Below are 72089 nucleotides of genomic sequence, written 5' to 3' on the forward strand. Positions count from 1 at the left end.
TTCATAACTCCTTCATACGGACTCCGTTTTCGTCTGTCTTTTTACCATTGAGTTCCTATGAATGAGATCTTCAACTCTCATTTAGGTCGCGTAAGCCAAAAGCCGCTCGAACTAAAATTCGAGTTTCGGATCGTGCACTGCTAAGCCGAATCTTAGAAAAATCATAACTTCTTCATACGAAGTCAGATTTGGGCGTTCTTTTTATCGATGTTCTTAGTTTAACATATTCTACGACTTTTGTTTAGATTGCTAAGGCTAAAAAGTCTTCTATCGTATATTCACTATTTACGTCTCCCGGTGCCGTGCCGGTTTTGCCGTAAAACTTCGGCGGGTCATAACTTCTTCGTTATAGCTCGGATTTCGGCATTCTTTATACCTACGGAAACCTTGAGACATATTCTACAACTTTGTGTAGAGATATCGGGATTATATCACACTTTAATTTTGACGCTCATTTTTATTCTTTATTAATTATACATTTATAATTAAATAATAAACACATAAACACGCATAATTCACATAATACTCAAATATTTCATATTTATTACTTCAAAAAGAGTTACAATAGTTGACCTAGACTATTACATTGACAAAAATGCTTAGCCCTGAAACCCGGGCGTTACAATTCTCTCCCCCTTAGGATGATTCCGTCTCGGAATCATGCATCAGCAAACAGATGTGGATAGCGATTCATCATGTCATCCTCTGTTTCCCAAGTGAGATTTGGCCCATTCGAATGTTTCCATCGGACTAGCACCAAGTCTACCATCTTGCGTCGTAACTTCTTAGTCTTACGGTCAACAATTGCCTCAGGCTCTTCAATCAGCCGTTTATTCTCATCCATCCTTAACTCTGAAATTGGAATTATGTCGGGAACATCTCCCATGAATTTCCTCAAATAACACACATGGAAGGTGATATGAATACCATTGAGTTCAACGGGCAATTCCAGCTTGTAAGCTTGGTTCCCAATCTTCTGAAGAACTTTGAACGGTCCAATAAACCTTGGACTCAACTTTCCTCGTTTCCCAAATCGTATAAGTCCCTTCCACGGTGAGACTTTAAGCAAAATGGAATCCCCAACTTCAAAGGTTATCGGTCTTCTTTACTTGTCAGCATAGCTCTTCTGACGATCCTGAGCTGCTAACATTCTTTCCCTAATCACCTTCAATTTCTCAGCAGTCTCATGGACCATATCGGGGCCCATAAACTGCTTCTCTCCGGCTTCAAGCCAACAAGACAGCGTACGACACTTCTGTCCATACAAGGCTTGATAAGGTGCCATCTTGATGCTCGAGTGAAAACTATTGTTGTAGGAAAATTCTACTAGAGGTAAGTGTTCGTCCCAATTCCCTTGGAATTCGAGGGTACATGCTCTCAGCATATCTTCCAACGTCTGAATCGTTCTTTCGCTCTGACCATCAGTTTGCGGATGGTAAGCAGTACTCAAACACAACTTTGTACCCAACTCCTCTTGTAGACTCCTCCAAAACCTCAACGTGAAACGACTATCACGATCTGACACAATCGTAAGAGGGACACCGTGAAGTCTTACAATTTCCTTCACGTAAGCATTTGCGAGCTTATCCATAGACCACTTCTCGTTGGCTGCTATGAAGTGTGCACTCTTGGTGAAACGATCCACGACTACCCAAATCATGTCGTGTCCGTTCTTCGTTCTGGGCAGTTTAGTCACAAAATCCATGGTGATGTCTTCCCATTTACCCATGGGTACAGGTAAAGGTTCTAAACTCCCATACGGTTTCTGATGTTGTGCCTTAACCCTCGCACATGTTACGCACTCAGCCACATACTTCGCAACATCGAGCTTCATCGTCGGCCACCAGTAGTAGGGTTTTAGGTCCCTATACATTTTAGTGCTACCGGGATGAATCGAGTACATGGTCTTGTGTGCTTCTTCCATTAGAAGATCTCTTATTCCGCCCGTCTTAGGGACCCAAATTCGTTCTTGGAATACCTTCAGTCCTCGACTGTTCGTACCGAACATTAACGTTTTTCCCAAACGTTCTTTCTTTCGGTCATTCTTTTCTAAAGCTTCTTCTTGAGCTTTCCTGATACATTCCACAATCGTCGAGACGACTTCAATTCTTAATGCTCCTGGCCTTTTCCTTTCAAGATTGACTTTCCGACTGAGAGCATCAGCAACAATATTTGCTTTACCCGGGTGGTAAAGTATCTCACAGTCGTAGTCCTTGAGAAGTTCTAGCCAACGTCGTTGCCTCATGTTCAACTCCTTTTGATTAAAGAGATACTGGAGACTCTTATGATCAGTGAAGAGCTTGCACTTAGTGCCGTAGAGGTAATGCCTCCATATCTTTAAGGCAAATACTACCGCTGCCAACTCCAGATCATGAGTGGGGTAGTTATTTTCGTGCTCTTTCAATTGTCGAGATGCGTATGCTATCACCTTTTCTCTTTGGGTCAGATTACAACCCAACCCGACTCCAGATGCATCACTATAAACTGCGAAATCTTCGACTCCATCGGGTAGAGAAAGTATCGGTGCTTCATATAACTTCTTCTTTAGCTTCTCGAACACCTCATCGTGTTTCTCACTCCATGTATATGTAGCTCCTTTATGGGTCAAAGCTGTTAATGGAGCAGCTATTGAAGAAAAGCCTTGGATAAATCGTTGGTAATATCCGGCTAATCCTAGAAAGCTTCGAATCTCCGTGGGACTCTTCGGACGTTCCCACTTCATTACAGCCTCGATCTTGGCGGGGTCAACCATTATTCCTTCTTGGTTAACAACATGACCCAAGAATTGGACTTCCCGTATCCAAAAGTCGCATTTGGAGAACTTTGCAAAAAGCTTCACCTTCTTTAACACCTCCAACACTTCTCGTAGATGCTTGCCGTGCTCCTCCTGGCTTTTCGAGTAGATGAGAATGTCGTCGATGAACACTATCACGGATTTATCGAGGAATGGTTTACAAACCCTGTTCATCAAATCCATGAATGCTGCGGGAGCATTGGTTAGTCCGAATGACATAACCAAGAACTCGTAGTGTCCATATGTTGTTCTGAATGCAGTCTTCTCAATATCCTGCTCTCTCACCTTCAGCTGATGATATCCTGACCTAAGATCGATCTTTGAGAAGTAGCTTGAACCTTGCAGCTGATCGAATAGGTCATCAATCATCGGCAATGGATACTTGTTCTTCACCGTTGCCTTATTCAACTCTCGGTAGTCTATGCACATCCTCATGCTTCCGTCCTTCTTCTTCACGAATAACACTGGAGCTCCCCAGGGTGATGAACTAGGTCGAATGAAACCGCTGTCCAACAGCTCCTGAAGTTGCGTCATGAGCTCCTTCATCTCCGTCGGTGCTAATTGGTAACGTGCCTTTGCTATCGGTGTTGTTCCTGGTAATAAGTCTATACGAAACTCTACTTGCCTATCAGGTGGTAATCCGGGAAGATCTTCGGGAAAGACTTCCGGATAATCGCACACAACCGGTATATTCTGCACCTTTTTCTTTTCTTTCTTAGCATCGATTACGAATGCCATGTACGATGCACATCCCGTGGACAAACATTTCCTGGCTTTTATCAAGGAGATGATTCCAGAACTCACTCTGCGTTTGTCCCCATACACCATAAATGATTCCTTTCCGGGTGGGTTTATCCTAACTATCTTCTTTCGGCATAATATCTCGGCATCGTTGGCGCTAAGCCAATCCATACCCAAAATGATGTCGAAACCGTTTAACTCTATGGGTAATAGTTCCTCATGGAATTCGTTTCCGTTTAGGTCAATGACGATGTTCCTAATACGATTACTAACAGGTACGAATTTGCCACTGGCAACTTCTACAATCAGGGCATTATCTAGTTTTTCTACAGGTAATGCTAATTTCGCACTAAATTTATGCGACACAAAGGAGTAGTTGGCTCCGGAATCAAACAGTATATTTGCAGGCAAAATATTTACAAGAAAGGTACCTGAAGCGACGTCTGCTGCCTCCTTTGCAGCCTCGAGCGTCATCTGGAAGGCTCTTGCCTTCGGCTTCGGTGGTATGTTGGGTCTTCCTGCCTCCTTCTTCTTCAGGCAGTCCTTCAAAATGTGCCCTTCTTCATTACACCCATAACAGGCCTTCTGGTTAAGGGTGCATTCATTAGCATAGTGCCCAGGCTTTCCGCATTTGTAACAAGTGACCCCTCCATCACACTTCCCAAAGTGCTTCTTCTTGCACTTGTCACACCACTTTGCTTCTGATCCTCCTCCTCTTGAACCAGGTTTCGAGAATCTACTCTTCTTGTTGGACTTCGAGGATCCATCGAACTTCCGTTTCTCACCGACCTCAGCCCTTTCCATACCTCTTTCCTTTTGTTGGGTCTCCACATTCTTAGCTGCTCGAACAGCTGATTTCAGAGTGGTTGCCATCTTGACTGTTGGGCCAAAGTCAGCCGGCAGTCCGTTTGCGAATTTCTCAATTTTAGAAAGTTCGGTTGGCACTAGGTATGGAAACAACTTCATCTTTTCCGTAAATGCAGCAGCATAGTCATCGATGCTCATTCTCCCCTTCTTCAAATTTTGGAACTCATTGTACAGATCAATCAGGTCTATCTCTGAACAGTACTGTGCCTTCAGTTGTTCCAAGAACTCATCCCATGACATTTTCTGGGCTTCTCCTCGTGGCATCGTATCTGCCAATAGCTTCCACCAACTCAAGACTCCAGTTTTCAATTGTCTCACAGCGAAGACAGTCTTCTGCTTCTCGTTGCAGTCACAGCTCTCAAACACCATCTCCATCTCGAAGATCCAGTCCATAATCTCAACAGGCTTTGGGCTTCCTGAGAGACTTGGTGGTTTTGCACCCAATAAATTTTTGTACATCCGCCCATCCTTGTTGTTTCTCCCTTCTGGGCCATCCCTTTGCTCACCTTGAGTCCCTATTTGACTCACTTGACGGCTATAGTTCCCATCCTCAGATGGCTCGGGAACTGGCTCCGTCGGTTCAACATGTATGGTAGGTTCGTCCCTATTCTCGCGGAGCATCCGTCTCATTTCTTCCCTTTGTTCAGCTAGCATCGCCTGGATCATGGCTTGAACTCCAGCCATGGTAACTGGCTCAGGTGCAACTTCTTCAACAATAGGTATTTGCTGAACTACTGGGGGTTGGTTCCTACCTCCATTTGCGTTCACGTTTCCGCTACGGGTCCTTGCCATCTTGATCTATACACCGAATAAGGTGAATTCAGATCTTTATTTAGGAGAGAAGTTTTAAATCGTCCTTATCACTCCGAAACGTTTACATGCTAGTTCTAATATCGTAGTCGTACGTTTAGAATCCTAAACACATAAGGTTTCCAGATCCGGTCGGCAACAGACCATAGATCCGAACAAAATAACAGCATATCATGCATAAAGCATTTAGCACATATAAGCATTTTAGGCACAATTCCTAAAATAAGCTAGTGCTCACACCTCACAATCATCGCTTAGCATTCTAAGTTGAAGTCTAGAAATCCTACAAATTCCTAGTTCGCTTAAACTAATGCTCTAATATCAACTGTGACATCCCCAAAATCACGGCCAGAAAAGACCGGTTTTGTTTATACTTTATTTCAAAATCAGAGTTATCTTTTAATAAAAGGGTTGCAGAATTTGTCCCAAAACAATAATATGATAAAGATTTATCAAAAGCATTTCCATAGAAATGTATTTCATTAAAACACTCGGGACGTCATGTTCGTACAGATCAAAAGTATAAACAGTACAATATAAGCCTTACTACATTATTTCATATCTACAGGCCTATATCCGTAATCCCTCGTCCAAAACATCACACCTATGCTCATGCGCCACTACCTGTAATACATAAAATTGACTGGGTCAGGCTTGGGAGCCTGGTGAGCACATAGGGTTTTCAACCCATAATAAATAATTTATTAATTTCATCAATCAACAATAACCCGATTACCCGTTCCAGTTATCCTCACTTTTCGTCCCTAAACACCTATCATAAGGGACCTAGCCTAAGGATCATCATCGGGACAGACACTACTGCTAAGGGGATTCCTCAGCAATAAATGTCCTAATAGGCAACCATGTGGGGGATGGAGTACACAGGTGAACACATCGTTCACAACACCTACATGTTGCGAGCCTGCTAGTGTTCCACTGGACTGTCTAGAAGAGTCCGTGGTCGTCATCTATACTCCGCTAGATGACTGGATCAACAACAACAACAACATCGAGGCCTCTCATCATTTTATCACACATCACCTATTACATCTACCCATGTTTTACCCCAACATTTTCGTAGATATAAAATACATATAAAGTTTAAATCATTGAAAACATGTATAACAACGTTCATCTAGCATAGATAGCAAGTATTCAGATAATATGCACACATAGCACGTAATTTATATAAAATACTTCATATCTATGTGTAATTTGAAAGTAACTATGCACTCACCTGATTAGGTGGTGACTCAACACTCGGACAGCGCTTCGCTACTCTCAAAATGATATTCCTTCGATAAAACCTAGTATCGATACCACTAGGGTTTAGTCTAATGATAACCGTGACAAATTAATTGTCTGACTATTATTATTATTATATAAGTGTTAATAACACTTAATATAACTCATAATAATAGCCCAAATAATTATTTTAAGGACCTAATAACATTCCTATATTAAAACATAAGCTAAACTAAAGATAGGATAGGTACAGCTCACTTACAGTGGGTTTTTCTCGAAAACCGAGCTTCACTGGAGCAGCGTTCCCAAGCCGAAAGGCTCTTTTCTCGGGACTCCGGGAGCCTCGGGGCTTCCTTCGGGTGCTAGGGGGTTTACCTAGGCTTTTAGGGGGGTTAGGGAGCTTAGAGAGAGAGTTTAGAGAGAGAAAGAAGAGGGGTGAGGGGTGAGGAAATGAGGGAACCCGGCACCTTATTTATAGGGGAGGATTCTGCTGGACTCGCCGAGTAGGGGGGACCTACTCGCCGAGTTGGTCCATGTGGTGGCCTTCTGGTGGTGCCACGTGTCCAATTCTGGTGGTGCCACGTCACCCCTATCACGTGTCAGCCCTCAAACTTAGAAAAATCATAACTTTCGCATACGAGCTCCGTTTTCGACGTTCTTTATATCCACGCGTAGGTAAAATCAAGATCTACAACTTTCGTTTAGACTCCGTCGGCTAATTCTTGACCGATATCAAATTTAACAGTAGGAGGCGTTTAGACTGTTAAATGACCGCGAAGAGTTCATAACTCCTTCATACGGACTCCGTTTTCGTCTGTCTTTTTACTGTTGAGTTCCTATGAATGAGATCTTCAACTCTCATTTAGGTCGCGTAAGCCAAAAACCGCTCGAACTAAAATTCGAGTTTCGGGTCGTGCACTGCTAAGCCGAATCTTAGAAAAATCATAACTTCTTCATACGAAGTCAGATTTGGGCGTTCTTTTTATCGATGTTCTTAGTTTAACATATTCTACGACTTTTGTTTAGATTGCTAAGGCTAAAAAGTCTTCTATCGTATATTCACTATTTACGTCTCCTGGTGCCGTGTCGGTTTTGCCGTAAAACTTCGGCGGGTCATAACTTCTTCGTTATAGCTCGGATTTCGGCATTCTTTATATCTATGGAAACCTTGAGACATATTCTACAACTTTGTGTAGAGATATTGGGATTATCTCACACTTTAATTTTGACACTCATTTTTATTCTTTATTAATTATAGATTTATAATTAAATAATAAACACATAAACACGCATAATTCACATAATACTCAAATATTTCATATTTATTACTTCAAAAAGAGTTACAATAGTTGACCTAGAATATTAAATTGACAAAAATTCTTAGCCCTGAAATCCGGGCGTTACAGCGCGACACTTGTATATACATTTATATTGGACTGACAATCTCACACCTGAACTGCTAGCTACAGTTTGGCAGGCATGCCTGTGGTGACAAATGTCTAACCAATTACGAAGCCTGAAGAACGTCGTATTCAAGCGATCATAGGTCATCTAGTATTGTTATAATAACTCACAATTTGGTATTGAATAAAATGATTAGTGTATGAATAATTAAACTTCACATAGTTTTATTTAATTATAAAACTATAACACAGTATTTTACAAATTATAGTTATACTAGCCAATTACAAATACATCAGTTGCATATTAGTACAAGAACATAACACTATGTCAGCACAGAGAAAACATAGTTTTCATGGTTTTATGAGAACTAAACTACATTTTACTACTTGAGAGTACAATAACTTTCACATGTTTTTCTTACAAAATACTACAGCAATAAATATAGGATTTTATGGGAAATACATGTTTACAATATCAAGGAGCAAGAAAACAGATTTCAATTAGAAATATACTTATGAACTCACCAACTTAATTGTTGACAAACTACTTGTATTATCAGGGAAACACTAAGACAAGTACAGGCACAACTTTTGAGAAGACGGAGATCTATAAACTCATGTCTTTTAAACTTGTATTTTGGTATCATATACACTATGTTTTGAACGCATATCTAAAACTTATAACTTTGGAAAAACAATGGTTGTTGTTGTACTTTGATTACTATTATGCATTGTTGTGATACTGTACATGACGTCGTTCGCCCCCAAACTTTTCTCGCCATTCCAGTTTGGGGGTGTAACAAATTGGTATTAGAGCATTGTTTATGGTGAACTCATTATATCAATTCATAAAAGATATACAAACTATAAATGCTATGGGGCTAAAGCGCTCTGACTATAAGTATACTTTTAAAATCTAAGTATTTTATAAGAAGTATACTAACATGCATATATACAAGAAACAATGTCATAGTAAGAACTCTACAAAAGTATTTGGATGTTGGACACTACAGTTAAACCAGGATAGTTATGTAATCATATTTAGGATAAATATAGTCTGATCAACTATATGATGGGTTTCGAGCAATACATTAATCCTATGGTGTACATGCAAACCATAATAGCTTTGGATCTAGTCTGTCTAATGAACATGCAATTGATTATCCAAAGCCATAAACCCTAGATCTAATAAACTATAACTGAAATTAGTGTTTAGATCTTACCTTTGATTGTTATATAGCAATAACAATCAATCCTTGGCTTCAGAAAGCTTAGTGCCTCAAGTGTTGCACCTCTAAAGGAGTCACAAACACTACTAAGCAACTTGGATGAAGAGGAAGGAGAGAGGAGGCACCAAAAATGGCTAGGAACCCTTAAGGAATACTTAGCCACGTTTTTGGAGCATAAGGACCGTTTATATACATGTAGGCTATTAGGGTTTACAGCTAGGAAACCCTTATCTGACTGCTTAAGCCCTAAGTAGCCCATGGACTCCTTTAATATATCCCTTGGACGAATTCCCTATGGGCTTCCCATAAAATTCATCCAACCTATATATTATTAGGTGATCCATAGCCCAATTGTAATTATCTTATAATTACAACTTCAGTCCCTGATATGTGTATTGATATATATATATATTTATACAGTATATCTTAATATTTTAGCCTTTATTATTCTCTTTTAGAACTAAAAAGTACTTATAATACTTTGAATTATGATTTGCAGCTATTAGTTGTCAATAGAGCGCAAAAGAAAAGACTGGAGCGCAATTAGGGCTTAAAAGCTAAAAGAAAGAAAAGATGTTGGAGGAGTCAATTACGCCCCGCGTAATTGCTAAGTACGCTTAGCGTAAATGCCACAGACGGATTACACCCATCGTAGATAAGGTTACACCCAGCGTAACGGCCTGCATCCAGATTTCCTCATCGCGACATAATTCCCAGTACGCCCAACGTAATACAACTTACGCCCAGGGTATGTAAGTCGGTTTCAAGCGTTACAAAAAGCGATTATCAGCTAACCAGAGAGGGGGATTCGACTTCTAACCTAGTTTAGTCGATAATTAACTTATTTTAAGCCGTTTTGAGGGTCTAGAAGGCGGCCGGAAGGCCTTTAAGCTAACGGGAGCGGAGATCGGAAGGATTGAAGAGTGGATACATGTCGGTAATCATATGGGTTGTTAACGTGACCATGTTTAGCATTCCATAGTGATACTATTATGTGTTTAGTTTCTGATTTAGGTGTAAAAACCTTTTACTTTGTGTTTATGATTGAATGAAACCTTGATTATTGGATTAATTGCTATATTGAATTGTTTGTTTATGTTTAATTTATCTTGCCAAGCTTGTTAAAAGATCCTTATGTGTTAATGATAATTATTTGCTGTTAATTGTCAAGTAAATTAAGTTGTATGAACATCTGCTTGATTGCTTGTATCTTATGACTTTGATGACCATCAAGATTATAAGTCTAGGAATAGCGAATGTGAAACTAGGATTAACTTGGAAATAAGTAAGTTAATGTGTGAGCCTTGTGTGATGACCATCAACAAGAGGTTAATTGAATGACCAAATTTGATTAACTATTATTACAAGTCTTGCTTGATACGAACTGAATACTAGGAAACATGTTAGTTTAATCAACTGATCACTGTTTGAATTAACTTATTTGCTAAAGGATTAGTAAAAGTGAACGCGAATCTAATCATTTTAGGAATCGGTGAACATGAATAAATGAATTTGTGTACGCAATTGTCTATGATTTTGAGGTGTAATTAATCTAAACCAAAGTACCTGAAGAGATTTGTTTCCCTGTTAGTTTATAAAGATTTGTTAATTAATTGTTCGTTTGAGATTTAATAAACCATTTATTTATTCCTTTCGTGTGTTTTGTAACCTATAACCAAATATTCTGAATTAATTTACCACCGTTCCCTTTGTGTTCGACACCCTTGCTTATCAAAGCTATACTATACTCGATTGGGTTCACTGCCTGTAAGGTGTGGTTTAGATGCGATAAATTAGGAATTATAAATAAAAAACCCAGTGCATGAAAAATACACATCAGTCCCCTAAGTTTAATTAATCTCTTTTAGTCACAAAATTAATTCTTAATTAATTCTTGACTAATATTAGTTAAACAGTATGGTTTCTCCTTTAATATATTATCCTTATAATATATGAATAAATCATAATTAAACCTCTCTTTCCTTAATTAATCCTACATATTGCTATGGTGAAGGAAACCCAAAAGGACCATGCTCATAATCGGGTCAAGTACATACCAAAATAGTTATGGACTTAGACACTAATCCAACAGTCTCCCACTTAGATAAGTCTAATAACTATTTTTCATAACTTCAGAACCTGATTAGCAATCGTAGCTTTCAAAAGCCGCTGTCAACTCTGATCTTATCAGATACGCGTGTCCTTTAGATAAGGGATCATATATTCCTCCAATCTCAAGATATCGTATAGACACAAGACATGAATTTGAATCATTCTCTCTATACTGTTTCCCAACTTCCGATTTATGACGACTGACAACAGACTACAATTGAACACATCAACTTAGTCCCGGCTTGGCCAAGCGCTTAGGTGTCATCACTAAATCATCGAGGGGCCCACAGATATCACATTTATCCAACTTTGGGAAAAGGAATGGATAAACCTCAACTCAAATGCTCGCTTGCATTTACTGATCGAATCACACACAACAGTAAGGTTTATAACACCAAGTAACTGGTGCATTTTCTTATTATCAATGTGCAACCGACCAACAAATAACAACTCACACATCTCGGTTTCAAGAATATACAATATTATCGACTCACAATCACTCGTGATACAATCCATGAAGTGATTCACGTGAACGTAGGTTTAATCCAATACTCTAATCTTATTAAAGCACTCATGAACTCTGCAACAAACTTGTGCTATGTCTAAACACTTTAGACAATCTACAGAAGGATTCATGACAATCTTGCTTCATACCTACTTCAAATGTATGACTGCCTGTGGAGGTTTGAATAACCTTGTTATTCTGGAAGTCAAAACATGAAAATATTGAAACAAAATAATAATCCCATATGGCCCCAAAACTTTTAAGTGTAAATAAAACACTTTTATTTAAACACCATATTGATTACTCACTATTAATTGTTTAATGTTTCAGCTAATCAACTTATTACTTGAATTTCAACAATAGCTTTCCCATGCTTCGAGCATGGTCCATACTTTATGAAATAGATCAATTGAAAACTTTTCCAATGATGCTCATTTAATAATTCCTAATCCTCATCGTTAGTGTAAGAACACAAGGTTCTTGCCACTACTAGAATATGTTAGATTCTAACATTTTATGCAACGATCCCTTCGTAAAGTCATAGCACAAAAGTCACCAAGACTTGGCCAATGAAACTACTAAGTACTCTATCAGAAATTGTTACAAAAAAATTCTATAGATGTGATGTCTCTCACTCAAAGCATATTCCTTTGAACATCCTTTTTGCATAAAATCTTCTAATCTAGACATAAAATCTTAATTTCCAACTCCTAATATGGAAACATTTCCATATTTTCCATACAACAACTCATTCTTAATATAATCTTATCTATTCACAATAATGTCGATATGGTCCATCCAACACTATACTTCCAACTACTCACAAGCAACAAATCCTTGGCGAACTTTGGATCATCCTTTGACAGTTGTTTAATTATTTTAGTCAAAACCGATTCTAATCCCTTTTCCCTCTTAAAGCACTGAGCATTTGGAAAATTTTAGAATGGTCAAATATTATTTCATATGCAATCGATCCTATACCCGAAGCATATGGGACACGATTCATAATGTCTTATATAAAGACGTGATACTTTACCAGTCTTTTGCTACAATATTTGTAATTGCCATGTTCTCACAATTTTTATTATGAAAAGGGATGCCGTAATCATAACCAAAATTTGAGAATGCAATTATCCTTTCCTTATATAGAATTTCCTCATGTTGAACCATTCCAACACAACATTCATATATATTTGACTAAATTTGATTAAAATTCCATAATCTAAGCCTTTAGATTTGAAATGAAGTATAATATTCTCTCCCTTAATCATAGCAAAACAACTTTTCAACCCTTGCAACTTTGCAAAGTATAACTCTTGTTTTCTAAAATTAATATTGCTAACTTGCAATACTTAGCATAATAATCATGCTCCCACTAACATGATGATTATTTCCTTATTGGCATAACACTTATGCTCCCACTAGCTTTCATATGTATTCAGAAAACAATGGAACTTCCAGAAGACAATGCTTACTGAATTCCTTAAGTTCATATTTCTAATACCTGATGCTTTGATAAGCCTTTATATAAGCTTCTTAACTTCATACGCCTTTTCCTTAGAAAGCTTACATGTGTGTCTAATTGCCAAATCTCACAATTCGAACTATGAAGAGGGATGCCGTAATCATAATCGAATTTAAGAATACAATTTACAAAACTGCTGTCTCCTTAAAATCTCTCTTAATGAAAGCATTTCCTCACAATCATTTTCATGAAGGAGGGAAACCTTATGTCACTTAGATTTTATAGTGTATGTGTTCTTATCCATATGAATTTTTCCAAAACCACAATCATAAGACAATGTTTATGACAAATCCAACTCGGATGGACTAAACTTGTTCAATCTTAATTTCTTGCCTCGTGGTAGCACGAGTGACCACCATTGCTTCTAGGTTATTAAGTAGGTCACCCTTACCTATCAATGTACTTTCCATTGATCAAGGTGCTTGCCTTTATACATTCAAATGAGAACTCATAGAACTCACATACATACTTAGCTCAACTGGAATGGCATAGAAACAAGAGTATGCCAGCCACGATAGGTTATAAACCTCAAGTTGTGCGCCAGTGATGATCAACTAGGTTTGTTCTTGATTTATTCTTGAAGCCTTTCAAGACTATTAAGGCTCCCACTTACTCCTTGACATGTAAGATTCTCTTGTCAAGAAACTTTTCTTGACAAACAAATATTCAAGAGTTAGTGTAGCTTTTATCAAGACAAAACATTTCACAAAATTGGTCCTAGTTGGTCTTTGTCTTATCCAAGACATCACAACTTACCAATTTCAAATGTGCATAAATGAGAAAACTTTTCCAAATTCCACATTTGATGAGTGTTATAAACCTACTTAATACTTTTCACTCAATTCACAATCTTGACTCTAAGACTTGATATTGGAACGAAGTATGATTGACTTCTTGATTTAACCATTTCTACAATTCTCGATTCCTCTTCTTAGACCTGCAAGTGCACTAAGACTCTTTTAGATGATCAATTGAGACATGGTTCTTAATCATTAAGACTTATCATAAAAGATAATAAAAGTTACTCTCCCTTCTTCTTAGAATAGAGAAACTTTTATCTTTCTGCCTACTAGATTCTTCTTATTCGTTCTGCTATTAACTGAAACTCTTTCAATTAACTCAGAATTATACTCAATCTTATAAGTATAACCATATTTAGTAAACTTTAGTGAATCATGACGAATATATTTGTCACTCTTGTGGTAGACTTGATCAACGTACGGCCTAGTGTACTCGATCTCATAGTCCTTCAATTGATACTTTGTCAAAGAATTCGTCTAATTTCCAATTATGAAAGTTTTTCATTCATCATACAATACACGTTGTATGATTCCAAGTTTCTATCTACTTGAAACTTGGGCGATGAGAAACTCTCCCTATTTGGTAAACTCTAGACACTTCCACAAATAACTTAATTAAGAATCAAATCCATTTTGGTAATAATAGAAATACACAAACATCAATTTTTCATACACGCCATTGTAAGGATAAATAAATAAGATAAAACTCAAAATTTATTTTATTGCGGAAAAACTTGTCCTTACAATGCAATTCAACTGAAAAACTATGCTATTACATATTTCTTAGCAATCTACCCTAACTCTAAAGTAGCAGCTCAAAAATCCGATCTTTGAATCCAAGCGATCGAAATCCATTTCATCGTGATCAGATTCATCACGCTTATTCTTTAAGTTTCCTTTCTTTTTTTCGATCCTACAAAACATAAAAATGTAATCTTATCACATCATGTATTAAGAACCAAAAAATAGGAACTTATAGAGTTAGTTAATAGATTTTACCTGAAGTAGAGCCATACGTCTTGACTCTACCATCTCTTAGATCTCTCAGTTAAACATGGCAACTTCGTCTCCAATGCCCCTTTTCTTGGCAATAAAAGAAACGGACTCATTTGGCACATTACACGGGACAATCTCATGCTCGGTCCTTTCTGGACTTCCAATGTAGTCAGTGTCCAATGAAGTATGGGAGTTTGATCGATCAATCAAGTTTGCTTGACCGGTGCGCCAAATCATCATTGATTTAGCAGCAATAAGCAAATAGGTAAAATCAATGAGGGTCACGTCGTGAACCATCGTATGGTACTCTCTTACGAACTCACTATATGAATTAGGAAGTGACTGAAGAACCCAGTCAACAGCCAACATTTATGAGATATCGACACCCAACATCCTTAACCTATCAATGTGTGACTTTATCTCTAAGACGTGTGTACACACATGCTTCCCATCTTCGTGTTTACTTGCCAAAAGGGCTTGAGTGAGCTTGAACTTTTCAAGCCTTTGAACTTGTGGGTCAAGGTGAACAATTAGAGAAGGTGGAGGAAGTGAAGTGTAACGCCGTAAATTTCAAAACAATTTTTCATTTAAACATAATGGTTTAACTTTTAAAACACTTTTCTTAAAATCTCATTCATAATTAAATTACAAAACATAACTCTGTTTTCACTTGCATAATAAACCAGGATCCTCAAAATATGACTCTTTCGCTGTTGTGTACAATCAAGCCGGTGCAGTTCCGTGATCCTGAAAGAAACCTGAAACACATAACATAAAACACTGTAAGCATGAAGCTTAGTGAGTTCCCCAAAATACCACACATAACACATATTAGCCACTCGAGGCTATAACACTGTGGGTCCGTGCACCCAAACTCTGTGAACCCTCAGGTTCTAACTCTGGGAACCTTCCGGTCCTAACTCTGTAAACATGCACAACATAAATCACATAGAAATAATGCAGTACAACACATAACACACATAGCATACAAATACTCTGTCATATAACTCTGGTTACCTACTCAAGGTAAAGTATAGTGAGACAATATATCTCTAATTAACACTTTTACAACTAAGGTTGACTAACCCTATCAAGTCAACACGGGTCAACTCTGGTCAACGGTCCACTTTGACCGGACTCGGCGAGCGCACCAAAGCGACTCGATGAGTCTATACGCGTTCACTGACTCCCTCAGATCCTCTCTTGGCACGTCGAGTACTTCCCTAACTCGACGAGTTCCACCTGGCATGAATGGTGGGGCAACCACGACTCAACTCGCCGAGTCTCAAGAACAACTCGGCAAGTTCCGGCTTGACTCAACCCCATATTGACTCTCCCTGACTCACTGGATCAAACCCCAACCCAGCGAGTCTACTCGCTCAACACTGTACGTGAAACCCCAACCCTACTCGCCGAGTCTCAAGAACAACTCGGCGAGTTATGCCATGCACAAACTCTATTGACCTTCTGAGGTCAGATCTGCTTTCCCAAACCATAGATCAGGCTTTCCCAAGCATGAATGTCACGTAAAGTTAGAAACTTGATGCTTGTATAACCCCCACAAGGCATCAAAAGGAGATTTGGTCCCAAAAATAACCACCTAGGTCCAATGACTCCATAATAACCCAAAAAGCTCCAATGGTTAAGGTCTCTGGACCTCTTTGAGTCCAGATCCAAGGCACAAACTCGAAGAGGGACCATTTGCTTCACATAATCACTCTCCAAAGGGGTTATAAAACCCTAACTCTAAAGATCAACCCTAAAACTGAAGGAGATTCGAACCATTACCTCAAAATGAAGCCTCTGGACTCTGGATCTACTGGAATCTCACCTGCTCCTTGCTCTTGCCACCTTCCTCTTGCTAAACAAGGAATACAAAGGCCCAAAAGTGACTTCCTCTATCCCAAAATGAATTATCTCTCTTAGGGTTCTCTCAAGGGACTGGTAGCCGCAATGGGAAGCTATAAGTGCCCTTAAATAGGCTCCAAACCCGGAGAATTAGGGTTTCATTAAATAGCGTGGACTAGCCAAGTCCAGACGCGAACCCGCATCCAAAATCGCGATCCTACTTGGCGAGTTTGAGCTCCAACTCGCCGAGTCTCCTCACAAAATACCAAAAATATAAGAATGAATAATACCTGGGAATTCAGGCTGTTACAATTCTCCCCCACTAGAACTAGACTTCTCCCTCGAAGTCTCGCTCTGCAAATAACTCCGGATGTTGCTCACGCATCTCACGCTACGGTTCCCAAGTCATCTCGAACCCCTTCCGATGTTGCCACTGAACCACAACCAAGGGTACCTCCTTGCTCCTCCGAACCTTGACCTTCCGGTCCATAATTGCGACTGGTCTCTCTGCGTAGTTCAAGCTCGCATCCACCTGAATGTCCTCTAATGGCACTACCATCGACTCGTAAGCTATACACTTCCGTAATTGCGACACGTGGAAAGTGTCGTGGATCTGCCCGAACTCTGCTGGCAACTCCAAACGATAGGCTACCCTGCCTACCTTCGCGACCACCCGGAATGGACCAATATATCGGGGGCCCCAACTTGCCCCTCTTCCTGAATCGAATCACTCCTTTCCAAGGAGAGACCTTTAGGACCACAAAGTCGCTGATTTGGAACTCAAGCTAGGATCGACGCCTGTTCGCATAACTCTTCTAGCGACTCTGAGCGGTCAACAACCTCTGCCTGACCTGTTATACATGCTTTGATGTCTGAAGCACAATCTCTGTACTTCCCATCACACGTTTCCCTACCTCTCCCCAACAAATGGGGTCCAATACCTCCTTCCCTACAACAGCACAAAAGGGTGGCATACCGATGCACTAATGATGGCTATTGTTGTAGCAAAACTCTGCCAAGAGCAATTACAGGCCACAATTCCCCCTCCCGAAATCTAATACACATGCCTGAAGCATATCCTCGAGCGTCTGAATCGTTCGCTCATTCCGAAGTGTCCACAGACATCACCTATGGCAAACTCTAGCTCATTTCTCATATTCTTCTTCGATACTGATCACCAGGTCAGCTGTTGGCCCCACAGCCGAACCTCCAAGGGTCACACATAACATGATCCAAAATATCTCACTAACTTCCTCCCCGTGACTACCATCACGACCCAGCAACACGCAAGTCACAAAATTCCCTTTTTCATATAAAGTACAATCCAACCAAAGATCGACTTAGCTCTAACCTCTGGCGTCTGCTGCGCATATTCTCCCGCGCGCCATGCTGACCCTTCTCGACAGAGACGGAGACTCCAGTCTTGCCCCGGTTTAACCACTGCCTCCATAAACTCAACACTAGGGCTACTCAAGCCTAAAACTTTTCTGCATCATGCACTCATCGGAGAACACTCCATCATCATAATCTCTAGCCAACTAGTGGGCACTATGGCTTCCCGCAACATTACGGTAGCCTCTGACTAGTGATAATACGGCTCCCCGTAGTATCACAACGCCAACTAACTAGTGAGTACTACGGCTCCTCGTAGTACCACGACTCCCTCCCTCTGACTTGTGAGTACTACGGCTCCCCGTAGCATCACAACACGCTCTGAATAGTGAATACTATGGCTCCTCGTAGCTTCACTACTCTCTCTCTCTCTCTCTAACGTGTGAGTACTACAGCTCCCCGTAGCATCACAACTCCCTCTGACTGGTGAATACTACGGCTACCCATAGCTTCACCCTATACTCTCATTCTCATTACAATGCCACACTAAGCTCACTACTCATAGGTAGTTACACACACACTTGCCCTGATATGCATTACAGACTCTGGCGGCAACCGCGATAACACATAACATATCTCTGCGGAGATCCACTTCCTTAAATAGTCCCTCTTTATGACAATACACGAAGGGCTCCCACTGGAATCGTAGATACATGATACATCACCCGTCGACTTAAACCCAAGACTCTAAATAACTTCGAAATCGGGACGCTAAACGCGAAAATCACGGAACACCATAACAGAGCACCACAATGTCCTGCCCCTACCACTAATTCCTGCATTCCTAGCACCATACATATACATCAATACATTTCCTCTGAATCCCATAATAATTTCCTATTTTACTCAATGCGCAAGTCAGTGTATCCAAGCACTCAATTGGAATACAAGGAAGGCTCTAACCCTTCAGAACACACTGATGATCCTCCAAAACCCTTTTCACTACTGCTCAAAATCCAAGCAAGAATACGCATCCCAGCCCAGGAGTCGGCTACTCAACAATCCTCCACCCATATTTCAACCTAGAAGTTCTCAACTGCCCATACCATCATTACGATTCTTCCACTTAAAACGACTCTGGCCACCACCAGATTCCTGACCATTGACCTCCTGCCGCGGAGACACCCATCCTTTTCTCAAACATATACCACATGCATTATCCCGTCCTGCACCTTTCCTTGATCACCAATGACCCTGATCTCATGAATTCAAGTCACAGGTTTCTGTATCCAACCCCTAACCGCTCTTGCACACATCTGTGATTCTCTTAATAAACCACCCGGTTCTCCCCCACTCAGGATTTGAACCATCACTATCTGATACATCAACAATCTCACGAACTATTTTCACTAGCAATAACGCACCTGCCCCTGGAAAGTGCTACACAACGCCCGATAATCCCTTTTAAGGAAATCAATCGATCTCATATACTCTGAACCTCAGATGAAGTCCTCAAGAGCTTCTCGTCACGACTGCCTCTAGTCGTTCCAAGTCTCGTACCAATCCAAAACCAAACAACTCAACTGTCCAATAATATCACTGACCCATAGACTGGACCACGATCATCATACTCCCCCACCTCGACTCATCAACCGACGTTCCATCACATGGATCTTCCCAAGAACAGGGACCCACTGCCATATTCAATACCCAATATAGATAGAAAAACTAATGCACTGATAAATTCGACTGGACTCCCCACTGATACCTCTACAATACGCCCTACTATACTCAATAGGTGTAACGTGGTCCTCGACTATCTTCGTCCCAAATGACTATCTGCTCATAGTAAATCACTACCTCGCAGCACACATGCTACCTGATACTCTGATGGAAAATCATCCTCAATGACAACCTGCAGGGTTTACTACCAAACCCAAAACTTAATCATCTTGCCTCTCATGTCTCGTACACGAACATAAATAGCACCACCCATGTCATAGAAGGTGACATCTCCTCTATCGACTGATTGCTCAACTCAAACCGAAATTTTCCCTCCTTCTGGCTCCTTACCAAAATACCCTGAAAGGCTCTCGACCTCCCTCTTCAAGGGACATCTCTTTGAACTCAATCACGGTCCACTGGCCTAAGGCCCATAGCGTCCAATCTCTACCTCATCAATCATGACCGGATAACCGAAGAACCACGAGCATCATTCAATACGAACCATGGTACTCGAACCATGACATTTCTTCTCAATATGCTCTGATGTATGATACACGAACCGTAACTTTACTCCTCAATCCATTCCGATGTATGGTACTCGAACCATAACATCACTCCTCAGTCCGCTCTGATGTATAGTACTCGAACCATAACATCACTCCTCGATCCGCTCTGATGCATGGTACCTGAACCATAGCGTCACTCCTCCATCTGCTCTGATGTATGGTGCTCGAACCATAACATCACTCCTCCATTTTCCCTGATGTATGGTACTCGAACCATAACATCACTCCTCCATCTGCTCCGATGTATGGTACTCGAACCATAACATCACTCCTCCATCTGCTCTGATGTATTGTACTCGAACCATAACATCACTCCTCCATCTGCTCTGATGTATGGTACTCGAACCATAACATCACTCCTCCATCGGCTCCGATGCATGGCACCTGAACCATAGCATCACTCCTCTCTCTGCTTTGATGTATGGTACTCGAACCATAACATCACTCCTCTATCTGCTCATTAGAACCTTCATAATACTCCTTATATCAAGTATGGGTCCTCTGCTTTCAGTAGTACGCGCCCATACGACCTGCCACATCTACCCATACTTTCCACACGGACTATCCCGAAGCTCCTAAGTAGCTGATCGACCTTCTCGTTCACCAATTCCATCGCGCGTGCTCGCTCGCCAGCGAAATTCTCTATTCTGCCAGCACACTCATCTGGCTAAGATTACTCCCTAGGCTTTTCCTGGATTCCCACACTTCTCTGCCATCAGCTGCTGAAGAGCTCCTAACGATGCCATCCATCTACCTCCTGAATATCATCATATTCGCTTGGTAGCTGACTCCCATCATTGAGAGTTCCACAAAGCACGAAGCAAGCAGCATTCGAGCATCGAAGAATACATAGGACTCACTCTGGGTGATAACTCCACTTGCTCTGCTCATCCTCGAAAGTACCACCAAACTTTGCAACTCTTCCCCTCGCGGGTTCTAACTATTCTTTCGCTAAGTACCACGGTACTCATCTAGGTATCTCCCCTAGATTACTCCTCTACTCAAATCCCATAAAGGATTCCAACTAAATATTCTCACTCATCACATACTCAAAAGCACATCGCATATAACAACAATTCCTAGGCAAAGGCATCACAAATCAGGCCACTCTAGTCCTAACATATGAAATACCTAGCCTGTCTCTAGTGTGCAATAATATCTCATAAAGTGCATCATAAATATCTCATAACACAAAAGTAATGGTATTTTGGGAAATCACCGTTCGGGCTCTGGTTGATTGTACACACTGCTCTTTCTCGCTTTCTCTTTGAACTATTATTCACTTTAGAAAATTATTTCTTTCAAAACTTTTCTTACTTCCTCAGTTTGAGTCCAGATTTACCTGAAGGTGTATCCGAATCCCCCAAACCAAGGCTCTGATACCAAATTGTAACGCCGTAAATTTCAAAACAATTTTTCATTTAAACATAATGGTTTAACTTTTAAAAAACTTTTCTTAAAATCTCATTCACAATCAAATTACAAAAGATAACTCTGTTTTCACATGCATAATAAACCAGGATCCTCAAAATATGACTCTTTCGCTGTTGTGTACAATCAAGCCGGTGTCGTTCCGTGATCCTGAAAGAAACCTGAAACACATAACATAAAACACTGTAAGCATGAAGCTTAGTGAGTTCCCCAAAATACCACACATAACACATATTAGCCACTCGAGGCTATAACTTTGTGGGCTCGTGCACCCAAACTCTGTGAACCCTCAGGTTCTAACTCTGGGAACCTTCCGGTCCTAACTATGTAAACATGCACATCATAAATCACATAGAAATAATGCAATACAACACATAACATACATAGCATACAAATACTCTGTCATAAAACTATGGTTACCTACTCAAGGTAAAGTATAGTGAGAAGACTCACCTCGTGTCTCTCGATAACTCGCAAATCCCTGAAATCACTCGTGCTCGATCCCCCGAGCTATAATCTTCCTATAATACAATATATCTCTAATTAACACTTTTACAACTAAGGTTGACTAACCCTATCAAGTCAACACGGGTCAACTCTGGTCAACGGTCCACTTTGACCGGACTCGGCGAGTGCACCAAAGCGACTCGGCGAGTCTATACGCGTTCACTAACTCCCTCGGATCCTATCTTGGCACGTCGAGTACTTCCCTAACTCGACGAGTTCCACCTGGCATGAATGGTGGGGCAACCACGACTCAACTCGCTGAGTCTCAAGAACAACTCAGCGAGTTCCAGCTTGACTCAACCCCATATTGACTCTCCCTGACTCGCTGGGTCAAACCCCAACCCGACGAGTCTACTCGCTGAACACTTTACGTGAAACCCCAACCTACTCGCCGAGTCTCAAGAACAACTCGGCGAGTTCATGCCATGCACAAACTCTATTGACCTTCTGAGGTCAGATCTGCTTTCCCAAACCATAGATCTGGCCTTCCCAAGCATGAATGTCACGTAAATTTAGAAACTTGATGCTTGTATAACCCCCACAAGGTATCAAAAGGAGATTTGGTCCCAAAAATAACCATCTAGGTCCAATGACTACCTAATAACCCAAAAATCTCCAATGGTTAAGGTCTCTGGACCTCTTTGAGTCCATATCCAAGGCACAAACTCGAAGAGGGACCATTTGCTTCACATAATCACTCTCCAAAGGGGTTATAAAACCCTAACTCTAAAGATCAACCCTAAAACTGAAGGAGATTCGAACCATTACCTCAAAATGAAGCCTTTGGACTCTGGATTTGCTGGAATCTCACATCCTCCTTGCTCTTGCCACCTGCCTCTTGCTAAACAAGGAATACAAAGGCCCAAAAGTGACTTCCTCTCTCCCAAAACGAATTAGCTCTCTTAGGGTTCTCTCAAGGGACTGGTGGCTGCAATGGGAGGCTATAAGTGTCCTTAAATAGGCTCCAAACCCGGAGAATTAGGGTTCCATTAAACAACATGGACTCGCTGAGTCCACTCCTTGGACTCGCCGAGTCCAGACGCGAACCCGCGTCCAAAATCGCGAACCTACTCGGTGAGTTTGAGCTCCTACTCGCCGAGTCTCCTCACAAAATACCAAAAATATAAGAATGAATAATACCTGGGAATCCGGGCTGTTACATGAAGCATGACTCTCATTTCCTTGATCGTATCTTGGAACGTCATTTTCATTTGGAAAGCTTGTTGCAGAGGATTTGGGAAGACCATTGTAAGATTCAGACATCTACAAAACGGGAGAAAATTCAAGTTAAGTTGATTGAGTCCTTAATAAAACACCCAAATGAGTTATTAAGTCTCGGATCCAACACAATACTCTACAACCTAGAAGAGGGATGCCGTAATCTAGTTGCAGAATATTTGAAGGTAGGTAAATGATGATTTACCAATTTCCACCATGAAAAACGAAAAAGAAATTTAAGTTTTAAATTAATTGAAACCCCTAGATCTTTTGAGCTTCATTGAACTTTTCAATGGCATGTTTAATCTCCATTATGCCCTTCAAGTTTGCGGCTGGGATACCGAGGATCACAAACAAGGTGTGAATAACCGTGTGAATCACGTGGTGCACTCAATGCTACTATCACCTAATTAATGTGCCGATTAACCACACACGCTCCATTGATCTATGATAAACATCGAGCCACCCTTCGCCACCAATGTCAATCCCAAACCAGTGTGTTGGTTAACCATACATGCTCCACTAAAGTTTGACAAAGGTACGAAGTGTACTTCCATGGATTAGCATGCAATTTCACATTTTGTCTAAAGTAACTATGATTTGGGAATTTGAAAAGGCATGTAGTTACTTTGTACTTCATTATAATTATAATGGAAGGTTTCTTCCTATCTTACCCATTCGGCTAACGACTAGTCAAGATTGCGGTGGGTAAGAGTGGATACCCATTCAATCGCCATTTTATAGGCAATTTCCATAAACACCCGTTATAGACTAGTTTCGTGAATGAGGCCTACTAACGGTAAGACTGACTGTTTATATATATATATATATATATATATATATATATATATAATATTAGACTTTTAATGTTATATATAGTATAGGGTGTATTTTACACTTTTAAAATACTAGGTGGTTTAATTTATTAATTTATACTTTTAATTTAATTAAATGTAAACCAAAACTTTATGGATTTATTAAATCTCTTTTAATTATACACTTTAATTAATTAATAAAACCATAAGGGTGTAAATTGAATATTTTCAAATTACTAGGGTTTTAGAATCTAAAATTTCAAATTAAGACTTTTAATGAAAATTTAAATTCCAAAACTTGAGGACAAGTTTTGAAACTTTTCAAAACATTAGGGTTTATCTATTTAAATTTCAAAACCAAAACATTTAAGTTCAAATTTAAACTATGAAACCTAAAGGAGGAAATTGAAACTTTTTCACAAGATAATTCAAATCAAATTATAAATAATCAATATTTATCTAATAAAACAAAAGATTATCTAAATTTTGACAATTATCTTCTATTTTGGCAAGGATAATATCCAAATATTGATAAAAATTGGATTTTATTAATAAAAAACGTTTAGGAAATTATCCACAGCCAAAACAGGTCAAAATCCCACAAAATCAACATTCTGCGTCTCTCAGTCGTCGAGTTCAGTATGGACTCGACGAGTCACCCAGTTGCCTCGGCGAGTCAAGTCGAAAAAACTCAAAAATTTCGATTTTCAGCCAATTTTCGATCAAATAAGCATCAAATTCACTAATAAACAGCCCTAGGGTCTGATACCACTGATGGGTTTCGAGCAATACATCAATCCTATGGTGTACATGCAAACCCTAATAGCTTTGGATCTAGTTTGTCTAATGAACATGCAATTGATTATCCAAAGCCATAAACCCTAGATCTAATAAACTATAACTGAAATTAGTGTTTAGATCTTACCTTTGATTGTAATATAGCAATAACAATCAATCCTTGCTTCAGAAAGCTTAGTGCCTCAAGTGTTGCACCTCTAAAGGAGTCATAAACACCACTAAGCAACTTAGATGAAGAGGGAGGAGAGAGGAGGAACCAAAAACGGCTAGGAACCCTTAAGGAACACTTAGCCACGTTTTTGGAGCATAGGGACCCTTTATATACATGTATGCTATTAGGGTTTACAGCTAGGAAACCCTAATCTGACTGCTTAAGCCCTAAGCAGCCCATGGACTCCTTTAATATATCCCTTGGACGAATTCCCTATGGGCTTCCCATAGAATTCGTCCAACCTATATATTTTTAGGTGATTCATAGCCCAATTGTAATTATCTTATAATTACAACTTCAATCCCCTAAGTTTAATTAATCTCTTTTAGTCACAAAATTAATTCTTAATTAATTCTTGACTAATATTAATTAAACAATATGGTTTCTCCTTTAATATATTATTCTTATAATATATTAATAAATCATAATTAAAACTCTCTTTCCTTAATTCATCCTACATATTGCTATGGTGAAGGCAACCCAAAAGGACCATGCTCATAATCGGGTCAAGTACATACCAAAATAGTTATGGACTTAGACACTAATCCAACACTATATTTATTTAAGATGTTACCCAAAGTCAAACTTGAGTCAACTAAAGTCCAACTTATTAGTTGGATTTTCTTATTAAGGTTGGTTTGATAACATTAATTTGTTTAAAAGCTTTTTATTTGAAGTATTGCTTACTTTTAAAAGTGTAGTGCTTAATTCGAGAAGTCTCGCATGGACGGTAAGCCTTCGAACCGTAAACAACGTCCGAGCCGCAAACCCTCGTTACTTCTTCTTCTTATTTCTTTTCTTCTCTTCGGACCGCAAACGAAGGGAGCCGAAAACCGAAGAGGGCTGTAAACTATATGCAGCTGCAAACAGTTCGCAACCATGAACTCCCGTCGCAACCGCAAACCCGAGGATTGTATATCCTCGGGAGGTGTTTACAGCCGGAAACTCCTATATATATATATATATATATATATATATATATATATATATATATATATATATATATATATATATATATATGTTTGACTGATTTTTCCATCATTCTACACTTCTTAGCCGAAAACTCAAGATCTTCTCTCAAGTATGGTCAACCAAAAATCCTCCTCTATCCTTAAGAACATGAGAAACTTCTTCCTTTCTATGAAATTCTCTTGAATTCAACTTAGAATCTTGCAAGGATCATACTTGGATCTTGTGATCAACTTACAAACAATTCCAATCTCCATAATTTGGGCCAAAAACCCATGAATCTTCTTGGTTTCACCAAGAACACATACTTGAAGGTGGCTGAAAACCCAAGAACTTCAACCTCTTATGGCCGTAAACTCTAATCAGCTATCCATTTTGCTTCTAACACTCTTATTTGTAAGTTAAACTTACAAATTAGTCCATTTCCTTATCATAGTTGTGATTATATTCACTAAAAGTATACATATATATTACATTAAATGCTTATAGGATTCGTTTTGCCTCGGGATCTAACTTGTGGAAAAACATCCTAAATCGAACCTCCAATCGAATCACTCACAAAAGATGTGTTTGTACCCATACATTTCTATGATTTTTAACTGTTTTAGGGGGGGGGGGGGGATTACAAGTGAAACACATTAAAAATTATGTTAATATCTAAAATGTTTTTAATGTTTTAAATTGTTATAAATATCAAAAATTACATATTTATATATGTGTAAATTATATAATTTGGATTCAAAAGATTTAGAATATGTAATTTGACCCCATTTACTGTTCCTTATTTGGTTGTGGGCTTGGGGTAAAGTTATTTATTCGAAGGTCTAATTAATCACAATTATATAAATATTATATTTATATAAATATAAAATGATTTTCAAACTGTTTTATACTATAGAACAACAATATTACAGATTTTTACAAAAGTTAACAAAGGTTCATTACGGTAAAACAAACACTTAAACTATAATAGGTATAGTTTAGGAAACTTATTCATTGAATTCAAGGTTCAAATAACAGAAAACAAACAGAGTACATTATAGAAAACAAACAGAGTACATTACAGGAAACAATCAGAGTAGATCACAGAAAACAAAGTATTTTACTAAAAAGAAACATATAAACTATATTAAATACAATTTATGAAACTTACTTACAGTGTATTTATTACAAAGTAACGTTTCAATATTCTGCGCATGATCATCAATATATCATTTGTGAGACAACCTTCATATACTTTTCTAAGTACCCAATAAGTCCTGAAATTATAATCAGAGTCTCCTGGAGGGATAGCGCGACACTTGTATATACATCTATATTGGACTGACAATCCCACACCTGAACTGCTAGCTACAGTTTAGCAAGCATGCATGGGGTGACAAATGTCCAACCAATTACGACGCCTGAAGAACGTCGTGTTCAAGTGATCATAGGTCATCTAGTATGGTTATAATAACTCACAATTTGGTATTGAATAAAATGATTAGTGTATGAATAAGTAAACTTCACATAGTTTTATTTAATTAGAAAACTATAACACAATATTTTACAAAGTACAGTTATACTAGCCAATTAAAAATACATGAGTTGCACACTTGTACAAGAACAAAATACTATTTCAGTACAGAGAAAACATACTTTTCATGGTTTATTAAGAACTAAACCACATTTTACTACTTCAGAGTACAATAACTTTCATATATTTTGTTTACAAAATACTGCAGCAGAAAATATAGGATTTTCTGGGAAATACATGTTTACAATATCAAGGAGCAAGAAAACAGATTTCAATTACAAATATACTTATGAACTCACCAAGTTAATTGTTAACATTTCTTTTCAAAACTACTTGTATTTTCAGGGAAATGGTAACTCAAGTACAGACACTGCTTTTGAGAAGATGGAGATCTATAAACTCATATCTTTTAAACTTGTATTTTGGTGTCATATACAATATGTTTTGAACACAAATGTAAAACTTATAACTTTTTAAATACAATGGTTGTTGTTGCACTTTGATTACTATTATGCATTGTTGTGATATTATACATAACGTCCTCTGCCCCCAAACGTTTTCGTTGTTCCGGTTTGGTGGTGTAACACTTGTAGTTTCAGGTTTTAACCTCTGAAATGGTTCGCACTAGAATGATTGGATATAATTGGTTCTAACGGCGAACGTAGTTATCCTAGCCCTGACATTTGTGTTTATATTTCTATAAAATATTATAATCGTTTTTCGTTAAAGAATACAACTGTTGGCAATGCCAACCACCTTTGGAATTTATATATTTGTCGGATTTTGTTGTTGTATTATAAATATGGTTATTCATAATAATTGTGTATTCGATTTTACTTAAAAACTCATGGTTTAAATATTATGAAATTTCCATCAGTGGGTCAATACGACGTTCATCTTTAAGTAAACAACTATACACCCGATAGTCATTGGGTTCTTATTTCTTGTAGTCCTTATTATATCTTCATGAATCTATTATATGTTATCTCATTTTTAGCCGTATGAATATTTATATATTCGTACTTGTATTTTAATTTATGTTCCATGATATTGTTGAAACATATATGTCATGTATATATATTCACTATATGATTTAGCGGAAACCCCTATCATATTAACCGAATACTAATTTATACGTTTATATCACGCAATCTACTACGTTATTTCATAAGCCCATATACTTATAAAATTCGCTTTTTATAACATTTCCTAGTTACGACTATCCCTACTACTAACTGGTTGATCATAACTTTCTTATTTTTCCGAAACAACTTTGATATTTCTTTTAATACATGACTTAGCAGTTTGCATCTATATACTTTCATGATATTATCATCAAGAAAAACTAATAGTTTTCTTAACTTAACAAATATATATTATACTGTTTATAACAAGTTTTTCACAGCATATATATATATATATATATATATATATATATATATATATATATATATATATATATATATATATATATAAAAGTTGCCATATTTATTAGTTTCAACATCATCACACATGTATCCCCCCCCCCCCCACCAAAAAAAAAAGTTTAAAACATTGAAAAGTAGGGCCATAGGAACCGACCCTAGTTGTGTGAGTCAGGATTGACGGTTTTTCACAAACTGGATCCTGAAACGAGTTCTACACTAGAAAGACTCGAGTTTGATCTAAACATAATCAAAATAGAAAAAGATTGAAGTGTAACACTTTAGGAAGTCATCTTGAGATCATAATTGTCGTCAAACTTCGTTGTTGGAGTTGTACGCACCGCCGACCACGGTGGTGCGTCGCGACTGTTTTGTGACACATCGAATGAAAAACGACAAAAAAGAAAAGGGTTGTTGATGCTCATGATGCGCCACTTATTCATCAAGTTGCTCTACTATGGCACAATGTGCTCCATCATGTGTGTTGTTCATGTTCCAGAAGATGTTGCATGGAGGATTATGATTGGTTGACACATTTCATAGGTCTATTGGCCAATGGGCTTTACCCATTAAGTTTTAGGTCTGATCCCTCAAGTGTAAATAGGGATGCATGCTAGGTAATTTTGTATCTTGAATTCTAAAGTGATAGGAGAATCTCTGTGTAATTGTACTTGCAATCTCCGTTTGAGAGCTCTGAAATAAAAGAATACTCCCCTCCTACCCGTGGACGTAGGTCACCTTGACCGAACCACGTAAGTAATGTGTCTTGTATGCTTATAGTTTTGCTAGTTATCTAGTTTACTTCCTAAAAAGTGGTATCAGAGCTGTGGTTTGTATTCTTGTGATTGAATATATCTACTCATAAGTTTGATTTGAAGAAGTTCAATGGTTCAAATGACTTCACTTTATGGAAAGTGAAGATGAGGGCTCTTTTGTTGGTGATTTGCTTAACTAATTGTATTTAAGTGTAATGGGTTGACTTGTTGACCAAAATCAATCTTAATGAATCTTAAACAAGTAAGGAAGGTGTGGAGTGCATACTTGTTTAAGTTTATTTAATATTAAAAGTAGACTGTCATTTAGGAGCGAAGCCCTTGAATAAACGGTGGTTTGGGGGAAGCGCCCTTGGGAGCGGGGTCCAAGGGGCGGCAGCCCCTGGCTTAGAAATCCATTTTTTGAATGTTTTGCCCCCTTTTTGGCTTTGCATTAATCCTTATAGAAAACCTAGATTTATGACAATTTTTAACTATTAAACTGTTTTATGATAGTTTTGACAGTTTTTAGACAAATGAGACATTTAACCAATTTTTGGTCTGCTTTTGGTACTTATTAAACTGATACATATCATTCTCTTTTCTGAATCTCTTTTATGTCTTATCTAATAAAAGATTAGGGAGTACCACCCAAATACTTTGATTTGAAAGTGTTGTCATAATTCTTAGAATATCCAAGTGCCTTTATTACCCCAAAATTCTAACAAAAATCAAAGTAATTTGTGATCATGGCAAGTAGTGATTCTATGAAGGATATGATAAGGAAATTTGACAAATTGAACAAGTTTGAAGGGCAAGATTTTCGTAGATGACAGAAGAATATGCACTTTATTCTTACTACTCTAAAAGTGGTGTATGTTCTAAGTACCCATGCCATAATTTGCTAAAGAGAAACTTTGGACGAAACAAGGAGGAGATCTAAGTGGGACAATGATGACTACATCTGTCGTGGTCATATTCCCAATGGTATGTCTGATTCTCTGTTTGATATCTGTCAAAATCTTTAAACTGCAAAATAACTATGGGATTCTCTTGAATCCAAGTACTTGACTGAAGATGCTTCAAGCAAGAAGTTTCTTGTAAGTAACTTAATAGGTTACAAGATGACTGAATCCAGGCCTGTTATAGAACCGATTTCATGAATTGTTAAGGATCATGTGGCAGTTTGCTCAACACAATTTGAAAATGGATGAAGCCATTTCTGTAGATGTAATCATTGATATACTGCCCCTTCCTGGAAAGATTTTAAACATAACCTGAAACATAACAAAGAGGAATTAATTTTGACTCAACTTGGAATCCATTTACGGATTGAAGAGTCCTTAAGGACTCAAGAACTTGATAACAATCCTAATGGCAAGAACCAAGTTGGTTCCTCTTCTATGAACATGGTGGAAGGAGAAAGTTCAAAGAATCCCAATAACACTAATGGAAAAAGGAATTTTAAAGGATAGGATGACAAGTCTTCCAACAAGAAGGCTAAGTTGGTTTGTTGGAATTATAAAAAATCGGGTCACTTGAAGAAAGATTGCCGTCTTCGTAAAGTGAACAAGGATGGTGTTGGACCAAGTGGATCCAAGGATCTGGAAAATCAACAAGGTCATATTTTTGTTTTCATGTAGAATTCTAAATATGTTCATAATTATATTTATGTGATTTCTAAAGCATTTTATGTGCATGATGATGATATTACATGGTGGGTTGATTCGGCAGCAATAAGCCATATATGTAAAGATCCCCATTGGTTCAAGGAGTGTAACCTAACAGAAGATGGATTTGTGGTGAAAATGGGAAATGTTGCATCTAAACTAATCAAGGGTTTAGGATCCATTTTACTTTACTTTACTTCTAGAAAGTGTTTGTGTTTGAACAATGTTTTATATGTACCGGGGATTCGAAAGAAACTTGTGACTGAAATTGTTTTAAATAATTGTGGTTACAAACAAGTATTAGAAAGTGACAATTATATATTCTCAAGACATGGTTCTTTTATGGGTTTCGGATATGTATTTAATGGAATGATTGGGATTAATATTTATTATCCTATTTATGATAATTTTGTTTACATGGCTTCTAGTACTAGCAATAACTTTAATAAATCTGATTAATGGCATGCTAGACTACGACACAATCATTACAAGAGATTAAAAGACATGTCAAAATGAGTTTAATTCCCGCTTTTGATATAAACAATAAAAAATGTAAAACGTGCATGTTAACTAAAATCACAAGACAACCTTTCAAATATGTTGTTAGGGAAAGCAATGTGTTGGAACTTATACATAGTGATTTATGTAATTTCCATGCAACACCTTCCCCTGGAAACAAAATGTATGTTGTTACTTTTATTGATGATGCATCTAGATATTGCTATGTCTATTTACTACATTCCAAATATGAATCTCTTGATAAATTTAAGATTTAGGAGTTGTTTATTTTTTCTAAAAAAACCCTCTTCCAACCACTTATTGGTGTGTGGCGTAGCACACATGCAACACTTGACCCTTCACAACTGTTTGTTTTTCAGAAGACTTCTGACTTAAAAACTATTTCGTGTGTGCTGTGTGGCACAACACTTGACCTTCTGATTCAAACCTCTTCACACATTACTTTAACTCATTGTAGCAGTCTACAGAGGTTAAAAAACAAACAAACTTTTTATTACATGCTACAGCCATTTGGTCCCACTCTTTCTATTACAGAGGGTTATAGAGGTGGTCTGCAGACTTCATACATTTTCGTTTTGAAAAAAATAGCACCTTATAAACAAAAGGTTGAACTTCATAAAAAGAATTAATAAACGTTTTACTAACTGATAGAAGTGGTGAGTATTATGATCCGATTTATTTTGAATCAACTGTAATAATACATCAAACCATGGATCCTTATACACCACAACAAAATGCTATAGTTAAAAGGAAAAATAGGACTTTAAAAGAAATGGTTAATTTGATGTTGTCCTATTCAAGTGTAAGTGAAGGTTTCTGGGGTGAGGCTATGTTAATTTCATGCTATATTTTGAATAGAACTCCAAACAAAAGGAGTAAGAATACTCCTTATGAACTTTGGTGTAAAAGGTACCACATTTGAGTTATCTCAAAGTTTAGGGTTGTATGATAGTTGTGAGGCTCACTGAACCCAAAAGAAAAATATTGGGTGAAAGAGGTATAGATTGTATCTTTGTTGGATATGCTAAGCATTCCAAAGCTTATAGATTCTATGTTTTAGAATCTAATGACTTTGTGTCTGTGAACACTGTTATAGAGTCAAGAGAAGCTATCTTTGATGAAGCATGATTTACATCTATACCTATACTAAGGGACATGATTCAACAATCTTTCAGCAATAACATGACTCAACCTGAAGATGTTTCTGGTGGTACAAGTTGTGTGCCTGAACTTAGGAAGAGTACTAGAGCTAGAAAAGCTAAATCTTTTGAATCTGATTTTCAATTATATTTAGTTGAAGGAAAAAGGGATGAGATTGTGTCTCAACATCAATATTGTTTTAATATTGAGGATGATCCAAAGACTTTTAGTGAAGCTATGGCTTATAGGTATGTTCATTTCTGGAAAGAGGCAATTCAAGATGAGATTGACTCTATCGTGCATAACAATACATGGGTATTGTCTGATTTACCTCCTAGTTGCAAGGCATTAGCATGTAAATGGATTCTCAAAAGGAAAATGAAGGTGGATGCCATAATTGATAAGTATAAGGTAGATTGGTTATCCAAGGCTTTAGGAAAAAGGAAGGCATTGACTTCTTGGATACTTATGCTCTTGTTGCTAGAAATTCCACAATTAGATTATTGTTAGCTCTTACAGGTATTCATAATCTTGTGATTCACCAAATGGATGTGAAAATTGCATTTTTGATTGGTGATTTGGATGAGGAAATATACATGAAACAGCCTGAAGGGTTTGTGATTCCTGGAAATGAACACAAAGTGTGCAAGTTGAAGAAATCATTATATGGTTTGAAACAAGCACCAAAACAATGGCATCAAAAGTTTGATGATGTTGTCTTGTCTAATGGTTTTGCATTAAACCAAGCTGACAAGTGTGTATATAGAAATTTTGATAATCCTAGTAAATGAGTTGTGATTTGTCTATATATGGATGATATGTTGATTTTCAGTACTGATTTAGAAGAAGTTGATAAAACCAAGAAATTCTTATCATCTAGTTTTGAAATGAAAGACCGGGGGGGGGGGGGGGTGAGGTAATTCTTGGTATAAGAATTAAATAAGGAACCAATAGGATTTCAAATTCTCAATCTCATTACATTGAGAAGATATTAAAAAAAATTAACTTTCAGAATTGTTCTCCTATTAGCACTCCTATAGATCCTAGTATTAAGCTTATACCTAATAAAGGAGCTCTACCGCCTCAACTTGAATATTCTAGGGCTATTGGTTGTCTAATGTATGCCATGATTAGTGTTAGGCTTGATATAACATATGTTGTGGGAAGGCTTAGTAGATATCATAGCAATACTAGTTCACATCATTAGCAAGTTGTAAGTAGAGTATTCAAGTATTTGAAAGGGACCATGAATTATGGTTTAGCTTATAGTGGATATGCTTCTATTTTTGAAGGTTATTCAGATGCCAGTTGGATTAACAACTTAGAGGATCACTCCTCTACAAGTGGTTGGCTGTTTCTTCTTGGAGGAGGTGCCATTTCTTGGAGGATGTGCCTCGGTACCTGTCTACTGATGACCTAAGAATACAAGTTATTTTGAAAGAGTTTATCAGCATTAAAGCTGGTGAGTTCATAAACATTTATTGTCATAATTTGCATGAAAATGTTTGTAAGAGTTTGAGTGTAAAAGTATGTAAATTGTTTGTAGTAATTGTTTGTATCTCTTAGAAAAACCTATATTTTCCATTAAAAGCAACCTTCTACCAAGGCATCAAGTGTACTGTATGTTTGCTCTTTGTAAAAGTGAGTATTTTCCCAAAACGTGACTATCATTAGTGAAAATATAGTTTTTACATTACTCTTTATTGTGAGGAGATCACAAAGTAGATGTAAGGGGAAAATAATGAAGTATTGTAGTATAATAATATTATAACTACTATTATACTAACTACCTTAATCCAATTGTTAATTAAGGTATAATGTGATATAATTGTAACCATACTTGATCGACCTAGTGAACCACGACGATGTAAGACGTCAAAATGTTATGACATTCATCACCCGTAGACCTGCAGGTCCCACTGTAGCTAGCAGCAAGGTGTAGGACAGTCAGTCCAGTATAGATCTATACACGAATTCACGCTCTCCCTCCAGGAGACTCTGGATACAAGAAGATCCATGAAAGAGATGCCATGTCCCGAAGTAGTGCCTCACATTTATGTTATAGTGTGTATGTAATGTATGTATTAGAGTAGTGTATGTCTTCCCTGATTCCCATCATAGCATGTTCTCTAGTATAGTATATAGTGTGTATGAATAGTATGTACTAGTGTATGTTCTCTCTAATTCTCATCATAGTATGTTCAGTTGTATTAGTATATAGTAACTCATGTATGAACTGACTCTTTGTATGTTTCTTTGTACTAGTAATAGTAAGTAGTGTAACTCTAAACTATACCTATTAAGTTTAATAGTAATGTTGAGTTCATATCCGAGTGTATTGAAATAAGATAACTAGCTTTTATGTTTATACATATACACATGATATATAACTAAGGATCAAACGACACTCGGACAAACAATAGGGTATTCTAAGTCCACAACCAAACAAGGAACATGAAATAGAGTGTATTATCAATCCTAAGTCCTTCAAACCTTACTTATATAACTATATATGTATTGGACATGATTTGACAATATAAGATTTTAAAGAATTGAAAGTAAAGATTTGGAAACCACAACTAAGTTTTATAAAGAGTTTATCATGTAAAAGTATTTGATAATCATTTGAAATTAGTTTTGTTGGTAAAACAGTTTAAAGCATAGAAAATCCATTTGTGTGCTAGTTATTAAACACATGCGATTGATATAATAACTAGTATGATTCAACTTGTATTCCCCCCCCCCCCCTAAAAGCATTTAAAAACAATTAAAAGGTAAATTAAGGGGTATGAACTCACCTGCAGTGAGTGGATTGTACGGAAGTGTTGGACAAGGTGCTAGGTGTCAAGTGAAGACTTGAACACACACAATTATCCTATATAACATATAATAACACATATATGTATCCAATTAGTCATTTAACAACTAGCTAACCAAGTTAAGACACCCTAGGACATGAAAACACTTTGATTCAAGTGCTATAGTTACCAACGGGTTGCATCTAAAGGTTACATGGCATGGCATTGGAGTTTATGGCCCAAGGACCACTCCTTAAGGAGTTTACGGCCTAAGGTCATTTCCCGCATGATTTTACCGCCGTAAACTCATGCTACTTAGTGCCATTGGGTGTTTTGAGATCTTATAAGTCAATATTGAGCATCCTATGTTCAAGTCCAAGCCTTAGGAAGCATTAGGGGCACAATATCACCTCTTTATAGAGTTTATGGCCAATGGACCATTCCTCATGGGTTTACGGTCGTAAACTCTATGGGTTCATGGTCTTTTTGATGTTTAAGGTCCTAAACAATTCAAGGAAGTGATCTAGACTAGTATCCAATGCCAAGGAAGGGACGAGGGTGCACTTTGCCCCACTTATAAGGGTTTACGGCCCAAGAACATGCCTTGGCTGTAAACACCTTTGATCTTATGTTTCTTTGTGATTTCTAGATGTAAACAAGTTCATTTCAAGTACATAACAAGCTAGGACAAGTGTACTTACAAGATAGAATCTTGATTGGGTGTTTAAGGTCCAAGAACACTAGTGTGTGTTCTTGGTGTTCTTGGTGTTTTGAAGAACACTTGAAGATCTAAGTGAAAATAAAAAATGTATGGATGAAATGATGTATAACAACCAGATGTAAGGTTATAACAACAAATCAAGTGAAGAAACACTTACGTTTTTGGAAGATCGGAAGAAGAGTGGGATGATACTTGAGAGATAATGGTGGGAGTTCTTGAGTTAGAAAGTTGGGGAATGAAAGAATGGAGAGTAAACTCATGCCTTGTGCATGAGTTTGCGGCCTTAGGGTAGTTCACGGCCCAAACCCCCTTTGTTTATCTGTGAACACCAAACCAAGGTGTTACGTGTGTGTTTGCTACTCCAAGACCCGAGAGAATACTTCCTTTTATTCTTTCGTTTCAAGATTAATTATTAAAAATACTCAAACGGACTTTAAACCGGATAAAAATTAGCGAAAAAGTATTTAAATTTTAATTGAAGTGCTTCACTGTAGGGTTTGTACGAATGGAAATATCAAGTTGTCACATATGCTGACTTTGATTATGGTGGTGACTTGTTGAACGCAGCTCATGAACATGATACATATTTACTTATCCGGATGTGCCATTAGTTAGAAGTCAACGTTACAAGATACCATTGCTTTGTCCACAACTGAATCAGAGTACATGTCCATGATAGAAGGAATAAAGGAGGAGATATGGTTGCAATGATTTATTCAGAGTCTTGGTCTGAAGGTGGAGAAGAATGTCTTGTATTTTGACAGTCAAAGTGCTTTGAGTCTTGCAAAGAACCCTGTATATCATGAGAAGACGAAGCACATTGATGTAGGGCTGAATTTCATTCGGGTTATTCTGGAAGGAGACAAGTTTTCAATACTGAAGAGTGATACCAAGGTCAACCCAGCAGATATGTTGACAAAGTGTTGCCCACAAAGAAGTTTAAGCTTTGCTTGGACTTGGTTGATGTTTTCATAAGATACGTCCCTTCAGGGACGAATGTCAAGAAGGGAGAGGAAGTTCTTGTTCAAGGTGGAGTTCAGAGGATTCTCAATTCAAGTTGGAGATTGTTAAATATGACTCGAGCATTTGGATCATGTTCGTAGAGCATTTGGAGCACTTGGAACTCAATGGAGGACTTGGGGTTCATGGAGCATGTGACAAATGAACGGATCATATGAGAGAGGAATAGATCGTCTGACAAAGGAACAAATCAAGTACTAAAGGAATGGATCATACAAAAGGGGTTTTGAGCAACTGGAAGAGGTTTGGAGCACTTGGGAGTGATATGGAGCAATAATGGAACCTTTTTGTGCCATATGTTAAAGGGATAGGCCAAAAAGGATGCTCTTGCGCCATGGCATCTCTTCTTGTGCCATGATACTTCCTCTTGCACCAAGGGGTACTTCACTTGCGCCATGAGGATTGCTCTTGTGCCATGCATTTCCTTGTTGCACCATGCATGTTCCTGTTGCATCATGGTGGTATTGTTACTCCAATATTGATGTTCTTGTGCCATACTTGAAGTCTATTCCGCCATCCATATCCTTGTTGCACCAGTTGGACCATATTCCCTTGATTAGCTAAGTATGCTATGAAGTCCTCTATGATGCTCAAGATCGTTCAAGGATGCTCAAAAGTTGGTATTGCTCAATAATTACACTATGTTGTTCCACCATGATGGTTTTTGGGCCATTAGTGTTCATGATGCGCCATTTATACATCATGTTGCTGTGTTCATGTGTGTTGTAGATGCTCATGAGTTGTATGACATGGATGAATGTTCCAGAAGATGCTACATAGCGGATTGTGATTCGTTGACACATTTCATGGACTAATTGGCTTGTCCCTTTAGAGTTTTAGGTTTGATCCCTCAAGTATAAAATAGCGATACATGCTAGGTCATTTTGTATCTTGAATTCTAGAGTGATAGACGAATATCAGTGTAATTGTACTCATAATCTCTGTTTGAGAGCTCTGAAAGTGTGACAACCCGAAATTTCTTCCGGTCAAACTGTTAAAAATAAATCAATTCGGAATTTATTTCAACTCTTGTTAGAATTATTTTGGGTCAAATTAAATATGCTAAGCTCGGTACAATCAAGTTTTGGGTCCAAGAACGGGGTTTTCTAAGTCAAAGCATAGTATCCGGGGCAAACACCCCTTCGAGAGGAGTGTACGGCCGCAAACTTGAGTTTACGACGGTACACCCCCACCCCACCCCCTTGGCTGAAAACTCCCCCTATATAAGGGATGTTTAGACTTCATTTCACACTTTACCCACTTCAAAGGGTTTCTCTCTCTACTCTCTCTCTACCTTCATCGAAATTTCCTCCAAGATCTTCAAGATGTAAGTGTTTTTCCACCTTGATTGTTGCTACAATTCCTTATTCTAGTGATGAATCCATGTTTCATCTCATAAATTTCATCATTTGCTAGATTTTCTCTCTCACCAAGAACACACACTAGTTCTTGGTGGCTAAAAACCTCATTTCAATCTTCTTAATAGTAAGTAACTACTCCATATGCTTGATATCTACTAGAAACCTTTGATTTTCACCTAGAAATCGACCCAAAAACATGAACACAAAGGGTTTATGGCCGTAAACCCCTCATTGGCCGTAAACTCTAATATTTGGTCAAAGATTAACCTTAAAATCTTCCTTAAGCCATGCACGAGGCATAGAACACTTCCAAGAGGCTAGAAAGGACCCCGAAACATCGAAAATCGCACCTTTCATCAAGTGTTTACGGTCGTAAACTCATGGGCCGTAAACGCATAGGCCATAAACCCATGGACCACAAACACCTAGGCCGAAAACTCTTGGGCCGAAAACCCCATTTTGGCAGCAAACCCATGACCATACACCCCTATTTACGGCCGCAAACTCCCCACCCTCAATCACATGTGATTCTAACACTTAGTTTCAAGTGTTTCCTAGTCCCTAAGGTGGTTTCCATCCATAACAGACAGTGTTATGCCCTCATCTAATACATATATGTGCTTCTATATGTTCAATAGGATCCATTTGTGTCCGAGGCTTTTTTTGATACTCAACAACTCCTATTGATTTGCACTCGAATCCCATGTCAAACAGTGAGTTCATACCCCTACACTTTTTAATGTTTTTAAACGTTTTCAAGGGGGATACAAGCCAAACACAAGAATTTTTTTGAACTAAAAACATAAATGTTTTCAACCAGTAAAACGTATGCAATTCACACAAGTTAATGGATTTTCATAAATCAATTAGATACTTTATCCCTCTTGTAACATGCGGAGCATGGGGGTTACTTTCTAATCAAAGTTGCATAGTTTTCAGAGCATATCATGAACATAACTTTTCAATCAAACTATAATAGGTATAGTTTGGGAACTACTTTACCGGTTTTTACGAATACGAACTACTTACATGGTTGAATATATAAACTATGATAGATTTAGTTTATAAGACACTCATTACTATAAGAGTACAACAGTAAATAATTATTGTAGTATAATTATTTTTACTCTACAAAACATACATCGGTTTTACATACCAAAGAACATTACGTTTTCATATTATTACTCATAAATTCGTCAACACATATGGGAGACACGTCCTTGGGTGCTTACAACGTTAACTAAGTTGAGGACTACCCTTATGAATTAGAATTTCCTGGAGGAAAAGTGTGGCTTTTGTGTATAGTTGTATACGGGACTGACTATCCCGCACCTGGCTACTAGCTATAGTCTGACCGACAGGTCTATGGGTGACAAATGTCATAAAGGATATTGGCGTCTGTTTCACGTTGAATCAAGTTTAAGTATGGTCATAAAAATTTCCAATCATACTACTCTTTTATGTAATAATATACCTCTCATAAACAATTTCTTTAATACCATAAGTGTGATACTTATGCCTTACAATTTCGGAACCATTAAAGCAACAAACACAAGCATACCAGGGAAAATAGGGGATTTTCCCAGAAAAACAGAACATACTTTACCTACTGGCGGTAGCCAGGGTTTTCAAATGGAATACTTTACATACTGGTGGTAGCCATGGTTTTCAAACGAAATACATTTTACTTACTGGTGGTAACCAGGGTTTCGATACAAACGATATTTTACTTATAATGAGAATAAATCATTTATACAAATTCAGTGACTAGTTTTCATTATAAAAACATGCTTATGAACTCAATAGCTTTATGCTGATACGTTTTCAAAATCGCAATGTAATGGTTGTGTTTACTTTGATTACTATGATGCAATTGTTGTGATACTACGCATGATGTTATCCACCTCCGGACGTGTCCGCCGTTTGTTTTTACGGTTTGGGGGTGTGACAGAAATAATATAATACTTCCCTCTTGCCCGTGGACGTAGGTCACCTTGATCAAGCCACGTAAAGATTGTGTCTTGTGTGCGTATACTTTTGCTAGTTATCCGCTTTATTTCCTAACAACTCATATATAATTTCGAGGTTCATATAATATGGATAGTACTGAGTTTAATTATTAACGATTCTTAGTTTTCATATTTCGTTCCTAATTCATATATATTTTAACAATTGCGATTATATATATATATATATATATATATATATATATATATATATGTGTGTGTGTGTGTGTGTGTGTGTGTGTGTGTGTGTGTGTGTGTGCGCGCGCGCGCGTGTGTGTGCGTGCGCGCGCACGCACACGTGTACAAGAGTTAATATTATAACTTATCTTTTCTAGTTAAATTCGTACAAATCAATGTTATGATTTACCCGCTTGACCTAATCTTCTCAACCTTCACAAGAATTGATAGATGCTTATTTTTTATCGAAATTTGACAATTGTTACAATCTTGTACATGGTTGCCATGTCGTGCTGATCCTCACCATCACGTCATGGCCGGCCCAAATTCTCAAAGCATTAAACTATTACCTGGGAAAAAAAGTGTTACACACTTAAATAACATTGATAACATAAATCACCAACAACAACTACTAAATTGAGTCATCTCGATGAGGGGTTCTCGGTTGGTTTATCATCAAATCCATAGTGATGTTATTCGATTTGGCCTATAGCACCGGTAATACTTTTTCTCAACCATATAAATATTAAGTGAGACAAAAATGATACACTTCGGGTAAGGGAAAGCTTGTATGTAGGTTCAACGTGGATCACACACCCTGTCATAACTACTACCATGAGAGACCGATGAAGCTATTCATGGGCGGATATACTAGGAGGGTTGTCAGATGCTTTACCCCTCTCAATCTCCTTTAAACTTCAAATTATATTATAGATAAATAACGAACATATCACTAATTTGATGCCTACATTTGTTTTTGCGATACTAAGCTCCCTTCTACTTTTTTAAATTTCAATTATTATAAAGAAAAGTAACTAGACTATACTATAACTTTTAGGCCCACAATTAAAATTTTCATTGACTTCACTCTATTTATTTTGATTATAGATTTATTCCATTTATTTTAGCTTGTGTCATTAATAGTTTTTTTAACCACCGAGTGAGTATATTAAGTAATTCTTTTATTTTCATTCGTAACAATGGTTTCACTCCTATTTATACGATTTTTCCTTAATCATTTTTGTTTTTAAATTTTACACTATCGTCCAAAACTTTTGTCAGACATAATATAAGCCCTTTATCTTTAAATTTTGGCTTCGCCCCTGGAGCATGCCCATTCGTTAATTCTCCGGTGGTGGGTTTTGGTTTGTAGGGGAGGCAAACAAAAGGGATGGGTGGGTTTTGGTGGGGCCAAGTATATAATTTTCTTTTCGGATTAGCTTAGATAACTAATATTAATAAAAAAAATTAAACAAGTGGAATTTTTAGTTATTTCACATTGGTCGGGGATCAACTCCGCAAAGAAGCTCACACTTAGATCATGGGGTATGGTCACTAGGTAATCACTAGAAAAATGATGACACCTATACGTCATATCACCCAAGTTACATATTCACTACATGTTTACTAACCCTTGGAAATGGTTATCACTCCACATTGTTTTTCTTTTTTTATTTATTATTTTTTTACATTATATTAAATAAAAAACACAATAAAACATTAATAAAAATAAAAATAATATTTTTAAATTCAACATACATGCTTACTAATAAAATAAACATTGATAAACATAAAATTAATATTTTTAAAATTCAACGTACATTTTACTAATAACATAAAAACTAATAAAAAAAACATTGAAAAAAAAACTACTCGTTTGCATTGTTGTCATCGGCGTCCACATCCTCATCCACTTCGTTTTCGTCTTCAAATTGTCGTTGCCATATGTGCTCATTCAAATCTTGACGTAAATTGTGATGTGTTTCACTATTCTGTATTTCCAAAAGCCTTGTAAAGTATGTTGGGCTGCCGACTTGTATTACTGCAGGTGAATTGAACATATCATTCGGAGTATATGTGCAAATAGCCCTACCCTCTTCTTCTAGTATCATGTTATGTAAAATAACACATGCTTTCATCACCTTTATCAATTTTTCCATTTCTCATGCTCGTGTTGGATATTTGATTATGTGTCACTTCTGTTTGAGGACCCCAAACGCCCGCTCCACATCCTTCCTTGCAGATTCCTGTGCTAATTTGAACAATTTCATTTTTTCATCAACTAGATATGCGTATGACTTGACAAATGTAGCGTACTCTGGATATATCCCACCGGCAAGGTAATATCCATGATTGTATTCATGTCCATTAATAACCTATGATATGTTTGGTGCTTTACCCTGCAAAATATCGTTAAATAATGGAGATGCTCCAAGCACATCCAGGTCGTTGTTTGACCTTACCATACCAAAAAATGCATGCCAAAGTTAGAGATCCTGTGAAACAACTGCTTCTAGTATAACACTAGGCACACCATGATCACTTCGTGTAAATTGCCCTTGCCATGCATTGGGACAATTTTCCCACACCCAATGTATACAATCAATGCTACTTAGCATTCATGGAAATCTATCTTTAGCCTAATGTGCGGCACACAACTGTTCGACATCATTTCTGGTCGGATTTCACAAGTATATGTCACCATAAAGCTCTATAACATACTCACAAAAAGGATATGTGCATTATCGATCGATCCTCGCAGACATCTTCAAATATTCATCTGAATCGTCTGTGGCTATGCCGTACGCTAATTGTCTAAGAGTTGTTGCGCATTTTTGAAACGTAGTAAACCCACGTTTACCCCTAGCATCCCATCTCAATTGGAAGAACTCATAATTATTTTCCAAATCTCTAGCTATACGTAGAAATAAATTTCTACTGATACGAAAGCGATCCTCAAACTTCGATAGGTCGTATAAACTATCAAGGTTAAAGTAATCACGTACCAAAAGTTCGTTCGCCGCCTCTCGATCCCGGTTGATGGACTTTCTTTATTTCTTCTCGACATTTGAAGTTTCACCTCTCTGACGTACAATATCGTGTGCCGCAAACAACAACGTGTGCATAACCAACTCATCATGCATCATTGGATCTTCATCAAATGATGAAGAAGAAGAAATGGCATCCAAAAAATTATTCAAATTCTTGTTGTTGAGTGTGATTTTTTTGTAGTTGTTGTAAAATATATGATATGTATTATGTTTATATATATAGGTGACGTTTTAGTTTTGAAAAAAAAATTTTTAATAAATGTTAACGGTCAAGAGTAAATGGGAGAAAACGGTAAAAAGAAAAAAAAAAAAAAAAAACAACCAATCAAATTGCGCGTAACCGCCCGAGAACCTTGTCAATCCGCGTCACATTCACTAGGGAAGGGGGCGGTGTTCACACGTAAATACTCCCTTCCACGTCACCCTTTATGCGTCAAACTACCTCCATACCGGTATACCCCATGGCCTTAAGGATGGAACTGTAACACAAAAATATTTTGTAAAGAAACCGTTGTTTTGAAAACCAGTTTTTTTATTATTTTTACTCTTTTAATATGTAGTATTGTCGATGTTAAAATGGAATAAAATGTGGTGCAAGGCTACAAGCTGGTCTCTTACATCACTATCTGAATATGCTCATCTCCTGTAAGATGAGGGTTCAAAAGCATATTCCCAAATTCTTTTGTTGAATTTACATCCATGCATACGCCATCCAAGATTCTTTTTTCACTTTTCTTTATATAATGATGGTTCACTCTATCTTGATCCATGTTATCCATACGAATACCGAAATACGATATCTATGAATTTAAAAAAAAAAAAAATTAAAATGGGTGTGGGGTCTAGGTCTAGTGGGCCATCTTTACAAAATTTATTATATTATGTTTGATGTGTAAAATAAAATAATTTGTCCTACACAAAGAAAATGATATAAGATTAATTATTTTTCATAACTTCAATCAGCTTCAATACAATCCCCAGTTTTGTTCCATGAAACAAACACAGCGTTAAATGGGACCAAATTCCCTGACCCCATTATTGAGTGTATAGCTTTATAATTGATTCTTCTAATATATTTAACTTCAATCATTTCCGTATGTTAAAGTTGGAAGTTAATTTTATGTCATAATCATAACTTTGTTTAATTAATTCAGGGCAACAATGTTCTAAGTTGTGAAGTTTTTGTCGACGAAAACACGTTTATACCTTCTTAATCATGGTTAATAATGAAAATTGAGCTCATTTTTTTATTTTATTTTTATTTGTTATAAGAAATTTTCCAACAACTTAAATATGTCGAACTAAATTTAAACGCTATACTGTAGACATACTATATAAAATAATAACCTACTTCCACTTTAATCAATCAACTACTTATTGTTTTGAAATTTATAGGAAATAATAACATACTTCTGATTGATAGCTAGCAAAACCAGAAATGAGTTTGTCATTCTACCCAAAAAAAAAAAAAAATAGATAAATCGCCCACAATTCCTATATATATATATATATATATATATATATATATATATATATATATATATATATATATATATATATATATATATATATATATATATATATATATATATATATATATATATATATATATATATATATATATATATAGATAGGTTCAGGTTCATTTGAGACCATTCTAATTTTGTGAGACCATAAGATCAAATCTAAAAATAATTTTAAAATGTAAAACAAATGGAAAAATCCAAAAATTCTTTTTTTAAATATTATTTTCGGAACTTGAATTAACTAAAAAAAATTTAAAAAAAAAAAAAAAATCCAGTTTTTTTTTTTTCTTTTTGAAAAATACGTGAAATATTCTAATAGAATATTACACTAACATATTCTAAAAAATAATTTTAAAATGCAAAATAAATGGAAAAATCTAAAAATTCTTTTTTTAAATATTATTTTCGGAACTTGAATTAAGTAAAAAAAATTAAAAAAAATAAAATAAAAATAAAAAAAAAATTCTATTTTTTTTTTAAAATACGTGAAATATTCTAAATAGAATATTACACTGTACATAGTCTAAAAATAATTTTAAAATGAAAAATAAATGGAAAAATCAAAAAATTATTTTTTTAAATATTATTTTTAGAACTTGAATTAACTAAAAAAATTTAAAAAAAAATAAATAAATAAAAAAAATGCGTCTCACAGTCTCACAAAATTAGGCCGTCTCACATGAACCTAACCCTATATATATATATATATATATATATATATATATATATATATATATATATATATATATATATATATATATATATATATATATATATATATATATATATATATATATATATATATATATATATATAGGTTCAGGTTCATTTGAGACCATGCTAATTTTGTGAGACCGTGAGACCAAAATCTAAAAATAATTTTAAAATGCAAAATAAATGGAAAAATCCAAAAATTCTTTTTTTAAATATTATTTTCGGATCTTGAATTAACTAAAAAAATTTAAAAATAAAATAAAATAAAAAAAATCCCGTTTTTTTTTTTTTATAAATACGTGAAATATTCTAAATAGAATATTACACTGACATATTCTAAAAAATAATTTTAAAATACAAAATAAATGGAAAAATCTAAAAATTCTTTTTTTAAATATTATTTTCAGAACTTGAATTAACTAAAAAAATTAAAAAAATTAAAAAAAAAATCCTATTTTTTTGAAAAATACGTGAAATATTCTAAACAGAATATTACACTGTACATAATCTAAAAATAATTTTAAAATACAAAATAAATGGAAAAATCAAAAAATTCTTTTTTTAAATATTATTTTTGGAACTTGAATTAATTAAAAAAATAAATAAATAATAAAAAAATGCGTCTTACGATCTAATAAAATTAGGCCGTCTCACATGAGCCTAACCCTATATATATATATATATATATATATATATATATATATATATATATATATATATATATATATATATATATATATATATATATATATTAGTTTTTTTGTCATGTGTTATTATATTCGTCCTCCTAATTAATAAGAAGTCACTTGTCAATTTCAAATTTTCTACTTTAATTTCATTAAATTAATAATATTATAATAAAAAGTAAAATAAAATTAATACAAATTATAAGATGATATAATTTCATGTATTTATTTGAATCAGTAATTATAATTTTATATAACTATAAAAACTCTTAATTAATAATTTGTTTAAAAAAATTAATTAATAATTTTGAGCTTTTACTATTAATTAAAGTTTAATTAATTTTGTTTCCAAGGTTCTCACAGGTTATATATATATATATATATATATATATATATATATATATATATATATATATATATATATATATACACACACACACACACATACATACTTGAATGAATCACAAAGACATCATGCATACTTAACTACTTCTCGGGACCGCCCCGGCATCGGACCGAAGTCCGGAAACATATAAACTGCATCAGGCTAACCCAGCATCGGGCTCATACCGGCATACTCTACTACATAAACGGGTCGACATTAGTGACTTAGACCCGTTCCTACTGATGGAAAACTCACCTCGTGTGTCTGACTACTAAAACTCTGAGTGAGGAAGTTCTGCCTACTGCTCTGGCGATTCTCCGGCTATAATTTCCATAAAGACACTTAGTCAAAAACTGATAACTAACATTAGGATAAACGACCATTTTACCCCTAGTTAAAGTTAACATCCTAGTCAAAGTCAATATCCAGTTGACTCGACTCGCCGAGTTGGTCCGCCAACTCGCCGAGTCCCTATTCTTTTTTCTGCCCCCAACCCGACTCTACTCGTCGAGTCTAGCAAGAACTCGACGTGTTCTCCTTCAATCGATATCGGGACAATATTCAACTGACTCGTCGAGTTCAACCTAGAACTCGTCAAGTTCATCATCATCATAAGTGCTACTAGTCTGTGACTCGTCGAGTTGTATGAACAACTCGTCGAGTCCGTCTTCATGGGTTGGGAGATTGCCTTGGACTCGCCAAGTGTGTTCTTACACTCGCTGAGTCCCATGGTTTCCAGGTCCATAACTTCGTCTCTCTCGTTGAGTCCTTCTTCTGGACTCATCTAGATCCCTTCTAAACTTAGTTGGATCCCTTTGGATCATAAAAGGTTTGAGAACCAAACCCCCGACTCGCCGAGTCCCATGAGCGACTCATCAAGTCGACTTATGTCCCAGTCCATAACTCGATTTATGTTGTGCAAATCTAATCTAAAATGTAGATCTGGGCTCCTAAGGCCGATATAACACGTAAAGTCATGAACTTTACGTCCATGCATGGGACTTTTAAGCTCAAAGGACCAAAAATGGGGTTTATTACATGCATGGGGTTCTCATGGCCATAAAGATGGCAGCTTTATGCCATGAGGACCCTCCAAGGTTCCATATCTGAAGCTTCTACTCTACATTACACCCTAGAATTCGAAATGACATGGAAATGCCCCCAAAGTTGTCAAGGTTCAAACCCCCATTTAGATCTAACACATAAGAGGTCAAGATAAGGGCTATTTACCTCAAATATACTGGAAATGCAACCCAACTTGGAATCCACTAATTTGCTCCTTGATTCATTAAACCTCCCTTCCTTCTTCTAGCTTCAAATCAAGATGCAAAGCCTCAATATAGCTCAAAGATGATCACAATTTATTAGGGTTTCAGGGACAGGACTTGGGGCTGATAGAGGCTAGGGTAACAACTTTGGGTAGTGTTCTCTCATTTCATCCTCGTGCTCCCACGTCCACTCCGAACCCTTGCAGTGCTGCCACTGCACCTTTACTAACTCTACCCACTTGTTCCTCAGCTCCTTCGTCTTACGATCTAAAATCGCCACGGGTCTCTCGATGTAGTTCATGCTATCATCAACCTGAATGTGCTCAAGAGGTATCATTGCTGAAACCAATGTTTTAAAAACCAGTTTAAACTGACCGGTCGAACCGGTTGGACCGGGTGCTGGGAGAGGGAGTGGTTCAACTATCACCGGTTTTACATTGATTTCTGAACCGGATTGAACCGGCCGGTTTTAAAAAAAACGGTTGAACCGGTCGAAATAAACCGGTTGACCCGGTTAAACCGAATAAAAACACATGAAAAAGAACCATTTAAATAATAAACTTTGGTGATTTTTTTTCAAATCTATTTATTTTTCTCTAAATAAAAACATATGGTAAATGTTATAAATTCTTTTGATGTGTTTGTATTCATCAAAAACTATATTTCGTTTCAATATTATACTTTATTTTCTTTTTGACGTATATGGATTGATGTAAAACACTAAAACTTATGGTTAAGTGTTATTTTAATGTATTTGGATTCATCTACAACTTATTTTTATATGGATTTTTAATGTTTGAACTTGTAAACATCAAATTCATAATTTCTATATGTATGAGGTGTAGGAAAATAAAAAAAATATACATGAAAAATATAGAAAACGGTTCACCCGGCGGTTGAACCGGGAACCGATCACCATACCGGTTCAACTAAAAAACCGATTTTTAAAACATTGGCTGAAACATCCACTAAGCACTTCTGCAACTGAGAAACATGGAATGTGCTGTGGATCTGGTTGAGCTCTGCTGGAAGATCTGACCGATATGCAACCCGACCCACCCGGGCCAAAACCCTAAATGGACCAATGAACCTGGGGCCTAGCTTACCACGCTTCCAAAACCTGATAACACCCTTCCACAGTGACACTTTCAGGAGGACCATGCCGCCCACCTGAAACTCCAAGTCCGAACGTCGCTTGTCGGCGTAACTCTTCTGCTGGCTCTGAGCAGTCAGGAGCCTGCTCCAAATTTGCTGAATTCACTCCGTGGTCTTGAGTACTACCTTCGTACTCCCCATGACTCTCTGACCGACCGCACCCCAACAAATTGGGGTCCTACACTTCCTCCCATAGAGCATCTCGAAGGGAGGCAGGTCTATACTAGAGTGGTAGTTGTTGTTATATGAAAATTCCGCTAACGGAAGATACGTATTCCAACTGCCACCAAAATCTAAAACACATGCCCAAAGAATATCCTCGAGAGTCTGAATCATCCTCTCACTATGCCCGTCCGTCTGAGGGTGGAAGGCGGTGCTAAAATGGAGGCGAGTACCCATCTCGTCCTCTCACTCTGCCTTGACCTTCCTGCAAATCAGGCATCTCTCCACATACCAAGATACGTCCTGTTTCATGTAGGGCCACCAATAATCGGGTTGAAGATCTCTGTACATCTTCATTGCCCCTGGGTGAATGGAGAACCGAGACTTGTGGACCTCATCCATCAACACCTATCGTATTCTGCCCCAGTACGGCACCCAGACCCTCCCATGTAGGGCCAACAATCCTCGGCTATCGTAATCAAACGAAGCTACTCGACCCACTATCCTTTCCCACTTCTGGCGCTCCTCCTTCAGGCCCTCAACCTACGCCTCCCTAATCTGCTCCAGTAGTGTAGTAATCACTGTCATCCTCAGACGGATATCTCGGATTGGATTCGCTACCAACTTACGGTTTAAGGCGTAAGCCACTATGTTGGCCTTGCCCGGGTGGTAAAAGATCTCGCAGTCGTAATCCTTAACCACAATGCTGCCTCATGGTCAGATTTGGCTGATCCATGAGGTACCTCAAACTCTTGTGGTCCGTGTAGATAGTACACCGAACCCCGTAAAGGTAATGCCGCCAAATCTTGAGGGCAAACACCACCGACCCCAACTCTAAATCATGTGTCAGATAGTTAGCCTCGTGAGGCTTCAACTGTCTCGATGCATAAGCTATCACATGCCCCCCGCTGCATCAACACTGCTCCCACACCTATGATCGAAGCGTCACAGTAGACTACAAAGTCATCTACTCCCTCTAGCAGGGTGATAATCGGTGCCTCGCACAGTCGCTGCCTGAGCGTCTCAAAGGTTGTCTGCTGCTCAGGACCCCAGCAAAACACCATCGACTTCTTGGTTAGTCGGGTCAGCGGAACTGCTATCCTGGAGAAATCCTGGATGAATCTCCTATAGTACCCTACTAAACCCAGGAAGCTCTGAATCTCAGATGGAGACCTCCCACTGCATCACGATCTCTATCTTGGCTGGACCGACTAATATACCCTTCTGGTTGACAAGGTTCCCCAAAAACTGCACCTCGCGCAACCAGAACTCGCACTTGGAGAACTTTGCGAAAATTCTCTCCCTCCTCAAGGTCTCTAGAACCTCTCTCAAATGCTCCTCATGATTCTTCTGAGTCTTGGAATAAACCAAGATGTCGTCAATGAATACTATCACAGACCGATCCAGCATCGGTTTGTATACACGGTTCATGAGGTCCATGAACGCAGCTGGAGCGTTGGTGAGCCCAAACGGAATCATTAAACTCATAATGACCATAACGGGTCCTAAAAGCGGTCTTCTGCACATCATCATCTCTGACCCGCATCTGGTGATATCCGGACCGTAAATCAATCTTGGAAAACCAAGATGCTCCGTAAAGTTGGCCGAACAAATCATCTATCCTCGGGAGTGAGTAACGGTTCTTCATCGTTACCTTATTTAGCTCCCGATAATCTATGCACATACGGTGCGACCCGTCCTTCTTCTTCACAAACAGGATCGGGGCTCCCCATGGCGAACTGTTCGACCTGATAAAACCCTTGTCTAGCAGTTCTTGCATCTGCATAGACAAATCCTGTATCTCGGGAGTAGGCAATCGATATGGTGCATTGGCTATCGGAGCCGAACCTGGAACCAGGTCGATTCGGAACTCAACCTGTCTCTCTGGAGGTATCCCAGGAAAATCCTCCGGGAATACATTCGGAAACACTCATACCACCGGTACATCATCAACTATCGCATTACCCTTATCCCGAGTATCCATTACATACGCGACATATCCCACACATCCCTGCTGAATGTGACATATCGCTCTTGCTATGGAACAGAAAACTGGTCCGCGATGTGGCCTCTCCCCCTGAATCACTAACTCTCCCCCACTAGGAGTGCAGACTCTAACCAATTGTTCCTCACAATCTATCACTGCCCCATTGGGGCTTAACCAGTCCATGCCTACTATAACCTTATTCCCTTGCAGGGGAATATTAACCAAATCCACTGAGAACTTCTCATCAAATAACCGCAAAGTACATCCTCTATGAACTCTCGTGACCCTGACGGTCCTATCATCAACTATCTCAACATCGAGTGGACAATCGAACTCCCCTAGAACTCTGCTAAATCGCTTGCTAAGTGCGAGCAACACAAATGATCGGGTAGCCCCCGAATCAAATAGTACCATAGTTGAAATGTCGTTCACTAAGAACGACCCCGTCACCACGTCAGGAGATACTCTATAGTAAGCTGAAAATCCCTGCTCCACACCATTGGCGCATCATCCCGGCCCTAACGGTCGTCTGTAATCCTCAAAGTGGTAGGAGAAGGTGCTACCAACTTCCCTGCTGCTGCTAAGCTCGGGCACTAAGACCGCTTGTGTCCCTTCTGATTGCACTGGAAGCATATCATATCTGATGCTAGTGTGGTGGTGGTAGTAGCTGTACAATCTCAACTCATGTGACCAGTTCAGCTGCACTTATAGCAGCCCGAACTCCCTGCCTTGCACGCTCCCTCTTGCATCCTGCCACACTTGCCACAACAATTGTGGGTCTGCTGGCTCCGAGATCTGCGATCTGACACCTTGGCCTTCTTGCCTGAACTCCCTATCTAAACTCCCTCTGGCTTCCTCTTCCTCTTCATCTCTAAATCCAACTTTCTCTCTCTCTCTCTCTCTCTCTCTCTCTCTCTCTCTCTCTTTCTCTCTCTCTCTCTTCCAGCATCTTGCAGCTGGGTCGGCTCACAAACCGACGGATGTCACTCCGCAACATTTCATGATATCAGGCATTTTTCATCTCCTAGTCTTCCACATACTGTGGAACAAGGAGGACCCTCTCCCTAAACTTGGCGGTAATCTCCGCCACAATCTCTGTCGTCTACTGGAGGTCCTGAAACTCCCTAACAAGCTGTTGCACCTCAATAACAGGTTCGAACTCGACTTTGAACCTGGTCGTAAAATCACCCTAGGTCATAGCATCCAACACAGTGTCATCTCTAATGGCTCTCCCGACCTCCTCCCACCAGTCACGTGCCCTGCCCTTCAGAAGACAGGACACGAGCCTAACCTTATCCCCCTCGGGACACCTTCTGGTACGGAATGCATTGGCTACATCTGCCAACCATCTGGTACTAGCAATGGGGTCTCGGGCCCCATGGTAATTAGGAGCTCCACATCTCCTTAACTCTCTGAACGTGAGCATGCACGACCCCATCATGGCCGACACCTCAGTGCGAAATGCACCCAATCTCACACCTATAAGCTCCAGAATATCCTCCTTGATCGAACCAAAGATCACAGGAATCTGCTCAGGTATGTTATGCGTGATCTCTGAGGAGATGAACTCCATAGTCTACTCATCTAAGTGGTTAACTCCAGAGCCTGAACCTGATCCCTCCCCGGCACCTGAACTATCGACTGTTGGTCTAGAGCGCAAAACCACCATTTTGAAAACACATAATGACAAAGTTCAGAATACTAATATAACTCGAGGAATCACATCTGATACAAGTTCCCTGGTCTTGTCTCAGCCTTCCTTGATTCGAGTACGGATCCTCTGCTTTCAGTAGTACAGACCCATACTACCTTCCACATTTCTTCGTACTTTCCTCAAGAATTGTCTTGACTCCACTAAGTCCCTTCTACTGCTATTCCTCTCGGCTACTCTCATCCTAGGGTCGCCCTAGGGTAATCACTAACTCACTCTCCGATATCAGCTTCATAAGAAGTCTTGCTACCTTCCTTTAACTAGCTCTTGAATACTATTACATATTACTAAGACTAGATAATTCTTCGACTGAGAGATCCTACCCTACAACGGTTGGACTCAGACAAGAGCTGTGCAATAGAGCTAGACCTAACCTTCTGAAATTATTTAATCCTCACAATATGTAATGTAACATATTCTTTACTAGTTAGTAAAAGATAACTAAGTTTCCTAAAAGCACAAAGCAAGTAGCATTCGAGAATCAAGTAAACGTAATCAAGCATATACTACTCTGGCTATCATACTAACAATTTTGTACTAGCATGCAGTTTTCATAGAGCTGAAACACATATAACAGGGAAATAAGGCATCCTTCCTAGATCCTTAGTCCTAATTTAGCATGTTGTTCTAATAAAGTTGATAATCATAACATAGCATAAACTTGTATGGGTAATTTGGGAGTACTTACTTTAGCTCGGCTAATTGCATGCACCATACCCTGCTTCCCTTTTTAAAATTCTTTTCTTTCAGAAAAATTCTTTTCTCTTTCTAAAACTCATTTCTTTTGAAAACTTTATACCACTTCCTTAGTTTTAGTTTAGACACACCCAAAAGAGTGCCTAAATCCCTCAAACCAAGGCTCTGATACCAACTTGAAACATCCCAAAAATACAAGCCAAAAATTTCGTTTTTTTAAATGATTTAACAAACATAATGTTATCACCATAAGATAAAATCATCAAACATGTGTCTCAAAATCTTATAAAATCTAGCAACATACTACTGTCTCATATAAATATTAGAGTAAGCTCTCAGGCTAATAAACCATGGTGTGTGTCATGCCATCAACTCGAGCCCTTCCCTTTGCTAGCTGAAGTACCTGAAACGGAAAATGAAACTGTAAGCACGAAGCTTAGTGAGCTCCCCCAAACTACCACATATTATACAAAGCACATATAACAAATAACATATGTAACGACCCAATTTTTACATCCAAAAATTTTGATTTTAAAATATTACTTTAGAAAACATTAATAAATAAAAACATTGTTTGATCACACCATAACACATCGCAACCATGTTCTAAAAGGTCAAACCATACATCCCATCAAAATATCAGAGTACAATCCCAGTAAATCTCGTAAATGCGGAAACCGAAGAGTGTGTGTATGACGTGCCGCTACCGCGCCGACTCCTTCCCCTTCGGTGCAGAGGTACCTGAAAACAAAACTGTAAACGTAAGCACAAAGCTTAGTGAGTTCCCCCAACGTACCACATACCACACAAACACATAACATACGTACTGCCAGGCTATTCTGGGGTGCCTGACTACCCGGTACGGCCATTCTGGGGTGCCGACCTACCCATGCGGCCATTCTGGGGTGCCGTCTTACCCGTGTCAAGCCATTCTGGGGTGCTGACTACCCATGTCAAGCCATTCTGGGGTGCTGACTACCCATCGGTCCTAACAACCGATCCTCGGGGACTGGTCCCCTCCCGCTACCTCTATCGCATAACACAACAGACCAACATACAAGCATACCATCACATACAGTCAGATAATTCTGGGGTGTCTGACTACCCGGCAGTCCTAACAACCGAACTCTACTACTATTGCATATAACGTATCATGATAGCATATAGCATAACAGGTAATAGCAAACCTAGATGATTTCACAAAGACAATCATCTTTCATACGTCTCCTACTGGTGGGCCGGCATTGTGGCCTTAGACCCACCACTACTGGAAGGTAACTCACCTCAAAGTAGCTGCTGAACTGATCGGGAACTAACTGACTGTTGCTGCTCCGGGAGTCCTCCGGCTGCAATTCCCACAACATACTCAATCAAACACTGCTAACTGTCCTTTAGGTAAAATGACCATTTTACCCCCGGTCTAGCTCTAAGCCAATGCTAGAGTCAACTCTCAGTTGACCCGACTCGCCGAGTGGATCTCCACTCGCCGAGTCCCTAGCAAACTATTGTCCTGGGTCCCTGGTTCTACTCGTCGAGTTGGGCTATGACTCGACGAGTTCATCTTCTAACTGCCATTCAACTCCTTCATCCTACTCGCCGAGTTGTATGAACAACTCGTCGAGTTCATCTTCATCCGAAGAACACTTTATGCTAAGACTCGCCGAGTTGTATGAACAACTCGCTGAGTCTGTTCTTGATCTATGAAGATTGCCTTGGACTCGCCGAGTCAGGGCATTGACTCGCCGAGTCCTAACATGGGTGAGTTCAGCTCCACGGCTCAACTCGATACATCATGAAGGGACCAAATCGGTGACTCGCGACCAGACTCGCCGAGTCGCCGCCATGCATCCACCAAATACACCGATTTACTCGATTTCAGTCCATTCCATTCATAGATCTGGACTTCTAGGACACAAATCACACGTAAAGTTTCCAACTTTACGTGTGGATATTCACTAATGTGGATTTTAGGGTGCAAAATGCCTCAAAAGGGTAGATCTAGGATGAACAAGCCACATGGGGCCATAAAGCTAACAGATCTGAGCTCCTGGAGCTTAATCTTGCCTAGATCTAAAGGTTAATCCACTTATTACGAAACATTAAGCACAAACAAGCTTGAAGAATTGCTCAAGAGTGTCTCAAATGGAATCTTAAGCATAGAAACAGGGGAAAAACGAGATATACCTCAAGGAAAGTGTTGAAATGACACAAAGATGGCTGATCTCCTTCTCCTCTTCTTGATCTACTCCTCTTTCTCCTCAAAACCTTCAAGAACACACCAAGAACACTTCAATCTCTCAAGGAAATAAGGGAAAACGATGTTGGGGGAGTCCTGGGGGGGGTGAATGGGGACGAGTTGGGGCGGAATGAGGGTTTAAATAGGGTGCAAACCCTTGAAACTTAGGGTTTCATCCAGCAGCGGTGACTCGCCGAGTCCAGGATATGGACTCGCCGAGTCGCCCACTTAAACGTGTCCTGAGTCTCGTTCCTACTCGGCGAGTCGGACCTTATGACTCGCCGAGTCCAAGGCTAAAATAGGGCAATGCTCAAATAAAATTCACATACCGGAAACCAGGTGCTACAACATAGCTCTGGGACTCTTCCCAACTTCATCAGGACGAATCCCGACATTGGCTTACCAGGCATCGAACTCCTTTCTGGCATCAGGCTCAGCTCAGCATCCGACCGCATCTGGCATCAGGCATCGGGCTTACCCCGGCACATACACAGCATAACATATATCATAAACACATAACATAATCACATAATATGCATCGGGCTTGACCCAGAACACATAATACATAACATAATATCTAGCATACATAGGGCTTGCCCCAGCATCGGGCTTACCCCGGAACACATAACATATAACATGTAAACTATCATACATTGGGCTTTCCCCAGCATCAGACCAAAGTCCGGAACACATAGCACATATCATATAACTTTCATGAATCACAAAGACATCATGCATACTTAACTACTTATCGGGACCACCCGGCATCGGACCGAAGTCCGGAAACATATAAAATGCATTGGGATAACCCCGGCATACTCTACTATATAAACGGGTCGGCATTGGTGCCTTAGACCCATTCCTACTGAAGGAAAACTCACCTCGTGTGTCTGACTACTGACACTCTGGGTGAGGAATTTATGCCTGCTGCTTCGGTGCCTCTTCGGCTACAATTTCCATAAAGACACTTAGTCAAAAACTGATAACTAACCTTAGGGTAAAATGACCATTTTACCCCTAGCTGAAGCCAAGATCCTGGTCAAAGTCAACATCCATTTGACTCGACTCGCCGAGTTGGTCCGCCAACTCGCCGAGTCCCTATTCTTTTATCTGCCCCTAACCCGACTCTACTCGTCGAGTCTAGCAAGAACTCGATGTGTTCTCCTTCAATCGATATCAGGACAATCTTCAACTGACTCACTGAGTTCAACCTTGAACTCTTCAAGTTCATCATTATCATAAGTGCTACTAGTATGTGACTCGCCGAGTTGTATGAACAATTCATCGAGTCCGTCTTCATGGGTTGGGAGATTGCCTTGGACTCGCTGAGTGTATTCTTACACTCGCTGATTCCCATGGTTTCCAGGTCCATAACTTCGTCTATTTCGTTGAGTCCTTCTTTTGGACTCATATAGATCCCTTCTAAACTCAGTTGGATCCCTTAGTATCATAAAAGGTTGGAGAACCAAACCCCTGACTCGCCGAGTCCCATGAGCGACTCATCGAGCTGACTTATGTCCAAGTCCATAACTCGATTTCTGTTGTGCAAATCTCATCCAAAAGGTAGATTTGGGCTCCTAAGGCCGATATAATACGTAAAGTCATGAACTTTACGTCCATGTATGGGACTTTTAAGCTCAAAGGACCAAAAATGGGGTTTATTACATGCATGGGGTTCTCATGGACATAAAGACAGCAGCTTTATGCCATGAAAACCCTCCAAGGTTCCAAATTTGAAGCTTCTACTCTACATTACATCAGTTTGATTCATATTTATAAACAACAAAAGTATAGCAAAATATAAAAGATGTGACTCTATACGCTCCGTCTTCTCAAAAGCCTGCGGAAGTACCTGTTTACTGATTTCCTGAGAATACAAACGATTTTGAAAGAGTATCAGCGTTAAGCTGGTGAGTTCATAAGAATGTTTTTGTAATGAAAACCTGAAGGTGAATCTGTGAAAATGTTTGTATGTTTCCAAAAAAAACCCAATATTTTCTTTAGTAAAAAGGTAGACTTAAACCCTAAGACTAATTGTAAGTTTGTTATCGACATATGTTTTTGTGTATGAAAATACTTGTATGTAATCCCTGGTTACCACCAGTAATGTAAGTAATGCATTATATGAAAACCATGGCTATCATTAGTATGTATAGTAGTTTTATTACTTAAAATAAAACCATTGAATAATGAAATCCCGTAAATGAAAAGTTAGTTTATATTGTTGTGAGTTCGTATAACCATGCTTGCTATGACCTAGTAACCTCTACGACGTTCTTCAGGCGTCGGACGTTATGACGTTTGTCACCCTAGGCATGCCTTTCTAACTGTAGCTAGCAGTTCAGGTGTGGGATAGTTAATCCCGAATAGATCTATTCACAAATTTTATGCTCTCCCTGCAGGAGACTCTGGTAATACTATGATAGGATTTAGCCCACACACTGAAGGGTACAATTGAAGTGATGTCTTGCAACCATGTATGAACTAGTTTACATGTAGCGTAATGTTCACTTGTACTTGAATATATACGTATGTCTTGTAGAGTAAAAATAATTATACTTAAATAATTATTTAGTATGGTACTCTTGTATTCAGAAAGTAGTAATGTATACCATAAACTATATCTATCATAGTTTATATGATTGTTAATGTATAATCCTGAGATGGTAAAACTGTGTATTGAAATCCCAAACTATAGCTATTATAGTTTGCATGTGTGTTAAGTACTCGGTTTGTGTATTGTTCTAAAAACTATGCAATTATAGTTGTGAGTTGAAAACTTCCCATATGCTCAGCATGTTATAAAAGGGATAAAATATCTGAATACTTTACAAAATGTGGTGATCTTTTGGTTGTATCAATTGCATAAGTTTTAATCCTATTGAAATTATGTGTATAAAGTTCACAAAAACTATTGGTGTTTGGCTTGTATTCCCCCCTACCCTTGAATACATTAAAATAGTAAAAGCATAGGGGTATGAACTCACTTTTGGTTGCGGGAAGATGCTGGACAGTGAAACTGAAATGAGGACCCTCGAATTGTTGTATGTGGCAATTAACGGAATCCTAATAATAATTAAACACATATTATTTAAATTAGCGAACCCATTAGTTAAAGTGTTAGAATAACACTTGCTTTTCGTTAAGGAATGTTACCGAGACTCGATAAAGTGGAAAAAGTGGGGTTTTCAGCCAAGATTCACGGTTTAGGATTGATTGCGGCCGTGAATGGTTCTCGGCCATGAACTGATTTCGACCCTTGAATGGTTTACGGCCCTTGAATGGTTTACTGCCTGTTCTTGGTGTTCTTGATGAAAACATGAAAATTTGAAAGTTCACGACCGTAAACCCAAGAATGAAGGGTGCTTGATTTGATGAAAATACGAATGTTTGATGCTGCAAAACAAGTTCCAAGGTGGATTTGGATGATTTTCTTGAGTTTTCGGTTGGTGGTTTTAGGGGAGAGAAAGTAGTGTGTTTCGACCAGCCTTGTAGAAATGAGGGTAAGAATATATATATATATATATATATATATATATATATATATATATATATATATATATATATATATATATATATATATATATATATATATAGGCTAGGTTCACAAACGGCGGTAGGGACCCTGGGCCGTGAACGGTTTACGGCTGTAAACACCGGGATGAACGAGACTTGGCTGGTTTTCGATGAAAAACTCGATTTTTCGCATGATTTTAGTCCCGTCACTTATATATATTTAATTCATATACTCTAAGTTGTTTTCGACCCTTACGAGCTTGACAAAATTGATAAAATTAATAAAATTTGAAAATTTTATTTAACGGGTTTTCACTTTAGTTGACTGAAAAAGGTTCGGGTTGTCACATCATCCCCCCGATAGAGGGAATTTCATCCTGAAATTCTAATATACAATATAATCATGGAGTCGAAAAAAGATGCGGGTACTTCTATCGGTATGAGACTTTGTTTCGTTCATTTGACTTCCCGATACAAGATTTCTACTGGTTCTTCCACGAAATTAAGGTTCTCGTTGATCTCGATTTCATCAAGAGGGATTACAAGGGTTTTTTCAGATAGACACTTTTTAAGGTTCGACACGTGGAAGACGGGATGAATGTTGTTAAGAACTTGGGGTAAACGAACTTTGTATGCTACAGGATTGTAACGATGAAATTTTCAAAACAAAATTTTCATTTTTCAACAACCAAATTTATGTAAAAATATTCTCAAAAGTATTCAACAATAGTTATCAAAACATAACATATCCCAAGATCACAAAAATCAAATCCTTTCTCTAATGTGTACGGGTCACGTCAGCGCCTTTCCATGGTCCTCGCTAGTACCTGAGACACAAAACACAACAACTGTAAGCATAAAAGTTTAGTGAGTTCCCCAAAATACCGCATACAACACATACACCTCTCTACGCTACAATTCGACCTTCCGGTCGATGTGTCTCAGCGGGACCCTCTAGTCCCGTAGCTCGTTGGACCCTATGGTCCGGTTATAGCTCATTGGGCCCTCTGGCCCGGTCTGAATCGTTGGACCCTTCGGTCTGGTCTATATCGTTGGACCCTCCGGTCCGCTCTATACAATCATATAACATACAATATCACATAGCACATAAATTCACATAATCTCATACATAGCACATAAGACCCTCCAATCCACATAAATACCACACTAGGTAACGTATAGTGAGAAGACTCACCTCGTGTTTCTCGGTAACTCGTAAATCTCGGAAATCTCATACTCCGTTGGATAAGATCTAGCCTCCGCCTAATCATATAAAATAAACTTTTGGCATCAACACATTCCCCAAGGCTAGACCATCCCTTCTCTTAATACTCTCATGAGGGTAAAAGACCATTTTACCCCTCACATGGCTCAAATACCCTAAAGTTGACCAAACCCTAAAAGTCAATAAAAGTCAACCCTTCGGGTTACGCTGCGCATACCAAACATGTATGCTAGGCATACCCGGTGCCTTCATAGAATCGGGGTGCGCCACCCCCTACGTTGCGCGTACTAGAATTACGCCCGGTGTAATACCCAGTTTCAGTCCTTCAGCTCTTGAGGTCTTAAACAGCTAAGACCCACGTCCAACTTTTATATCTGACCATTTATAAGCCTCTTAAACCATGGAGTCGATGACTTTAAGCCTTTGCACGGACGAATAAGTCACTAGCACCCAAAACATTCCATTCTCTAACCCTAGAACGCATAATACTCAAGCATGACCTCCTATCAACGACCAAGATGGGAATTTTATGGATCTAGATCACAAATACTATTGAAAAGGGATAGATCTCGGACCATGGAGGACCTTACACTCATAAAGTCTCCACCTTTGGGGGTTTTAACCCTAGAAATGGCACATGCAACAACAAACCAAAAAGAAGAGGAATGTTTTGAACTTTATACCTCTAAATGCAGCTCCTTTTTCTGTAGATCTCAGATCTAAACTTGCACTTCAATCTTTTAGTCTCCATAAGCTCCTTTCTTCCTTCTTCACTAACACACCAAGGCACTATTATCTCCAAGAACACGCACACTCACTAAGGATGATGGAAGGCTCTCTCCTAGGGTTTTACTCACTGATATGGAGGCTGAGAAATGAGCCTTAGCATCCTTTAAATAGTGCACAAGTCTTATTAGGGTTTTGCATCTGGGCCGGGTACGCCCAGTGTAACTATGGGTATGCCCAGCGTACCTTAGTGACTCCGCGTCCAAAATAAGCGCATGAGTATGCGCAGCGTACCCCTTTGGTATGCCCAGCGTACTCACTTGCAAGGCTTCTTCCACTCAAGGACCAATCATGACAAATTGACAAAAAATAAGGGTGGAATAAATATACCTAAATCTCAGGGTGTTACAAATCTCCCCCGCTAGAACCAGACTTCGCCCCCGAAGTCTCATTCCACGTACAACTCTGGATGTTGACCCCGCATCTCCGACTCTGACTCCCAAGTCATCTCGGACCCCCTCCGATGTTGCCACTGAACCTGAACCAGAGGCACCTCCTTGTTCCTTAGAACCTTGATCTTTCGATCCACTATCGCAATTGGTCTCTCGACATAATTCAGACTCGCGTCCACTTGGATATCCTCCAGTGGAACCACTGCCGACTCATCGGCTATACACTTCCTCAATTGTGACACGTGGAAAGTATCATGAATCTGATTCAACTCCACAGGTAGCTCCAAGCGATATGCTACCCTACCCACCCTCGCGATCACTCTAAACGGACCAATATACCGGGGCCCCATCTTGCCCATCTTCCTAAATCGAATGACTCCTTTCCAAGGAGATACCTCCAGGAGCACAAAATCACCGACCTAGAAATCAATCTCGGATCGTCGCCTATCCGCATAACTCTTCTGGCAACTCTGAGCGGTCAACACCCTCTGTCTGACTAGTTGTATCTGTTCTCTCGTCTGAAGCACTATCTCTGTACTACCCATTACACGTTGCCTTACCTCGCCCCAACAAATGGTGGTCCGACACCTCCACCCATACAATAGCTCAAAGGGTGGCATACCAATGCTCAGGTGATCGCTGTTGTTATAAGAAAACTCAGCCAAGGGTAAAAACGTGTCCCAACTCCCGCCAAAATCCAATACACATGCCTGAAGCATGTCCTCGAGCGTCTGGATCGTCCGCTCGCTCTGACCATCAGTCTGTGGGTGGTATGCGGTACTAAAATGCAGCCTCGTACCCAATTCCTCATAAAATTTCTTCTAAAATATGGAAGTGAAATGCAAATCTCGATATGAGACGATCGATATTGGTACTCCATACCGCAATACCACATCCCTCACATACAACTCCGCCAACCTCTCAGCAAAAGAGCTCTCACTGATGGCAAGGAAGTGGGCGCTCTTCGTCAATCTGTCCACAATCACCCAAATCGCATCGACACCCCTAGCAGTCCTCGGCAATTTGGTGATAAAATCCATGGTAATTTGTTCCCACTTCCACACGGGAATCTCTAATGGATGCAACTTACCATGTGGATGCTGGTGCTCGGCCTTAACCTTGCGACAGGTCAAGCACCTATCTACAAACCATGCAACATCCCTCTTCATACAGGGCCACCAATACTCCCTCTTTAGGTCCAAATACATCTTAGTGGCCCCGGGATGGATTGAGAACTTCGATCTGTGCGCCTCCTCCATCAAGATGGTACGAATTCCACCTACAAACGGTACCCAAACCCGACCATGGAAGGTCATAAGTCCTTGACTATCGGTAACGAACTCTGATACTTGCCCGATCCCTCGCTCGCTTTTTCGGTTCTCCGGTCTTACGGCCTCTGTCTGGGCCCCACAAATGGTGTCCCACACCGGAGTCATCACTGTCAATCTCATGCAAACATCTCGTATCGGGGCTCCCTCCGCCCTACGACTCAAGGCATCGGCTACAACATTAGCCTTGCACGGGTGGTACAAGATCTCACAATCGTAATCCTTTACCACGTCCAACCATCTCCTCTGACGCATAGTCAAATTGGGCTGATCCATCAAATACTTCAAGCTCTTGTTGTCCATGTATATCGTACACCGAACCCCATACAAATAGTGATGCCAGATCATGAGGGAGAATACTACTGCCCCCAATTCCATATCGTGAGTGGGATACCTCGACTCATGAGGCTTTAGCTGTCTCGATGCAAATGCTATCACATGCCCCTTCTGCATAAGCACCGCTCCCAACCCCGATATCGATGCATCACAATATACCACAAATTCCTCCATCCCTTCTGGAAGGGCCAACACCGGGGCATCGCATAATCTCTGGCAAAGTGTCTCGAACGAGGTCTGCTGCTCCGGAATCCAAGAAAAAGCAACACCCTTCCGGGTCAACTTGGTGAGTGGCACGGCGATCTTGGAAAAATCCCTGATAAATCTCCGATAATAGCCTGTCAACCCTAAGAAACTCCTGATCTCAATAGGTGACCTCAGCACCTCCCAACTCATCATAGCCTTGATCTTGGCCGGATCGACCAATATCCCCTGCTGGTTAACGAGATGCCCTAGGAACTGGACCTCCCGTAACCAAAAATCACACTTGGAGAATTTTGCGTAAAGCCTCTCCGATCTCAGAACTTCGAGGATTTCCCTCAAATGCTCCTCATGCTGCTCTCTGGATTTCGAATACACCAAGATATCATCGATGAAAACAATCACTGAACGGTCTAACATCAGCCTGCACACCCGGGTCATGAGATCCATGAACGATGTTGGTGCATTGGTGAGCCCGAATGGCATCACCACAAACTCGTAATGCCCGTAACGAGTTCTGAACGCTGTCTTCTGGATATCCTCATATAGAACCCTCATCTGGTGATATCCCGACCTCAAATCTATCTTGGAGAACCAAGACGCCCCCTGGAACTGATCGAACGGATCGTCGATCCTTGGTAACGGATAACGGTTCTTGACCGTCAACTTGTTTAACTCCCGGTAATCGATGCACATCCGGTGTGAACTATCCTTTTTCTTGACAAAAAGGATCGATGCTCCCCAAGGTGAGCTACTCGGTCTAATAAACCCCTTTCCCAGCAGCTCCTGAAGCTGTGAGGATAACTCCTGCATCTCAGGCGGCGCAAGGCGATAGGGCGCCTTTGCAATAAGTGTCGCCCCCAGTACCAAGTCGATACAAAACTCCATCTGCCTCTCGGGAGGCACACCCGACAACTCCTCGGGGAAAACATCAGGGAACTCCATCACAATCGGGACCTCATCAATCGAACTTGGCCTCCCAACGGCCACTCGCATGTCCATCACATAGGCCACAAATCCCTTACAGCCCTGTTGTAAACTCTGCCTCGCCCTAGTAGCCGAACAAAATGCTGACTCAGGACGGGTACCCTCACCGTACACCGTAAGTGCTCCCCCACTAGGGTCTCGAATCGTCACCAATTGATTCTCGCAGTCTATAATAGCTCCAAATTGGCTCAACCAATCCATGCCCACTATGACACATATGTCCCCCATCGCAATCGGGACTAGATCGATCAGGAAACTCACACCGAAGATCTTAAGTCTACATCCTCGAATCACCTACGTGGCATACACTGCTCTCTCGTTAGCTATAGAAACTCGCAGAGGTTGACTCAAGGCCTCTCGACAAATACTGATATGATGACTAAAAGCTAACGACACAAAAGATCGACTCGCTCCCGAGTCAAATAGCACTAAGGCAGGGATAGAATTTACAAGAAAGGTACCTACACATAACATAATATAAGCATAATATCCCAGACTCAAATAAATAGAAAGAAGAATACATACCAGCCACAACTTTCAGGTGCTGCGCGGACCTCCTCCGTTGTCAACTGGAAGGCTCTCCCACGAGCCTTTGGCGCCTCGACCTTTGTTGGCCGAATCTCGGTAGCTCTAGCAGCAGGTGCAGATCCCTACGCTGTTCCCTGAAGTAGCTGAGGGCACTCGACCTTCCGATGGCCGATCTGGATGCAATGAAAGCAAACCGAAAATCCCTTGGGGCAATCCCTCGTGATATGCCCCTCCTTCCCGCACTTGTATCATACTCCTGCCCGGCACGACCCCTCATGACTCTTGCTGCACTTCCCACAAGTATGTCCCTTCGCGCTCCCAGATCTCTAATCAGTGGGTCTGGCCCGCTTGGCTGCCGGTTGAGACTGAGCTGGCCGCCAATCCATCCTCTGTGACTCGGCCTCCTCCCTAGCCTGAGTCTCCAACTCAATCTCCCTCTTCCAGGCATTTTCCTGGAGCTCAGCAAATTTCGGGTAAGTCGAATTCGCCACGAACACCCAAATATCTCTCTTCAGAACACTTAGATACCGGCTCATGCAAGCCTGCTCAGTAGACACCTGCTCAGGGCAAAACATCGCCCTCTCATGAAACTTCCTAGTAACAACTGTAACAGAATCAGTACCTTGCTTGAGGGTCAAGAACTCCTGAATCAACCATTCCCTCTCCACCGGGGGGAACATAATCGTCTCTGAACATGGCGGTGAACCTCTCCCAGTTCACGTCAGAAATCTCTGCCAGAGTGAAGCTTGCTGTCACGAACTTCCACCAATCCTTCGCTCCCAAGCGGAGCTGGTTCAGAGAGAACCGTACCCTCAAGTGTTCTAGACAAGAACACGTATAAAAACATCCCTCAATGTCATATATCCATCTCATTGCATCAATCAGGTCCAGCGTCCCATCGAACTATGGTGGCTTCGTGCTGCTGAACTCCTGAAACAACAACGAGTCACCTCCCTGAGGTCTGGCACAAGCAACAGCAGCAGTAGCTGCAGCAGCCGTAACCTCAATCACCGATGCATGCCGCTTGTCAAAGGTCTCAATCAATGTGGTCTTGATGTCCCCGAACATCTCTGGAATCTTAGCCCGGATGGCAGTAGCCACTCCTCAAGAATCAATCGACGGATCTCCTCATCGCTGACACCACTGCTCCCAGGTATGTGTCGTGTCCCAATCATGATGCCTCTAAAAAACAACATAAAAATATCAGACACTTGATCGAGCATAATCGCACTCAATAACGCAACCCTACTTGTCCTCCAATATCCAAAGGATTCTTACTTGGACTGCTCACTGATCCGGTGTCTTCAGTAGTACGAGCCCTATACTACTGACCACACTACATCAGCATTCACCCCACGTCCTCCTCCTTGGATCCCGGATCGCAAGTACTCTACTCTCGCTATGCATTGGCTACCCTCCGATAGACCTTTCATGAACTCCTAACTGCTACCTACTCACTCTCACGGCATCTCATAGCAGTAGTAATCTCCTAGGCTAAGGCATCACAAATCAGGCCACTTTAGTCCTAATATGAATACCTAGCCGACTCTAGCATGCATAACATAATATATCATATAACACATAATGTAAGGGTATTTTGGGGATTCACCGTTCGAGCGTTGGCTAACCGTACATACTGCTCTGCTCTTCTCTTTTTAAACCTTTTACTCTTTTAAAAAACTTGTTTTATTTAAAAAGAATATATCAAATCCTCAGTTTGAGTTCAAATACGCCCGAAGGTGCATCCGAATCCCTTAAACCAAGGTTCTGATACCAACTTGTAACGATGAGATTTTCAAAATAAAATTTTCATTTTTTAGCAACCAAATTTATGTAAAACTATTCTCAAAAGTATTCAACAATAGTTATCAAAACATAACATATCCCAAGATCACAAAAATCAAATCCTTTCTCTAATGTGTACGGGTCACGCCGGCGCCTTTCCACGGTCCTCACTAGTACCTGAGACACAAAACACAACAACTGTAAGCATAAAAGCTTAGTGAGTTCCCCAAAATACCGCATACAACACATACGTCTCTTTAGGCTATAATTCGACCTTTCGGTCGATGTGTCTCAGCGGGACCCTCCAGTCCTATAGCTCGTTGGACCCTCTGGTCCGGTCATAGCTCGTTGGGCCCTCTAGCCCGGTCTAAATCGTCGGACCCTCCGGTCCGGTCTATATCGTTGGACCCTCCGGTCCACTCTATACAATCATATAACATACAATATCACACAACACATAAATTCACATAATCTCATACATAGCACATAAGATCTAGCCTCGTGTAGCTCGGTAACTCGTAAATCTTAGAAATCTCGGACTCCATGGGATAAGATCAAGCCTCCGCCTAATCATATGAAATAAACACTCGGCATCAACACATTTCCCAAGGCTATACCATCCCTTCTCTTAATACTCTCATGAGGGTAAAAGACCATTTTACCCCTCACATGGCTTAAATACCCTAAAGTTGACCAAACCCTAAAAGTCAATAAAAGTCAACCCTTCGGGTTACGTTGCGCATACCAAACATGTACGCTAGGCATACCCGGTGCCTTCAGAGAATCGGGGTACGCCACCCCCTACGTTGCGCGTACTGGAATTACGCCCGGCGTAATACCCAGTTTCAGTCCTTCAGCTCTTGAGGTCTTAAACAGTTAAGACCCACGTCTAACTTTTATATCTGACCATTTATAAGCCTCTTAAACCATAGAGTCGATGACTTTAAGCCTTTGCACGGACAAATAAGTCACTAGCACCCAAAACATTCCATTCTCTAACCCTAGAAAGCATAATCCTCAAGCATGACATCCTATCAACGACCAAGATGGGAACTTTATGGATCTAGACCACAATAACTACTGAAAAGGGACAGATCTCGGACCATGGAGCACCTTACACTCATAAAGTTTCCACCTTTGGGGTTTTTAACCCTAGAAATGGCACATGCAACAACAAACCAAAAAGAAGAGGAATGCTTTGAACTTTATACCTCTAAATGCAGCTCCTTTCTCTGTAGATCTCAGATCCAAACTTGCACTTCAAGCGTTTAGTCTCCACAAGCTCCTTTCTTCCTTTTTCACTAACACACCACAGCATTATTAGCTCCAAGAACACACACACTCACTAAGGACGATGGAAGGCTCTCTCCTAGGGTTTTACTCACTGATATGGAGGCTGAGAAATGAGCCTTTGCATCCTTTAAATAGAGCACAAGTCTTATTAGGGTTTTGGATTTGGGCCGGGTACACCCGACGAAACTATGGGTACTCCCAGCGCACCTTAGTGACTCTGCATCCAAAATAAGCACATGAGTACGTGTAGTGTATCCCTTTAGTACACCCAGCATACTCACTTGCAAGGCTTCTTCCACTCAAAGACCAATCATGACAAATTGACAAAGAATAAGGGTGGAATAAATATACCTTAATCTCGGGGTGTTACAACTACTGATCCTCGAGAGGATCTTGAATGGTCCAATGTATATCAGATTCAGCTTTCCAAGCTTTCCAAAGTGTATCATGCCTTTCCAGGGTAAGATCTTCAATAGAACGCGGTCACCAACCCGGAACTCTATCACACCCCAAAATCGGAACGGCGGAAATGTTCTGGGGCGGAGGACATCATGTACAGTATCACAACAAAGCATAATAGTTAACAAGCAACAACATCATCCATTGCATTAATAATATATTCTAATACAAGTGTGTTCTGTATAGCTAAAAGACACCAAAATATGAATTAAAATAAGAGACAAGTCTTGAAAGCTCCGTCTTCCCAAAACCCTGGCATCGGTACCTATCTACTGATGACCTGAGAATACAAGTTATTTTGAAAGAGTTGATCAACTTTAAAGCTGTTGACTTCATAAGCATTTTAGTGTCATTTTTGTATGAAAATGTTTGTAAATGTTTGATGTATAAGTTTGTAAATGTTTGTAGTGAATGTTTGTATCTCCTAGAAAATCTTATATTTTATACTAAAAAGTAGCCTTCTACCAAGGCATCAAATGTTCTGAATGTTTGTTTCTTGTAAAAGTGTGTATTTTTTCCAAGTGTGACTATCATTAACAAAATATAGTTTTTACATTACCGTTTATGTGAAAAGATCACAATGTGAATGCAATAGGAAAATAATAAAGTACTGTAGCGTTATATATAGTGACTACTATTGTACTAACTACTATAAACCGGTTGTTAATTAAGGTATAATGTGATATGATTGTAACCATACTTGATCGACTGGTAAAAAAAGACGCTCGAAGATGTCGAATTGGTATGACATTCATCACCCGTAGACCTACAGGTCCCATTGTAGCTAGCAGCAAGGTATAGGACAGTCCATCCCGTATAAATCTATACACAAAATCACACTCTCCTGCCAGGAGACTCTGGTTATAAAACAAGCCACAGTAGTGATGCCATGCCTCGAAGTAGTGGCTCACATTTATGTTATAGTATTCTTGTATATGTATTGTATGTACTAGTGTAGTGTATGTTCTCTCTGTCTAGTATGTAGTATGTTCTCTAGTGTATAGTGTGCAGTATGTATTATTTCTTGTTATAGTATTCTCTATCATTTTCTCTTTATAGTGAGTATTGTTTCTCGTTATAGTATTCTCTATTTGTTTCTCTTTATAGTGAGTATTGTTTCTTGTTATAGTATTCTCTATCTGTTTCTCTTTATAGTGAGTATTGTTTCTCGTTATAGTATATATTGACTCATGTATGAACTGACTCTTTGTATGTTTCATTGTACTAGAAATAGTGAGTAATGACTTCCTAAAATATACCTATTATAGTTTACTTGTAGAGTTGTTTGTATGACTGAGTGTGTTGAACTGAGATAAAAGCTTTTATGTCTATACATATATACATAATATATAACTAAGGATCAAACGACTCTCGGATACACTACAGGGTAATCTAAGTCCACAACCAAATAAGGAACAGGAAATAAGGTGAGTTATCAGTCCTAAGTCCTTCCAACTTTACATACATATAACTATATATGTATTAGACATGTTTTTGACAATGTATAACTTTAAAAGAGTTAAAACAAAAGGTTTGGCATATAAGAACAAGTTTGATAAAGAGTTTAGTATGTAAAAGAGTTTGATAAACATTTTGAAGTATTTGAAATCCATATGTTTGTTAACAGTTTGAACGTAATAAAAAATCTATCTGTTTGTTCTAGTTATTAATCACATGTGATTGATATAATAACTAGGATGTTTCAACTTGTATCCCCCCCCCCCCCCCCCCGCCCCCCATAAAAGAATTTAAAATCATTTAAAAGGTAGATTAAGGGGTATGAACTCACCTGTAGTGAGTGGTTTGGATGAACGAGTGGTATAGGATGCTAAGTGCCAAGTGAAGACTTGAGCACACACACGGATCATATTTATCATATAATGAAACATATATGTATACGATTAGTGTTTTAAACAACTAATTAAGCAAGGAAAGACACCCTAGTTCGTAGAAAACACTTAGATTCAAGTGCTAGAAGTAGCAAGGGTTGCATATAATGGGTGTATGGCCACACATTGGAGTGTAAGGCCAGAATGTTGTGTTTCATGGGTGTATACGGCTAGAGTGTACGGACCAAGTGGGTATATAGTCATAAACTCATGGTGAAACATCCCATTGAGTGATTTAAAGTCCTATAAGCATCTAGGAAGTGTCTCTTGACCGCTACTTAACCTTAATGAAAGTTTAATGCCATTTTGGGACATAAAAGGGTGTGTACGGCCACACAAGGAGTGTACGGCTGTACACCCTTTATGATTATGTAAAAATGGTCAAAAGTGTATTCCAAGGTTCTATCTTTCATCCCCTAGGAGTTCTTGATCAAGTGCTAGCCAAGAACATGAGTT

This window comes from Lactuca saligna, chromosome 9, assembly GCF_052625555.1.
Source record: "Lactuca saligna cultivar CGN05327 chromosome 9, ASM5262555v1, whole genome shotgun sequence".
In the NCBI taxonomy this organism is placed as follows: domain Eukaryota; kingdom Viridiplantae; phylum Streptophyta; class Magnoliopsida; order Asterales; family Asteraceae; genus Lactuca; species Lactuca saligna.